The sequence below is a fragment of the Dendrobium catenatum genome, unplaced genomic scaffold (genome assembly GCF_001605985.2).
Source record: "Dendrobium catenatum unplaced genomic scaffold, ASM160598v2 fragScaff_scaffold_621, whole genome shotgun sequence".
Taxonomy (NCBI): Eukaryota; Viridiplantae; Streptophyta; class Magnoliopsida; order Asparagales; family Orchidaceae; genus Dendrobium; species Dendrobium catenatum.
In genome coordinates, this window is record NW_021319083.1 from 31,498,076 (window position 1) to 31,570,164 (window position 72,089).

General features: G+C 32.1%; 2 protein-coding genes across 2 annotated transcripts; both read right to left on the minus strand.

The window, feature by feature from the left end:
- Window positions 1-9,121: 9,121 nt before the first annotated feature.
- On the minus strand, window positions 9,122-9,988 carry LOC114579678. The gene has a single exon (XM_028695036.1). It carries the CDS (start codon window positions 9,986-9,988, stop codon window positions 9,122-9,124), a length of 867 nt encoding a protein of 288 aa, XP_028550869.1.
- A 5,008-nt stretch (window positions 9,989-14,996) lies between these two features.
- LOC110109242 lies at window positions 14,997-35,848 on the minus strand. The gene is made up of 2 exons (XM_028695329.1): window positions 35,598-35,848; window positions 14,997-15,608 (listed from the first exon to the last, which is right to left on the minus strand). The coding sequence occupies exons 1-2, from the start codon at window positions 35,717-35,719 to the stop codon at window positions 15,026-15,028; spliced, it is 705 nt and encodes a 234-aa protein (XP_028551162.1). The 5' UTR covers window positions 35,720-35,848; the 3' UTR covers window positions 14,997-15,025.
- Between the last annotated feature and the right edge of the window lie 36,241 nt (window positions 35,849-72,089).

The window sequence follows — 72,089 nt, forward strand, 5'->3', positions numbered from 1 at the left end:
AGAGAGAGAGAGAGAGAGAGAGAGAGGATATTGTGAGGGGGAGTTTATGAGGGTTTGACAAAGGTCGATTCAAGCAAGGATTTGAGTTATCTTCTTCTGTCATTGTCCCTAGTTCCTTGGAGGTTCGAGAGAGGTCTACTTCAAAAATTGATCGAGATTCTCTATCTACTTCGGGAGGAAGTGAAAGGAGTTAGGTTCTCTGCCTACTTTAGGAGAATGGAAAAAGGAGTAAAGTTCTTGGCTTCACCGCAGTCGGTGGAAAGGAGATTTGTATAGTCTTCTCTGCCTTGTTGTGGGAGCAAAAGGAGAGTCATTGAGTTTAGTGCAATACCCAGAGGAGAGGTTTCGTGGAGTGAATGTAGGTCAAGTTGACCGAACCTCTATAAAATTTTGTTTTTTCTTTCTTATTGCATTTTCATATTTAATCTATGTACTTTATTTTTATAGTGAATGATTGTTTCGGTTGTGATTTTAAAATATTTCAAAAGATCATGATTTTTGGTTTAAGAATTTTTAAAGCACCAATTCACTGCCCTTTTAGTTAGCCTCGAGCTAGTTCATAAGGGCTTAACATTCCTAACCAACTTTCAAGTGGTATTAGAGCGGGATTCTTAAAATTGAGTTTTTAAAAACTTTTAAATTTTGATCCATGGCTAACTTCGGTAATCATAATACTGTGAAAGGGTATTCTATTACTCAACCACGTTTATTTGATAACATAACTTTTGATTTTGGAAAAAACTCACATGTCCACATTTTTATAATCTATTGACTATCGCATGTAGATGCTTGTTAAGGATGGATATTCACCACCAACTCGTGAAATCAATGGCATAAAAATTGAACTTTCTTTTACTAAATGGATATTTGATTATAGGAATTTAGCACAACTTAATGCAAAATGTTCAAAATATTTTTTCTATACTTTGAAATCAGAAGATTACATGGATGTCTCAACTTGTGCTAATGGTAAAGAAATATGTGATATAATGTGTATTACTTATGAAGGGATAAAATAAGTTAAGAAATCTAGATTGAATATCTTACTGCATGACTATAAACTTTTTTGCATGAAACCTACTGAATAATTATCTGTCATGTATACTAGGTTTACTCAAATTGTCACCTCATTGCATGCCTTAGAAAGAGAGCTAACTAATTATGAAAAAATTAATAAAATTTTGAGATGTTTCCCTTCTTCCTTTGATGTTAAGATTATTGCAATAACTTAATCTAAGGATTTCAATACTTATTGTGTTGATAACTTTCTTGGATCACTCATTGTTTACGAGCAAGGAGTGAACCAAAGATAACTTGATGTAGGTGAAAAAAAAGAGAAAACTGTGACGCTGAAGGCCAATGATATGGACACTGATTCTTCTAGGTCAGATAGCGATGATATTGCTTTAATTACTAAGAAATTCAAAAGCATTCTAAGGAATAAGAAAAAACACCATCAAAAGTGGAATAAAGGTAAGTGTGGCAAGAATTTTAAAAGTTCTATTGATATAATTTATTTTGAACATAGGAAGTTGGGATATATTAAAGCTGATTGTCCTATACTTAAGGTTCACCCAAGCAAGGAGAAGGTGAGGAGAAACCAAAGTTTAGGAAGGACAAGAAGTGGTTTCAAAAGGCATTCTAGGCAGATTCTACATCTGACTCCTTTGAGACTAAAACTAAGGAGGAGACTACAAAATTGTGTTTGAGGGCGGATGGTCATCTTGGTCAGTCTGACCAAGAAGAGGTATGTGAACTAACCTATAATTAACTTATGTCGTATTTTTATTTTAAAAAAGATATAGTCAATATTTGACATCTCTAAATGAATTAAAGGGAGAGGAACACCGTTGATTATTTTCCTTCCTCTAACTTTTTTTAGCAATATAATTTTCTTTTCTAAATAAAAGTCTATCTCAAATTAATAAATGAACTTTGAGATTGAGATATTTTCTATGTTGCTACAGTAATCTATCTTATATAAATAATGTTCAAAGTCATTAAATCATACTTAAGCTTTTGTAATCTTGTCATTATATTTATCATATGAATTTGATTCTGCTTTATGGTTTACTCTTCCTTATATTAGAGAGTGAGTTCTTCTTCTCTAATATCTGGAAGATATTCTCACAACTAAGAGTATTTAAAAGTTTTAAAAGGGATATAGCTTGTAAAAATGACAAGAGGCATAAAATGAGCTCAAAAAGAAGTAAAACTAAAAAGATGCGCAATGATCGATCGCCAAAAAAATTAAAAGATACATAAAGTGTATCAAAAAAATCAAAAGATATGCAAAGTGTGCCAACCAATTGATAAGAGACATAAAATGAGCCCACAAGAAAGTAAACTTCCTTCTCTTTCAAACCTTTAAATCTTAAAAGAATTTACGTGTCACTTGATATTTTTAAAGGCTTATTTTTGAAATTCATGATTAGGACTAATTACTTTGATATATTATTCTATAAGATATTTTTCTGGAACCAAGCTTTGAATGCATCTCTTTTTTTTATCCAATTGATTTTTCTGAGTTAGATCTTTGTTTTCAAAAGATGATTTGTCCTATAAGAAATTCGAGTTAGGGCTAATAGGATCGGTTGTTCTACCATTTTTTAGATTTTGATGATGTTAACTATTTGATTCTTACAAATTTTTAATTCAATCACATAAAAAATTCATCATATTCATTCTTTTAAAAAAAACTTTGTTTTTATTCTTTTTGTCATTTTTTTATCTTTTTCATTGTTTTATTTTTTATCATTTTCTTATTTTTTTGCATTCTTTGATCATCTTTATCCATCCACAAAATTTTTAATTTTTGATCACATCGTCTTGGATGATCTTCCTATCATCCTGGATGATATCTTCACACAATCTCCTTCTCACGATCAGGGCCCGACATGTAGATTATTTTTCTTGTGATGTTTTCTGTGATGTTATTTGTTTTCTTTTTGTATATTCTATTATTTTTTATTTTTGGGTTTTCTCCTCCTTTTTGTGATGTCAAAAGAGGGAGTAGTGGTAGTGTTTATGTTATTTCATTGTACTTCTTTTTTACTACTTTTGTTTAGTGTTTGCACCATCTATTTAATTTTAGTAAATTTTGAGTTGCTTCAGGTTTTATTTAGTGTTTTCCTTCATGCTATGTTTCATTTAACTGCTTAAGCTGAATTTTCTATCAAATGTTTATTATCTTAAAAAAGGGGAATATTATTATGAATTGGGATTCATAGATTATAATTTTTATAATAGTAAACATTTCTGACACTTCTATTTTTTATGATTGCTCTGCCTACTAATATTTCAGCTATACAAGATCAATTGCAAATCAAGCCAGCTCAAAATTAGGTAGATTAGGACCAAGTCAGTCTGTAAGTGTATGTCAAGTGTTTTTACCAAAGTAACCTTGCACCCACACACACAGGGGGAGAAATTCTATCTATTTTAGAGTTTTCTATTTTTTATCATATCCTTTGCGATGATCCCAAGTCATCCTAGATGATCAGTTAAAAATAGAAATCCTAATTAGGACATCCTAATTAAGGCAGCCAAAATTAAGTAAATTGTTCTGGACACTATTAGCATTGTTATGGATGATAAGCTTAATTCAAAAATAATCATATGCCACCTCTTTAAGGCATGTTATTATTTTTAGATATCATCCAGGACATCATCCTGGACGATGCACTATAATTATACCTAAATTAGTCTGATGATTAAAGAAAGCATGTAAGGTTTGATTGATCGATTATATCATTTTGGACGATCATAAGATAATTTAGGACGATCAGTTAAAAAAATCTTATTTATTTCCTGGACGACTATAATGATGTTTTGGATGATGTGTACTCATTTGAACTAATCATACGGGATGATCCAAAAATTCTCTATGCCAATCAGGTGTTTTTTCATCATCCAACATGAACATTCTGGCCGAACAAAGCAATTGTCTAGACGATACTTGACATTTTGAAATAATCGTACAGGACTGGAAGATCATAATAAATAAATCTTCTAATCATCCAGCCTCTCCTAGATCGTCTTAGCTAATTGAGTTGAATTTATACTGATCGTATAAATTGATCCATCGATTGTCCTGGATGATATTTGTCGGTTTGTTGCAATTTAAGGCAAATTTGAAGCCCTTCTATTTAAAACCTTTTGTTTACTCAAGATTGAGTCTTTTGCTGATATCCTGGCCTGAGAGAGACAAGAGGAGAGGGAGAGTAAGGGAGAGAGAGAGAGAGGATATTATGAGGGGGGAGTTTGTAAGGATTTCACAAAGGTTGCTTCAAGCAAGGATCCAAGTCATCTTCTCTAATCATTATCCTTGGTTCCTTGGAGATTCTAGAGAGGTCTGCTTAAGTAATTGATCGAGGTTTTCTGCCTACTTTGAGAGGAAGAAAAAAGAGTTGGGTTCTCTGCCTGCTTCAGGAGGAAGCGAAAGGAGTCGGGTTCTCTGCCTCACCGGATCGGTGGAAAGGAGGTTTGTACAGGATTCTCCATCTTGTTGTGGGAGAAAAAGGAGAGTCACTGAGTTTAGTGCAATACTCGGAGGAGAGGCTTCGGGGATGGACATAGGTCAAGTTGATCGAACCACTATAAAATTTTGTGTATTCTTTCTTATTGCATTTATTCATTTACTTTCTACACTTTATTTTTGTGGCGAATAATTGATTGCGTTGTTATTGTAAAATATTTCAAAAGATCATGATTTTTTATTTAAGAATTTTTAAAACACCAATTCACCCTTTAAAACCCCAATTCCCCCCCCCCCCCCCCTCTTGGTTAGCATCGGGCTAGTTCACAAGGGCTTAACATCCCTAACAAATTTTCATAATTTAGAACTATTATAGAAATAGAGACTCAAATATGACAAAGATATTTTTTAACACCGTTGTGCTTCAAATCTAGCACCATAGTGCTCACAAGCATAGCGCCAAAGCAATCTAGTTTAAATAGAAATTTAAATATTTATATTTTAAAATACTTTTCATTTTTGGGTTGTCACACAATAGCTCCAAAATGATTATCTTATTAAGCTCAAAGATAATCCTACTTTTTACTCCCTTAACTAAGATTGTTGTATGAAAATCTTACCTTCCTTCATGATTCCATGTCCTCTTGGATTATTCAAAGGTTTAAAGCCAAGTGGCTTTATTGAGGGGAGGATGACTTGAAAATTCTTTTTGGGAGGACAAAGGTAAGGAAAAACTTTAATTATTTTAAAAGAATTTCTACTAATGAGGGAGTGTTCTCCAGTACTAATGGTATCATCCAAGCTTTGACAACTCATTTTAATGGTCTTTTCAATTCTAACTCTTATTGTTCTAACACTCATCCCTTTCTTCTCACTAAGTCTTCCATCCCTCCCCACCTTATTTTATCTTTAATTGCTCCTATTTTTGATGAGGAGATTAGTAAGGTGATTTTTTTTAGTCCCAAATCCTCTATCCCTAGACTTATCTTTAATTTCTCCTATTAAGTTTTCTTCTTTTGCTTGGTTGGCTTTGGTAGATTCAAGACTGCTAATTAGCTTATTCTTAGGAAAATTCCTACTTGGCCTCTTTGCCTCTTTTTATTTCTACTTTCCTAAATCCACCACTCATCTCTTCTTTGAAAGTGATTTCTCCTTTAAAGTTTTGATGACCCTTATTCTTGGGGCTTTTGTTTTCCTTTTTAGGCTTAACATCTTAGAGATCTTTAATCATATCAAAGGCAATTCACAATTTTCTAAAGTTACCAAAAAAAATTCTGCTTAACTGTGCTTCTATATATTCATTATTGAAGGATATAATGCTAATATCTTTAAGTTCCTTCAAAGCTTGATAAAGAAACCGCTAGATGTACTGATGGATGGAGGCAAGGAATTAGTTGATTTTATTAATAATTTTAAGCATGTTATTTTTACTTGTGTTAATAAAGATTGTAAGAAGTTATCTTATTTTTGTGCTAACATTACTCTTAGTAATAACTTTGTTTGGGATGACATTAGTATGGATAATATTCCTTCTCCTTTTCTTGGCTTGTGTTATAAAAGAGGATGTCATCCCTTGGAGTTTTGTACTAAATTGTATTCTTTATTAATTGCTTTGCACTTGCTTATATTGATGAAACTTTCAAAATATATATATATAAATATATTTATATAATATATTATATGGTCTGTGAAATGAATGGAGAAGGAGAAGATATGAGGCACTTTTTCTTGCTTTAATTTTCAATCAATTTTAATTCAAATTAAAAAGCCATTAAGGGCCAAATCATGGTTCTTGGAAGGCATTTTGACAATGTTTATTAAAGAGTTATTGGAATTATATATGATTTTTTTTTTTTTTTTCTCTCTTATATTTTAGGCTCAGATGCTAGTTTGCTGGTTTGTGCTTTCTGCTGTTGCTAGTTGGCCTTCCTTTTTGCTGGTGAAAATTATTTGCTTGGGATAATGATGATGTAGACTTTCTATGTGCCTTCCCTGGTAAGGCCTGGCAATCGGCGTGTGACTTAATTCATTCTTGGTTAAATTTTTGCAGGACGTTCTCTTGCTTCTTGAGTCTGGCTGACCTTCGGGCCTTCATGACTGGTCTTTTCATTTGCTTATTATTTGAGCCTTTTTTGAGGTTGTATCTCAACCTTCAGTCTGTTTTTGGAGCTTCTGGAAAGCTGCCAAAATTTTGTGCTTCCTTCTTTTGTCATTGTCTGCTTTTAGATTTTTGGTTTAACTGCTTTTAAGCTTTTTGTGCCTATTTTTTCTTTCATTTAGGTCTTTTTTATATAATCTATTTTTTTGGTATACTTGTAACTCATTTTCTGTTCAATGAAATGGGCTAGCCCTACAAATAATTCAAAAAAAAAAAAAAAACTTCATCGAACTATAAATTATAGTGAGGAATCTTTCTAAAATGATAAATAAATTAATAGAAAATTGTAATATAGAGAAAGTTTAACACAGCTTTAACCTATGTACAACAAATAATTCTCAACCATGCCATACTTGAAACTCAGAGACTTGATTACTCTGAGGTACTTAGAATACTGCATCGAGCATGAAGAGAGTTGATGCAATATTTATGCATGACATAATTTTCATAAAACGGCAGTCTTTCGATGACCCGGTTAGGAAAATAGATATATTAGATTTAATTTATGTTGAGAAAAGTAGAGGTAGACCTAAAAAGACTTTATCATAAAATATTAGAAATAATCATTCTTTATTAGACTCAGATGAGAATTTGATTCTTAACATGACATAATAAAAAAAAAATGATTCATGTAACTGACCCCACATAGTGGGATAAAAGCCTGTTGTTGTAGTACTTTTTTTTTTTTAATTGGGCTAGTAGGGGTTCATGCCAATAGGGCCCTTGCTATCTGTGCATATGTTGGACCCCGACCCTATTCAATAGTGAAGGCATTCAAGGACGTGCGCATTTTCTCTCTTTTGAGACCATGAGGACGAGTGGCCTCGTGAGAAGAGATTATTAAGTGCGGAGTTCGGATTGGAGCTACATCCGGATTCTGTGAGTGTGCGCAGTAAAAGCATAGTAAAAAAACAATGTGCATAGTAATTGTATTTTTACTGCGCACACTCACAAAATCCGAACAGTTCTCCTGTCCGGACTTTGCACGTAATAATATCTCCCTATTGAGCGAATGAAAAGTAAAGCTCCTCCTCGTGCATTCACTTATAGGTTGGTTGGTGCCGCTACCCCTATCTCCTTCACCAAAAGACAAGGCAGTTGTGCTCAGTTGAATGAAGAGGAGCAACAAGCAATGGCTTATTTGACCGGGAAGTCCTTGAGTATCAGCCAACTTGGGAGCAATGTAATTGTTTTTCTTTCTTTTTTGAATTTTATATAAACTTTTGGCTCACTCTTAACATCAATTATCCTTCCTTGTAGAGGTTGTGCCGAGCTGCTCTGCCCCAACTTGGGTTCTCTATTAAAAACATATTTTCTTTTATTTATTATCTTCAGTAGCCTTTTGAAATTTAAGATTTTAAAGAACTTGATCAGATAAATGGTTCTTTAAGATTAGTAGTATAACAGTGTTATGTTATGGGTTCAAAATCCAAGTGCTTATCATAGAAGGGAAAAGAAGATTTGTATTCATCAAGACCACTAAAAACCATTATAAAGTAATATTCTTGTTTGAAGAATGTTAAAGCTTATTTATACATAATGTATGCCCATTATATTAAAATGACTAATGTTACTCTGCTTTAATCCAGCCTATCCTTGCATAGCTTTCCCTTACAGTTCAAGGCTTCCTTGGGGATAACATTCTTGCTAAATTATTTTTAAGATCGTAATCATAATTTCTATTTGACAATTTTTTTTTCTTTTTTTGAGAAATGCTAAGTAGCAATTAATGGAAAAAAAAAAACAAAAAAAAAACCTAGATACAATCTAAGAAGAGACTAACCACCTATCACACTCTTCCTTTAAAATATGATTAAGGGTAGAGGGAAGGTTGCTCTCCAAAAAAGTGTCCCACACAAATTCAAAAGACAAAGCCAAGTTAGCACAATAATCCGCTAACTTATTACAATTACGTCGAACACAATTGAAAACTACATTATTACATTTGTTCAAGAATAAAAGACCTTCCTCTTCACTATTCTCGCCGGGTTTCCTCTGTATACTGTACAGTTGCTGAAGAAACTTGAGAACATTATGATTATCTCCCTCTATTATAATCCCTTTGGCTATATAAATCCACTCTTGTAACAATTCTTCCACAGCTTTGAAAGATGATAACTCCATACGGGCAATGTCCCAATGTCTTCTTTTCCTTCCAAAAGCTTAAATAAATCTCCCTCCCTTAAGACTCCTCCTATCCCCGCATCATAGTTCTCTTTGAGAGAAGCATCCAAATTCAACTTTAACCACTCAGGTGGAGGGGGATGCCAAAAATCTAAGAGCAGCCCATTGGGCCGATAAGCACCCCAGTGATCTGAGCGATACACACCTTGATTGGAAGAACTGAAAAAGCTAATAACAGAAGCCGCAATCACCTCAGCACTACAACCAGAACTCCCATGTTTCACCTTGCATCTGTTGTTCCAAACAAACCAAACACTCAAGGCATATATCTGGGCTGTTAAATCATTTTCCGCAGTCATATTCTACATACCCTGAATCCATTCGGTGAAGCTGCTGAAAACAGGGATTTTAAGCCCCCATCTCCTAAGCACATTGTTTACATTTACCAGAATTACACAAGAGGTTGTAATATGATCCAGCTTTTTAGTTTCATCACACCCAATTGGATAGAGGATGCATCCCGAAATCCTTCTTTTAAACAAAAAAAATTCAATAGGAACAGCATCATTACAGATACGCCAAAGAAACAGTTTAATTTTGGCATTAATCTTCAATTTATGCATCCAGATTATATCATCATTTGCCACAATATCTTTGTATCTACTTTCAATTAATAAAGCAGATAAGGATTTACCCGTTAATTGCAGCCTTAGCTCCATTTGATCTTCACAAAGAGAATCAAAAATCTGTACATCTTCAATCAACCTTACCAGATCCTCCCCAAAGAAGGTTCTGAGCTTGGCTTCAACCCAGTAACCATTCTCAATGAAAAAATTCAGCTTCAAGTCTTCATCTTCTACATTACCCACAAACGTGGGCCATTTCAATAAACTTTTTTCCATAATCCAAGCATCCTTTAAAACATCTATGTTATCCCCATTAACCACCTTCCACCTTAGGAAACTTTTAAGAACTTTCCATCCACTCATCATGATCTTCCAAGAATTAGAACCACTTCTAGTTCCCTCCCTCTTCCACCAGCTTTTACCATATTTTGCTATAAAGTTCCTGTTAAACAGAGAATTAGGATTCTCAATTGAATTCCAAGCGAATTTGGCTCGAAGCGGTCCCATTCTATCCACCACAGATTGAACACCCCAACCACCACACTCCTTGGGTCGATAAACCACTTCCCAGCTCACAGAGTGTAAGCCACGGCCTCCATCCATTTTGTTCCAAATAAAATCTCTACAATGTCTTTCTAGCTCAAATAAGATTCACTTGGGAACCAGTGAATGAGCAATCAAGAAAACTGGGAGAGCAAGAAGCACAGATTTCACCAACACAAGCCTACCAGTAAGAGAAATAAGCTTGTTCCCCCACGCATTGAGCCGTTTCAAGGATTTATCCAGAAGCATTTGGAAGTCAGCCTTCCTTAACCTTCTTAAAGCCAATTTAACCCCTAGATACTCCGGTTCTTCTTCCACTTTGATCCCCAGCAGCTTTGAAATTTTTCTCTTCCTTCTTCTACACACAGCCTTCCCGCAAATCAAAACAGATTTTTGCTGATTGATAGATTGCCCTGTCCACTTACAATAGTCACCCACAATGCTCCACATCTTCTTAACATTCTTCAGTTTGGCATCTGAAAACAGCAGCACATCATCTGCATACAACAAATGAGTGATCTTGGGAGCTTTAGCACAAATCCTAATTCCCAAATTCGGTCCATTCACAAAAAAGGCATTAGAGAGTAACTGTGAGCACATAATAAACAAGATTGGAGAAAGAGGACAGCCCTACCGAAATCCACTCTTACCATCAATCCACAAAGAATTATTCCCATTGATAATAATAGAGAATCTAGGATCTGAAACACAATCCATCACCAACCCAATAAAGCTGCTCGGAAAACCCAATTCCACCATCATTTTCTCTAAGGTTAACCAACATATACTATCGTATGCTTGTTCCATATCCAATTTAACAGCCATATACCCATTACAAGCTTTTGAAAATCTAAGCTTGTTAAAGACCTCTTGAGCTAATAACAGATGATCAGAGATGGATCTCCCCTTCACAAAAGCCACCTATTCTTCAGAGATGATCTTAGGAATCACCATTAACATTCTATTTAAAATTACTTTAGCAACAATTTTATAAATAGAATTGAATAAACTAATGGGTCTAAATCCAGAGGGCGAAAGAGGATTAGAATATTTAGGAATCAACACTACTAAAGTGTCTTTCCACTCTTTGCACATCTTCCCTAAAGAGAAGAACAAACGAACCGCCTTGCAAAAATCCTTCTCAATAATCTCCCAATATCCTTTGAAAAAAGGGTGAGTCAACTCGTCACAACCAGGAGATTTGTTATTTCCCAACCCCATAATAGCGACCTTAATCTCTTCCAGCGAAATTTCTTTTTCTAGCAAAGCCTTCTCATCATTATCCAGAACAGCCCACGGTTTTGGCCAGTTAACCAACCTGCAGCTTCTATTTCTCCATTTGCTTTTGAAAAATCTGAGAAAAATTTCTTCCACTTCCCTGGGGTCTTCGGAAATCTCACCATTATCATTCTTTACTTGGCAGATCCACTTAGCATTTCTTCTTCCATTAGCAAAGGCATGGAAGAACTTTGTATTAGCATCCCCTTCTTCAACCTATTTCATTTTTGCTCTTTGTTTCCACCAAGTATTTAAGCACTTTAGAATAACATTTAACTCTTTAACTTTAGATCTCAACAACCAAACCTTTTCATTATCCAACTTTCCCTCCCTAGCTTCAATTTCCTGGATTTGTAGAATTTCAGCTTTTAATCTATCCTTCTCGGCTGTAAAATTCTTTAGCTTGTATCTACTCCAATAATACAATTTATTCAAAGCTCTTTTACACTTCTTATTGAGCACCTCCATGTCATTTCCCACATAAGATTTCTGCCACCCTTTATTCACAATAGTAGCAGCAGTCTTGAAAGAAAGCCAAACATCCTCAAATTTAATACTACTCTTCCTTGTATCCTTATACTCCAAATAAATCCAGCACAATCGGACAGTGATCAGAAGCCACTCTTGCTAAATGTCTTTCCACCCCAAGATGAACAAGATCTGAAGCCAAAGAGTTTAATAAACATCTATCCAACCTTTAAAGGATTCTCCCCCCACCAACCTTATTGTTACAACAAGTATATCTAGGCCCTAGGGCCTACCACCCTAACATCATGGTAATCATTCTCATACATAAAAGAAGACATCTCCAAGGGACCTTGAGAAAAAGCAAACTTCCTACCACCCTTCTTATCTTCTTGTGATAAAATGCAATTAAAATCTCCCCCAATAACATAAGGAAGATCTCTATGCGACTGTTCCCCAATACACTCCCACAGCTTTCTTCTTTTATGAACATCCTTACTACCATACACGGTAGTAATCATCCAAACACCCTTATTAAAGACATTGAGATCACCAATAACACATTGATCTAATGTCTTTATAACTGAAAAAGAAGCCACATCACTCTTCCATAAGATCATAATACCTCCTGACAGACCTTCAGAAGGAACTAAAAAGAAATCCCAAGCATGACCCATAAACTTCACAAAATCAGCCTTATCAAAAGAACTAATTTTAGTCTCCACCAACCCAAACAAAAAACACCTTGTAATCTTTAATAAATTCCTTCAAATAGAGAGAGGCTTCACTCTTCCTAACCCCTCTACAATTCCAAAAGGCTAAAGATCCCATCAACCTTTTTTGGGGGAAGAGCCCCCAACCTTCTTCCTACTACCTCCATCACCAATCCTTCCTCTAGTGTTAGCTGAAATGGGCCCCAAAGATCTAATCTCTTTAGCCAACTTACTCTTAGCCACATCCCCATTACCACTAGTAGCTTTCTCACCCCGACTACGACTTCCATCATTAGCAGAATTATCCAAAATTCCTTTAGACAACAAAGCCCCCTTCCTGACATTAACCCCATCTTCATCTCTAATTCCAACAACAGCTGTCTTCTCAGAGTTAACAAATAAGAACCCATCATCCATATCTTCTCTTAACAAAATCTGAAATCTATTTTCATTAATTTGACAAGGATTAGAGTTGAGTGAAGAAACCATACCCTTTTTCAAGACGTCCTGGCCAAATTTATTATCAATAAGATCCAGATTAAGATCTGAATTCTCCAACCCCTTAGTGTCCTCCATTTTCTCCATCGCTGTATCTATCACACCTTCTTCAAGCTGATTAACCTTCTCCTCTAACATCTTCTTAGTAGTAACAATGTCATCCTGGTCTTCAGCAACTTCTTTAGAAATTTCCCTTTCTACTATCTACTTTTTAAGAACCTGATTAACATCTGTCTTCTTCCAAATTCTCTTCACCAAAGGCTGTTTTCTACAGTTTTTTCTGTTTACCGTAATCCAGGGACCATAATTAGCACAGTTATTTTCTTCAATCTGTATTTTCACCCCTTGCACATCCTTTGCACTTCCGTTTCCACCATTGATGTCCAGATCCCTTAAACTCCTTTTACATTCTGTTTTTAAATGTCCCACCATCCCACAATCATAGCAAAAAGATGAGATTCTCTCATATTCAACTCTTTGAAAGAATCTTCCTGAAATGCTTTCCACCCAAACTCTAGTAGGTAGGCTTTGATCAAGCTTGACCCTTACGCAAACTCTAGCAAATTCCCGCTTACCCCATTGGAATAAGTTTCCATCCAACATAAGTGGTCTTCCAACCATTGCAGCAATCCTTGCCATGTTGACCTCATCCCAACATTACAAGGGTAAATGAGGTAATCTAATCCATATTGGTGAGGTCAGCTCCTTCAAAGACAATGTAGAGAATTCAGGTGTCCAACATTCCATTTCTATAATGTGACCATTCACAAACCAAGGTCCTCCCATCAAAACTCCATCCATCATCTCAACCGAACCAAAACAGCACAGAAACCATCCTTTCCCAAGAGTAGTAAAATGGGAAGTTGCCATACATCTTCCACTGCCGCCTCACATCCCAAGCAACCTGATGGGAGGGGATCTCCTTCCCAAACACTTTAATAACCAATGAATTCCTGAGTTTATTAGAATTCAAAATCTCCATATCATCTCTTAGTTTAACAGCCATACCATCTTCGGACATCACCAAATCCTCATCCTTAAAATCCAGCTTGATATACGATTTCTTCTTCCAGGGATTCTCATGATCCCTCGCCCCATTTCTATCAGTCATTGCATCATTCATCTTACCTCCATCATTATTTCCTTCCGAACCCAAACTGCCAATAATATGAGAATTTTCAAATTTAGAATTGCAGGTAGTCGCATTTATCCTTGTGCGATCAGGGATTGCAATTGACATCCCAAACCTATTAACGAAAATTTTCATATCAGAGGAAGAGGCCGAAAGAACATTGGAATCAAGATTTCGAAAAACTTGAGCACTTCCGGAGAACCAGTCATTCTATCAATCGCAACTTCCTTACCGTTGCCTTCAACATCAAAAACCTTCTTGGGGTTCTCTTCAATAGATTCTCTGATAATCAACTGACCTTTCGATCGATTCCCCATCAAACCTTCTGATTTCTTAAAACCAGAAACTCCATCCTGAACACCTTTCTCCGCCAAGATTTGTAGCTTGCCATTACCTTTGGCATTTCTAATCTCTACCGCCTTCGAAGAAGGCCGGCGGCCATCCATAAACTCCTCCCCCGCCAATTCCGCGAAGAACGGAACAGAGAACCGAGAAGCAAAATTTGAAAAATATGACTCTCTCTAAAATCTTGAAGCTTCTCTCTCTAAAATCTTCTCTCTCGAAAAATTATCAATTATTTTTTGCTATAAAGTTATTTTCTACAATAACTTTCAAAATAAAAAATTTCATAAAAACTTTGTAACTACCTTTATAAAAATTAAAGACATTCAAAACAAACCCTAAATATGAAAACAAAACAGCATTTGTGAAACTTGAGGTTTGGTTTGGGACTGCTTTCAATTTTTTAGTATAAAAATTATAATTCAAAAAATTTTTGATTAAAAAAACTATTTTAAAAAACAATAATAAACTATTCCAAACGAAACCTTATCTTCACTACAGCTGAATCTCTAAAAGCTGTTGCAAAGAAGCAGCTTTTAAAACCTTTCAAGGACAAAAAAATCCTATGAAGCATGGCTAAAGCATCTTAGCAAATTCACATCTACAAAACTCCGAAATTCTAATAATCAACAGCAAAATCTTCACAAACCTTTTCAAGTATTCCATTTTTCACTCATCTATATGCGAGGCATGATGAATGCACATAAACCATTGACCATCTATCTTCTCAAACACATTGGTTGCAACTTGTTTACCCCAACTGCCACCTTTGGTCTTCACCACCTCCATACAGGTCACATACCCAACATTTCCTCTAACATGAACCTCGACATCCTTCAAATCAATCTGAATGGGGAATTCATGATCAGCTCCACAAACAATCTCCCAGCTATCAGTTACTAGCTCATAGCCAGATATCCTGCCTGCCGTTGGATGAACAACATAAACATGATCTTCTTTGGCCCAGATTGATTGCATGGCTGCCAGATCTCCATTCCTAAAAGCATGGTAGAATCTGGCATTGGCTGAAAGGACTGAAGCCTTGCTGTCTTCATGGATCACTTGGAGATTGTCTCTAAGTTTTGCTGCATGAGCATAGTCTTCGTCTTCGATTGCTTTATCGAGTTGCTGCTGCAAAGTCTGCTCATCAAATAGTATTTCTTCGGTGCTCGATTTTCCCTCTGCCTCCCCACTTTTAACATTGGGAGATAGCCATGAATGAGAGCTTGAATTTCTGTGAAGGGGAGCTGTACTGGAGCATAAGAAAATCATTAAGTATTTGGAGTATAAGTATGCCTGCATAATGCTGCTTTGCATTTACATATTGTATGGTATGGGAGTGCTAAAAGTTGAAATCCTCAGATATGGAATCCTCCAGTTGGACAGCAGGTTTATAGTTACAATGAGAGTAGAGATATATATATTTTTTGCACTTAGAATTCATGAAAGATACTTGAAGTAGAAGAAACGAACCAGGCCTCTAGCTCTCACCCTTAAAACTGAATTACTTGCACCCCTTGATGTTTCAAACACTATAGATATGAAGGAGCCGCCAACTTATGAGAAAGAGAGAAGCTTTGACATAAGTGAACTGCATATTGAATTAAATGCTTTCTTAGGCTGAAAAACTCTCCCGTTGTAATGGCAGGAACTAAACAAATTCTAAGCTATAAGTGGTTGCATATGATGAGGATTTGCCAAAGTCAAGATGTGAATTTCACATAAAGGGCGTGGGGGGTTAACCATATTATCCCCTTGATATTTGGCGTGGATCAGCCACCCCCTACAAGGCTGCACTTTGTTTAGCCACTTTTGTTTCCTTCTAGATTAGATTCCTTATGACCTTGTATACAACTCATAACACTCAGACTAATGCTTCATTTGGGACAACTTTCTTGATGCTTTTCAAAATAGTTTTTTGGTATAAAAATTTTTAGTTTATGAAATTATTGTACTAAAAAAATGCTTTAAAAAGCAATAAAAAAGTTATCTCAAAAGAAACCTAAGTTGCACGGACACGAACATGACACAACACGAACATAGGGTACTTCAATTATTAAAAATATAGAACAAGTGAATAATATATATTTTATATGATACAAAACCTATTTCTGTGAAGATCCATTTTGATAATGACAAAGATTTCTACATACCCAACAAAATTGATCAATAATATCAAAATCCGATAAATCGGTCCATATTGATTTACTAATAAGTTGACCCAATACAGTACAAATTGAGCAAATAACTAAGACAATGGTATCTAATTTCTTACTAAGAGTACTTATTAGAAATGAATTCACTAGCATTTGATTTCTTACTATCAAAGGATTTTTCAATATACTTGAAAAGAACCTAAGAAAAGAGGACTAGTTGGATAATTGCTTTTTATAGATCCTAAAGGTTGAAAACAAAAGTGAAAATAAGATTGTCAAAAATTGACAAGATGAAATTTCCATTTCTTCATCAGAATAAGAGTTCCTTTTGAAGCAAAAATCACTTTTCCTTGATATCGAACAAAATCTATGAAAGTATCTTGGAGGAATCATAGGATCCATTGAAAAAAATTACAACACACGACTATAAGATATTCTATTTTTTTGATAGAAATATGTTCGCTCAAGAAAGACTACAAAAGATATTGATCATAAATAAGAAGACTGTAAGATATTCTATTTTTCCATAGAAATATATTCGCTCAAGAAAGACTACAAAAGATATTCGCGTTCATATATTAAGAATTATGTAGGAACCAAAACAATATTTTCTTTCTTTTTGAAAACATGTTCATGAATTTCATTGAGATAAAGAGACATTCATGGAAAAACAATCACAATAAATGCGAAGAAGGAACATCTTTGATCCAACATTGAAGGATTTGAACCAAGATTCCCAGATGGATGGGTTGGGGTGTTAGTAGATCTGACACATATTTTAAATGTGATAATTTCTCATCTAAAAAGGGAAATATTGAATGAATAGATCGTAAATTCTGAAATTTTGTTATTCTTTTTTCTTCAAGGGAAGATATTAATCGCAACGAGAATGAAATTTTCATAACAACTAAAAAACCTCTTTATACCATTTGAGAAGAAAAATGAGAAAAAAAAAATCTTGTGCCCCAAAATTCATTTGGTTAATAATCTAAAGAACTCAAGGATTTCTGTTAATATATTTGAGTAATTAAACATTTCATACGTACTCAACTAGATTTTTTTTTTAAAAAAAAGTACTCAACTAGATTTATTGTCATAACCCATAATTTTCACAGATTCGTAAAATATCAAATTATTGAAGCTATGATAATGATCAACACTGCCATTAAAGGTCCTAAGTCATGAATGAGAAAAATAAAGTGTTGTGTTAGGTAGTTGACTAACAACATAAAACTTGTCGAATAATCATGACACGAATCATTTAATACATTGTGTCAATGCTAGGGCGTTCCCTAGAAGCGAAGACGCACTATATGACCTGAATACAGTAAGAAGTGTGCAAGGGTCATTGCATCAGTCCCCGAATGCAGTATTAAATAGGTAAGGGTTCCCACATCATGGACGGATGTGGGCAAAGAAGCTAGTCCATGAAACTAAAATTAAGTTAGGATCGTGGAATGTAGGTTCCATTACAAGCAAATAAATGGAATTAATTGATTTTAAGATTCATAGGAAGATAAATATTCTATACATCCAGGAAACTAAATGGGTGGAAGAGAAGACTAAGGAGATTGATAGTTTAGGATTTAAACTTTTAGGAGTCATCCTAGAAATGGTGTAGGTGTAATTATAGATAAGAGCATGGCTTTAAAAGTCGGATCGGACCGTCCGGTTCCGATTTGCTTCAAAACCGGTATTACATAGAGCCGGCTCGGAACCGTTCGAACCGGCGGTTCGAACGCCGAACCGTAAAACTGGTCCCGATTTACGATAACTGGTCGGCTCATCTATGAAAAATTTTGAACATTTCACTGAACATTGGACGGCTCAAGGAAGCTTATACGAAACGAAAGAAATAAAAAACCCTACCATCATTCGACTGGTCGTCTCGGTTCGCATCTTCTTCCCCAATTCTCTTGCTCGTTAGCGAAGCCAACGGATCCCTTCCAACCAGGAAGTCTTCAGCATCAGTGGCGGCGATGGATCTTCCTCATCTCGGTCTTATAACCTTCCGCCTCCGGCTTCCTTCTCACAGGCTTTTTCATTCATCAACTCCGAATTCTACACTCCACTTCCGAGGGAGCAAGCGCCAAGGTGAGACTGTTCTTCAATCTGTTTGTTGTTTGTCTATTTTTCATTCCATTTTTTCATAAATATTTTGCTTGCTTGTATTCGATTCGTGTTTTAGGGATCCGAATCGTAATTTTTTTTTTTTGTTTTTTTTTTACTATTTAGATATTTGTTTTGACATCGTTAGATTGAGATTTCTTTTCTTGATGTTTTTTGCTTCCCTGACTATTTTTCTTTATAGAAATCGACGATTTTTGGGATTTTTTATGCCTGCTAAAGTGTGTTGTTGGGCGAAATTGCAGTAGAGGTACTAAGAGGGATTACAACACTGCAATCCTTGAGAAGAAAAAGGCCCCGAACCGTCTGATCGTTGACGAGGTTGTTAATGATGATAATTTCGTTGTCTCCCTGAATTCGCTAACGATGGAAAAGCTGCAGATGTTTAGAGGGGAAACCATCCTCTTGAAAGTAAGCATTTTTCATCTAGTTTTTTTTTTTTTTGCATTTTTCTTAAATTTTCTTTGTTATTCTCCGCGTCTTAGGTCTTGTTATACTGTTTTTGTAGTCTTTAGGGTTTATATTTTGATTTTGTTTTCTTGGTTGATGCGGAAGGGTTTCTTATTCATTGTTGATTTGAAATTTTGAATCGTATATTCAGCCTGGTCTACTAGGTTAACATAGAGAGGGAGAGATGAAGAGAGAGAGAGAAAGAGAGAGTATATTTCTGACAGATTTTAGTCTTATTAATTTGATATGGATATCAACAATTTGATTTCTGTGTTTGGTGTTTACTGCTATTGTCATCCATTAGTTATATTTTGTTTCTAAAGAACAAAACGATAGACTTTATTATAGTTACAATGCAAGATTTGTTGTACAAAATTATTCCTGCATATGTTTTTTTAAACTGCATTATTTTTAATTGAGGCTGATTGACCTAATCAAGATATTATTGATTAATATGATATAAAAATGGAATGTAGAGGGGTGGTATTAGAGAAAAATCTTTCATTCATTTTATAAATTTTAATAACATTATTATTTATTACGTTATCCGGTTCGACCCCGGTTCTACTGGTCGAACTGTGAACCTCTCCTTTCGGTTTATTGTCCGGTCCGATTTTCAAAACCTTGGATAAGAGTTTGAAAGATAATGTTGTAAAAATTGATTGAAATGGAGATAAAACTGTAGCTTTGATGATTATTGTTGATGATAAAATTATTAATATTATAAGGGTTTATATTCCTCAAATAGGTTTAGATATATACTCAAAATAAAAAATAAAAAATGACTTAAGAGAATTAGTACAAAAGATATCTCTTGAAGAAAGAGTTTTTATTGGGGAGATTTAAATGGACATATTGGTAGAGAGTACAAGATGTTAAAGCATTTATGATGGCTATGAGTTTGGAGTAACTAATGAAGATGGTAAGACTATATTAGATTTTGCTCTATCTAATGATTTTGTTATTGTCAATTCATTATTTAAGAAAAGATATGAGCATCTCATCACTTATAAGAATGGATATAATAAAACTCAGATTGATTATTTTTTGTAAGAAAACTAGATAATTTAGATTGCAAATATTGTAAAGTTATTCCAAATGAAAATTTATGTACTAAACACTTCTTATTAGTTTTGGACTTTAAGATAAGGACAACAGTATGAAAAATAAAATATATCGTTGTTCTAGGATTTGATGTTGGCATTTAAAGAACTTTAACAAAAATATCTATGAGAGTAAGATTCATGATCTTAAGATTTTGTCGATACATGAGGAAGCTAATGTTATGTGAAAAATAGTAGTTTATAATATTAAGAATGTTGCAAATGATGTGCTAGGAGTATCAAATAAAAAAGCTTTTAATAGTAAAACTAGTTGATAGTGGAATCAAAATGTGCAAGAAAAAATAAAAAATAAAAAATTCTGCTATAAAAATTGATTTAAATATAAAAATTCAGAAAATTAGGAAAAATATAAAGTTGCTCATAAGGAGTCTAAGAAAACATTCTATGATGCAAAAACTTTAGCTTTTAATGATTTATATAATACATTAGATGCTAAAATGACGAAAGATATATATGTAAGCTAGCCAAACAAAGAAATATTAGTAGTAAGGATTTAGTTCAAGTAAAGTGCATTAAGGATGGAGATTAAAAAGTATTTTTTTTTTTAGAAGAGTACATTCAACAAAGGTGGATGAGATATTTTCCTAAGCTTTTCAATAAAGATTATGAAAATACGTTTGACTTTAGTGACCTTAACACTCTAAATGAAAATAGAGATTTTTGTTTTTATCAGCATATTACTAAAACTGAAGTTAGAGAGGCTTTAAAGAAAATGAAGTGTGGTAAAACTGTTGAATCTAATGATATTCTAATAGAGGTGTGGAAATGCTTAGGAGATGAAGGAATTTCTTGGCTTACTATTTTAATATTATTTTGAAGACTAAAAACATGTTAGATGAAGGAATTTCTTGGCTTTAAAACTGTTAATTCCTATCTTTAAGAATAAAGGTGGAGCACAAGATTGTGCAAATTATAGAGGAATTAAGTTGATATGTCATACTTTACAACTATGGGAGAGAGTTATGGAGCATAGGTTACGACGTGAAACTGATGTTTCTCAAAGTCAATTTGTATTCATGCCGGGTAGGTCTACTATGGAAGCCATACATTTATTGAGAGGTTTGATGGAGAAGTATAGAGAGAAAAAGGAAGATCTTCATATGACATTTATTGATTTAGAGAAAGAATATAATAAAGTTCTAAGAGAAGTGCTATGAAGAGTTCTAAAAAATAATGGGATTAATAATGCTTATATTCAAGTCATTAGGGATATGTATGCTGGAGCTGTTACTTGTGTTCAAAGACAAGGTGATTTGACCAAATATTTTCCAATTTCAGTTGGATTACATCAAGGATTAGCCTTAAGCCCATATCTTTTTACTTTAGTTATGGATGTTCGTACTAGTGATTTGCAAAAGGATGTTCCCTGGAGGAAGCTTGTTGCTGATGATATTCTTCTTGTTGATAAGACTAAATAGGGAGTTGAAGGTAAACTTGAATCATGGAGGTCCATCTTATAGTCTAATAGTTTTTTGTTTGAGTAGATCTAAAACTGAATATATTGAGAGAAATTTTAGTAGTAATAGATCTAGTAGGGGTTTGTGACTTTGAGCGATCAAGTCATTAATAAGAGTACACGTTTAAGATATCATAGGTATATTGTTTAGAGTGATGGTGAAATAGATGGGGAGATTATTAGTAGAATTCATGTTGGATCGATGAAATGGAGGAATGCATCGGACATATTGTGTGATAGAAAAGTATTACTCAAACTTCAAAGGAAGATTACATAAGATGGTGATTAGACTTGCAATGCTTTATGGTGCAAAATGTTGGCCATTAAAAGAGAAGCATAATATTAAGTTAGATGTAGCAAAGGTGAGGATGCTTAGGTGGATGAGTGGCTTTACTCTTAGAGACAGGATATGAAATGAGCATATACGGTAAAAGGTTGGAGTAGCTCCAGTGGTAGATATGATTAGAGAGAGACTCCTTAGATGGTTGATCACATAAAATGGCGACCTTCCAATTACCTGGTTAGGAGTAAATGTATTAGATTTAACCTACACTAAGAAAGGTAGAGATAGACCTAAAAAGATTTGATTTTACTCTTAGAGACATGATACAAAATGAGCATATATGTGAAAAATTTGGAGTAGCTCCCGTGGTAGATAAGATTAGAGAGAGTCGCCTTAGATGGTTGGTTACATAAAACGACGGCCTTCAAATTACCTGATTAGGAGAGTAGATGTATTAGATTTAACCATGCTAAGAAAGGTAGAGGTAGACCTAAAAAGATTTGGTTAGAAAATATTAAAAATGAGCTTTCTTTATTAGAACTAAATAAGAATTTGACTCTTAACCGAACACAATGGAGAACAAGGATTCATGTAGCCTACCCCACTAGTGGGGATAAAGGCTTGATGTTGTTGTTGTATTGAAGCTATGATAATGAGCAAGTGAGTAAATATACTCCTTAAAGAATAGTGGATTCATTATGTTGCCGAAATCTATCTATTTTCAATCTAAATATCCCAGTAATTCTACCATTTAAATGCATTTTTAGCGTAACTTAAAAAGAGAGGCACTTATTGTGTTATGAAATGATACATAGTACGGTATGATCAAAAATGGTGTATGTTTATGCAGTATATAGTATATTATTTCTATTATATTAAATTAGTATTTAGAATAAAATAGTCTAACTTATAACTATAATAATATAGAATAATAAATTCTTCTATTATTCTAAGAAATAAATCTAATAATATAGTCTAGTATTAATATATACAATGCATTGTCTATACTTTTACATAGCATTATAATTTTTAAATAGTACATAAAAATTTAAAAAGCATAATGTTATACACTAAACAAAATAATAAAATTAGCTTCAATTTCTTTTCCCTTCAATATCACCATCATTAAATATCATTATTCCAAATTCTGGCTCAACAAGAGAATGATTTATAATATCAAATATTCCTATATCATCAAGGGACTCAAACCCATTTCTAACAACATCTCACATCTTGTCATCACTTTACATATAAATTGGGATCTTTTTTAATATAAAATGAATGTTTGTATGCACATAAATTGAATCATCAACCCATTATCCAATAATTTATTCCTCTTTATTTTTTGAATGATGAGTATAAGCTCCAATGTTTATGACAATAAGAGAATAAAATTTGACCGACAAATTTTATGGCAATTGTTTGAAGTAGAGCCGCCCAAGTGCCATAAATCAGCCATCATGTCTTTGGATCCATTCTCCACCAATCATGTAATGATTCTTAATCACCAAATTCTTCTAAATACCCAAAAAATTTAGCAAACAGTATGTTAATCATTCGTCTCTCCTCATTTAAGAAATGAGGTTTTAAGTAGGTTTTTCTCATATTTGAAATTATTCTTAAATTGAATATCTTTAAGAAAAAAAATAGATAATTACTATTCAACAAACTAAAAATTTATTATAAAAGATATATTTATCTTGAATTTAACAAGTGATTCAAGCAATATAGAGGTGTCTTTCTTTGCTCAAGTTATTCTCTATAATAATATAGATAATACTCTATAAACTTGAGTCTTCATAGTAATACTTTCTTGCATGTCTATATATTACCTTTTTCACTTTAGCCAACATGGAATCTCACATCTCATAAATTAAATACAAACAGGACTTGATTGTATCCGCTACTCTTAACATCTCATAAATTGAACTAGTAAAAGTTAAAACGTAATTGATATGATCATAATATAAAACATTTAATATATTTTATTTTACATACATTATCTTACAATTTTATTTATCCTCTCAATAACAAGATCACTATTCACTGATCACCATGTATTGAAGTGCATTTTTTATTTGCTTGAATCATCTCAGCGTTACTATAATTGAGACAAAACTAGTTTCAGCTATGACAAGCATTTTCAAAATAGAAAAAGCATTGACCTTTCTTTATTAGATTTAAACGAGAATTTGACTTTTAATAAGGCACAATGGAGAAAAAAGATTCATGTAGCCAACACCACGTAGTGGAAAAAGGCTTGATGTTGTTGTTGTTTGTTGTTATTGAACATAAAAAGTCTCATGCAGTAATTCATTATGAATTTTCTAATCAAAACAGCATCTCCTATAATTATTATGATCCAACGACATAATCAGTGCGAAGTAATCTTATTATCAACGATGATGTTGGAAAGACAATGTATGTAAAAGAAAAGATATTAGATGGTTTATTATGGGACGATATCGACTATAGTTTAACTTTTACTGATCCAATATATTAGATACTAAGAGTAGCAGATATATATAAATTAATTTTACATTTGATCTATGAGAAGTGAGATTCCATATTGGCTAAAGCAAAATAGATAATATATAGACATGAAAAAAATCACATTAAGAAGACTCAAGTTTTTAAAATTTTGCATATAATAATCTAAAAGATAGATGAAACAAATATAACACACTTCTATGTTTCTTGGCATACTCTTTAAATCAAATATAAATTTTAATATATTTTTTTATAATTAATTCTCAATTTGTTGAATAATAATTGTCTAATTTTATTTATTTTAATATTCTTTAAGGACATTTAAGTAAAGAGCATCTTTAAAAGGACCCTCAGCGTGTTTCTTTACAAAAAAGAATAATAAATTTCAAATGTGAGAAAGAAATGCTTGAAATATTATTTCTCAAATGAGGAGATAAGAATGATTAATATCGAGCTTGCAAAATTCTTTGGATATTTAAAATATTTTGATGATTAAGAATTTTTGTGTAATAGGTGGAGAATGAATCCAAATATGCATTTTTTTAATTCATGAAGCTTTAACGCCACCCACTTCAAGTAAGTGCCATGAAACATCTTGGTCAAATTTCATCCTCTTCCCTGAGAGAAATTGGAACACATATTCATTCAATCAATGAAGAGGAATAAAATTACTCCACAATAAGATGATGATATAGTTTATGAGCATACACACCTTTGTCTTCTATCTAGATAGAAGATGATAACAAGATATGGGATATTATTGGAGATGGATTTAAGCCTCTTGAAGATATGAGAATATTAGAGATTACAAATTTTTCTCTTAATGAGCAAGAATTAGAAGGAATAATATTTAATGATGATGATATTAAAGGCCAAAGATAAAGCCCTAAAGAAGCTAATCTTGTCATTCCTTTTGATGAATAGTTGAAGCTTGATATTACACTAGATAAATTATGCTTATCTTTTTGATATTATACTAGATATTTCATGCTTATTTTTTAAATTATGAGCTAGACAACAAATTATGATATTGATTTATTATTTGTTAGTCATTCTTAATATTATGCTTTCTTAATTCCTATAAAATATTTAAATATTATAATGCCATGTCAGTATCGATGTCCTATGTTCAATATTTTCAATAATTGATTTGTGTCAAACTTGTGTCTGATATTTTCAATAATTAATTTGTCATGTGTTTATGTCATGTCGTATTCGTGTCACAATGTCTGTATCGATGCAAAATAGTAATAAGGTCAGACCATCTAATTTCCGACAAGAAGAATCGAATGTTGCTTTTTTTAGCATGATAGAAATAAGATAAGTACATCAAACATAAACCACCACCAACAAGAAACACAAAATGTATCTATAAACATTGAATGTTGCATGAGATTGAATAAGGTGAGGAAAATTGAGAACTTGGACTCCATTGAAGATGATGCAAGGGAGAATGCTATTTCTTATAATGATGACTTCAATGAAGAGCCCCTAGGTGATGAGAATGCTAAAGACTTTTGATTACTTGTTATATTGTTAACTGATCATTGAATGTTGCCTTGTTATATTCTTAGCTGGATTATTATGTTAAACTTATTTGATGTCTTTGATTTGATATATTATATTACTTTTATTTAAGATTTCTCTATTACTTTGATTAGTTGACATTTGCATTACAGTTTTGCTTGTGCAATTTTTACTTAATACTTTGCAGCTTGTACAACATGTTACTTAATATATATATGCAAATTGATACTTTTTACTATGTTAGATTGTTAATGTCATTTTTTTAATATATTAATAAGCTAAGATGCTACTACATTACTTCTTAACTTCATTTAGATTTTATGCAATTTTTTTATTGTGAAGCTTACGCCTCACCTCACACAGAAGGAAAGTACCCTAATATTTAATTACCCTATTTTAAAGTTTAGTCCATGCACAAAATTATATAAGCATTTTCCAAAGGTTTATGAAGAATAGATAAGGAAGTATATAATCCACTATTATTACTTTTGCCCATACATGTTTGACAAGCTTTACATTGTGATAATATCCAAATTGTATGTTTTTATGAACTTAGCCAATGATATATATCTTATGCCATAGTTATAATTTTATCCCTGCCAAGGTGATATGCAACACCACTATAATGTTATTCCTATAAAAGAGAATCTTTCGAAGGAGAATCAAGAATGCAAAAACAAGTTCCCATGAAATGATAGCTATTTCTAATTGTAAATTATTTATTAAACATAGGTGATTCCTTATCTTATTACATGCATTTCATTAAAGTTTAACAAGCATCATAGTCATTTTTAATATAGTTAAAACAAGTCAATTTGATCTTAAATGTATGCAAGATAAGTGCTACTCTACATGAAGAATCACCATGTTTATTTTCCATTCTAACATAATAGTTTAGCATAAAACTATATTTCTATAAATATTCAACATATTTAGCATATCTATGCTCAAATTCCTTTTATGAATTAAAATATGATGGTCAAAATGTAAAAAAAACTCTTAAAGTTATAAATAATATCAAATAGCATGAACTACTGCATAAAAGTATTTAAAATAATTTTGACTTGCTTTGTTCAATTTCTAACAAAAATAAACTCTTTGATGTATTTCTGGACATAAAACACCTTTAATAACTTTACATGAAGTATCACAAGAAACCTTAAATGCCTTAGCAAAATCTAGTAATTTAAACACATTTGCATTTGTAAGTTTTTTTTAATATATTTAACAACACTATCAAGAAATTTCATCCAACGAAAATGATTCCTTAAGAAAATTGATCATAGGTGATATGATAGCATCGAATGCTCTAATACATCTTCTACTAAATATAGCCAAGCCATGCAAACTTCTAATCACATGAATATTAATAAGTTTTGACAAATCATTACTTACTTTTACTTTCTCATAATCAACAGAGATTCCTTTACTGAATAACGCAAACCATGAAAATATCAAGCAAAAAAAAAATTACACTTTATCCGATTCAAATATAATTTTTTTTTGTAATACTTTAAAAAACTCTTCTGCGACAGACAAAATGCCCCACTCTAATCATGCTACATTTTAAAATAAAAGATTTAAAATTTTCCAATAAGAGATAGAAAAACATGAGTCAGAATTCTCATAAAAGTACTTTAAGTCGTTAATACAAAAAGAGTTATCAATCTAATCCATCCTAAGTTTCAAAAATAGTTTTCATATGTTCATTTTGTAGCTCTTATTTGATAATAACTACCACTCAGATCAATTTTTGAAAATATCATAGCTTCAATCATCATATCTATCATAATATTTAATTTAGTAACAAGAAATTGATGAGTGATGGTAATCTTACTAAATTCTTTGTTATGTACACACATAAACCAACTTCCATCTTTAGTAATGTTGGAACTACACAAGTCCTTAAGCTCTCTTTAATAAATCTCTTTTTAGTAAATTATCTATTAATCTTTTAAATTTAGCAAGTTTAACTGTATTCATGTAATCTGGCAGATTAAGTAAAGAATTTAAAGATGATCTAAGAATTAGATCAATAGCATGTTGCATGCTTCAAAGGGGTGCTAATTCATTTGGATGATTATTAGGATATTAATCTTTGAGATAAAATAGAACTTAATAACCATCTACATATATTTCTAATCTTTCAGCAATATCATATTTATATTATTGGGAAATGTATTATTATATCACCACAAACTTTTATATTACTAACATACCACCAAATTCTGGTATGTCATTATTATTTAAGCCTTTACTATTACATCACTCTAGCTAAAAGGTATTAATATGAGAGAAAATACATTACCATACAGAATATTCCAATCATGGTTTAAAATTGCGCAATTAGAGGCGCGCCTTTGCGCAATTTCACCAAAAAACGCCTCGAGGCTTACGCCTCGCCTCACGGACGAAAACCGCCTCGAGGCGCAGTTACGCAATTTTAAACCTGGATTCCAATCATTGATTTTAGAAAATAATAAATTTATGTGAAAACCATATAAGTTTCTCATTTTACTTTACACCAACAGATAATTCAATCTTAACAAATGAAAATAAGTTAATTTTTCATGCTAATTTATAGCAAATAATAATTAAGAAAATCAAGTTGTCAAGAATACAAAAAATTATTTAAATTAGCCAGCCTTTGAATATGATCAAAATAAAAATGCAAAAGAATATATATTTTTTTTTATTTATAACAAATTAATTATATTGTAAAATAATAGGACTCTTTTCTCATCTTAACATGCACAATTTGTGTTTACGGAAATTGAGAACTTCGAGATTTGCATCACAACTATTTTTTCATGGTTACATATCTGCTCATAATGATTTTTTTCTTAAAACCCAAACTGAGTAGCTTGTATGATTCATCCCTTGGATGCTAATTTTTCAAATCTAAAATAAAATGTCCAAGCCTGTAACTAATCACCATAGTTGCACGCATAATCTGTTGCTTGTTATTTTATGATTCTAAGATCCTGACATTGGAGGCTCTATACATCAGGTTTTAAATCCTCTGATAATTTCAACCTATATCATTTCAGCTTCAAACATCTCTTTCTCCCGCGAAGTCAAATCTAATAGTTTTTCTACCATTATCTGCTGGTGTGAAGAAAGTTTTGACGTACTAAAACAAGTAAATCAATTAAATTGCTATCATGGAGATCTAAAATGTTTTATTCATCAGGAAAATATTAACATAAACAATTAAGAAAATTAAAAACAACTCAAACATTAGAAGTTTGATGGCTGAGTCAAGCATAAACGGTTATATTTTTTGTATTAAATTAATGCAAGCTTATTGAAACTCTCAGCCCAGCATGAAGCCCCAACATGTTAGCTAATTCCCATTGTATATCGCATTATAGAATTTAAACATACTTTATTGGAATTCCTAAAATTTTTCAAATTTTAGCTATAGTAATAATGAGTACCATAAGCTTGAAGAGCCCATCCTACAAGTTTTGATATATGCCTAAATTATCACTTTAGCATGTTCACCATGATAATATGATGCATCTTAGAAGTAAAAACAACAAAATAAATAGAAGAAAAATGCAGGAATACAAATATTGGGGCTGATTTTTTATTACTTCTTCAACAATAATAAAATATACAATTGATCTACTATTCGAGAGGTAGATTGATTCTCTCACAATCCCTAGCCGCTGCAACGAAACTCACACCAAACCCTAGAAAATAAACTTAGCACATATCGCCCCCTAACCCTAGACAAAACTCCCCCCTTAAATAGACTTCACACATGATAAATACAATTTGAACCTTCCTAAATAGCATAAACACAATCAGTAAGCCTTCCAAAATAGCATAAACACAATTATGTTTGTGTACGATCCCCCTCTACTCCCATAGGTTCTGCTTAATCAAAGGCCAATTTGACCAAGGTTGGGCCGACCAGGTAACACCCACTTGGCATATCAATACTCCTCTCAAAGACACACCTTGTCATCAAGGTGCAAGGATAAGAACTGTCTCCTAATAATCTCGTATGGGTCCCATGTGGCTTCGTACTCCAACAAATGCTTCAACTTGATTAGTACCTCAGGTGCTCCTGTTTCCCCTTTGCGCATCTCCTTCAACTCGTAGAGGTGTTCCAAAATAACCTCCATGAATTTTGTCAATGTCGGGGGCAGCGAAGACAGTGTGTGATCTCCTATCGCCCGCCTCAGTTGTGAGACACGAAATACTGGGTGCAATGCCAACGAAGATGGTAATCCCCATCGATACCACTGCTCCAATATGCTCCAAAACCTCATAAGGCCCAAAGTATCATGGGAACAATTTCTCATTCCTCCTCCTGGCTCGCATCTTCTGCCAGTAAGGTTTAGTTTAAAGTAAACCATGTCTCCTGGCTCGAACTGTACTTCTCTTTTATGTTCATCTGTCTTTCTCTTCATGATCTGCTGGGCCATCAACAAATGTCCTTGAGCTCTGTTAATATCTTGTCTCTCTCCTCTAAGTAGTGATCTACATAGGATATTGGTGTAGTGCTATGCTCATAATATATCAAATGAGATGGATCTCTCCCATAAAGTATCCTGAAATGAGTGGTTTACATTACTAAATGGTATGAAGTGTTGTACCAATACTCAGCTCAAGCAATCCATTTTTTCCCAACTCTTCGGTGCATTCGATACAAAGCATTGCAAATAGGTCTCCGCGCTTCTATTGACCACCTCCATCTGAGGATGGTATGTTGTGTTTCTCTTCAGGACTGTGCCCTATAACCATAACAACTCCATCTAAAAATAACTGATGAACACCTTATCTCTATCTGACACAATGGATTCTAAAAATCCATGTAAGCACATCACCGATTATTTGAAAGTAGTAGCCACATAGACCTCAAGGCTTTGCAATTTCACCAGGTTGCCCAACCCTACTCCCTGTATCGCCTTGAACATGGTTTTGAGTGAAACCATGGTTCTGCACAAGCTGGCATCTCCTCAAAGCACTACCCTCTTCCCCTCCACCTGAATCTCCATAATAAAAAATTTGCAATTCATCTTCATCTCCTCGATCGTTTGTAACCACTTCATCCATAGGATCACGTCAGTGCCTCTCAAAGTCCAAGTGAAGAAAATCCTCCACTATCTAGATGCTCTAGAGTGTCAGTACCAACCTCCTGCAAATCCACCTACTCCTCTTTACCTTCCCTATCCCCATCATGACTTCAAAGCTCCATGTATCCACAAACTTCAGTTCTAACTAGTCTGTGACCGGAATAGAGATGAAGTCATGAGTAGCCCCGCTATCCACCAAAACCTCCACTAGCCGCGTCCTAATCTATCTCCTCACCCTCATGGTGTGATTTGGAGTAAATTCCACCACTAAGTTAAGGGACACCCCCACCACATCAAGTTGTAAGTGCTTTCCTCCCGCTTCTGCTTCCTCCTCCAACTCCTCGTTGTCGGACTCATAAACCGTAAGGACTTGGATTGAGTGGTCCTTACACTGATGGCCTGGTACATACTTATCCACATCAAAAGCATAAACCCTTCACTCTATAGTCCAACACCTTTGAATCTGTGAGGTGCTTGAAGTTGGCCCCGGTGCGAACTCCCCCACTCTTCTCCCTCGGTGCCTTCTGCTAAGATGGCACCTGCCTAGGTCCTTGGTGCCAAGAAAGTTAAGGCACTCTAGTAGGAGCCTCCTGTTACTCCACACTTATTAGTCCTCTCCATCTGTCTCTGATCCTCAGCTATCTGGGCTAGATCCATCATCTCCTTCAATCCTTCGGCCTCAATAATCGGTCTACATGTATATCAGGCTTTAATCCCTTCATGAAATTTTCCTCCAACACTGCCTCCAAATTCCTCCTTGACCACCCGGACAAAAACTCAAATCTCTCCCTATACTCCATGGCATTCGCCTATTAAGTCAAGGCAAAAAATTGCCCGTGCAGGTACCCTTCCCGAATGGCTCAGCAATGCTCCAACAAACAATCTTTAAACTCATCCCAAGAGTAGATTGGATATTTATCCTCCCTCCATTAGAGCCAATATAGGGCTTTCTCCACAAATAGCCCTGCGGCCATAAGCTTCTCCTCCTCGGTCAAACAATTCATCGTAAAATACCTCTTTACCCGATACACCCACCCATGAGCATCCTCCTCTTCAAATATCGATACCTAAACTTCCTCAACCAAGCATCTCCACTTCGACTTCCTCTCCCTCAAAAAGTCCCCTCCGTGCATCGAGGGTGGAAATCCCACCTCTTCCATCCTCCTTGCATGACCCTATCCCCATGACTCGACTTGACCCCCTCCATCTCTGATCGCCCACTCCCTTTGCCCGAAATGTCTCCCATATTGGTTAGCCACCCTATTACATCCACCAAAAACTCCTTCCTTGTTGTCCGCCCATTTGGAAACCATAATTTTCCGCTTATCAGATCCCTAGGAGGTGGCTCTTGATGAAAAAAACTCTTCTCATCGATCTCCTCTCATTCGATCTCCTTTCCCTTAGATTCGACCAAGAAAAACCTAATCAAAGCTTGTTTAGGGTTAGCAAACGGAATCGCCAGTGGAGTTTTGGATTGCATCTCGATGAGCTTCCTCATTATCTCCTTCAATCCTCCAAATCAGCTCTCTATCAGATTTTTCATGATTGAAAACCTTCCTTCGATGGTTGAGAACTTCTCCTCCATCAGGAATTTGATTTGCTCCTCTTTGCCTTCCAACTCATCCACCTTCTTTGTTGTCATCTCTACAAAACCTCAGCGAGATACCAATTTGATGCATCTTAGAAGTAAAAAACAACAAAATAGATAGAAGAAAAATGCAGGAATACAAATATGGGGATGATTTTTTATTACATTTTTCAACAATAATAAAAGATACAATTGATCTACTATTTGAAAGGTAAATCAGCTTTCCCATAAACCCTAATAGTTACAAGGAAGCTCAAAAAAAAAACCATAGAGAATAAACTCAGCCCATATCTCCCCCAAACCTTGGAAAAACTCCCCCTTAAATAACCCTCATACAAAATAAACACAATTAAAACATTTCTAAATAGCATAAACACAATTAGGAAACCTTTCTAAATAATTAAAACCTTCCTAAATAGCATAAACACAGTTAGAAAACCTTCCTAAACAATTAAAATCATCCTAAGCAACATAAAAATAATTACAAAACCTTCCTAAACAACTTTTTCTTGATTCCTCCTCCTTACATAATGAATAATAACTTTACTGGACCCCACAATAGGGGTCGAAATCTCCCCCTCTACTGGCCCTAGTTTTGCTCAGCCAAAGGGTTGGTTTGGCCACGGTTGGGCCGGTCTGGCTGGTACTGGCAGAGGCACGGTGGTGGCACTTGGGGCACCACCAACTGGCCGACTGAATTTTTTTTAGATAACTTTTTATATATAAACCCATTAAAAACCTAATAGTTTATGCAGAAAATTTTCCTCCTACACTTGTCTCCGATTACGCTTCTGTAGTTCCCTGTGCTCTCAGGCTCTAGGTCATGACTCATGAATTCTCTCATCAGCGAGTTTCTCTCTCTCTCTCTCTGTCTCTCTCTCCCTCCATAACTATTGATACTTGTTCGAGCAAAAAGACAAAAGAACATGTTGAAAATTAATGTTCTCTCCATGCTTGTATGGCTATATGTGCAAAAAGCCAATAAAAAGTTGAAAACTACTTTTTGTTATCTTTCTGTAAGTGCAAAAAGCCAGAAATCATTTAACTAATAATTGTTTTAGTTGAGAATTAGTTTGTGTTTATATTTTTGTATTTTTTTTAATGTTTTAATTCTATTTTTAGGATTCTATTTTAAATTATGTAAATTAAATTATTATTTTTTAAATCAAGTAGTAAAAATTTATTTGAGTTTAAATAGCTTTGAGATTTTAAATGAATTTTTTTATATAGTTTGTGTTTGATTTTGTTCACTTGAACACATTTTAATTTTTACTATGAATTAATTTTATAATTTGCCTGCTCATTCTCCGATGAGAGGATTATGTTTATGTAATCTCCAAAGAGAGGAGAATTTAATAAGTTTAAATTTTGTACATTATTGAGAGAATGATTGCAATTTTCGATACAAGTTAAAATATTTGCACATGACTTACAATATATTCATTAAAAATATATTGTTATTTTGTTCAAATGTGTTTGCTCATTTTTATTTAATAATATATCATTATTTTGTCATAGATAAGGAGAGATACGTGTCATTGAGTTATTTTATTCAATTATAGATATACAACTTCAAGAGCTTAACAATAGATTTGATGAGATAAATATTGAGTTATTTATGCACGTGGCATGTTTGAATTCATGTGACTCATTCTTAGCTTTTGACAAACAAAGATGGGTACTTATGGCCAAATTTTATCCATCAAATTTTCAGATATAGATTTCATATCATTGATATGAGATTTAATGATGTATTCAACAATTTCAGAGGAATTGAAAATTTTGCATAAAAAATGGTGGATACTAAGAAAAATAATATTTACTATTTGGTATTCTTACTTATAAAACTTGCTCTGATATTAACAATTGCTACAACAACAGTCGAGCGAGCATTCTCAGATATGAAATTTGTGAAGAATCATCTGCGCAATCGTATAGGAGACTCTTGAATGAATGATTGCTTAATTACTTATATCGAAAAATATATTTTTAATAATATTGACAATAAAGTGTTGTACAACGATTTTAAAATACGAAAACTCGAAAGGAGAAACCATAGGTGTAATGCAAGAAAAATATGAATATCATGTGATTTTGATTGTAAATTTTTTAATTATATAATTTATCTTTTTATGTAACAAGTCTAGTAAAAATAATTTTTTTAAACCACAGATGTCGGCCCTAAGCTCCAATGAAAAATGTTGAGAGTTTTTTTAGTATTCATAATTTGTGCCCCCATATTAAAAAAATCCTGATTCTGCCATTGCGGGCTGGGCTGGTCTAGGCTGGCTAGGTGGGCCTCCCTTGACATATCATTATATTAATAATAAAGACAACTACCAAAAATTTTATGCTCACATAATTGATTTTCCCAATAATTTGATTACCAATTCAGCTCATTACCAATAATAAAATCAATAATACTAATTTCTATAATCAAGTTATTTATCTCCTCAACTATCCCATCCCCACCACAAAGTATACATTTATATGAACCATTTCCTTAGTACGGATCATAAACTTGACGGGCCATGATCTTCAAGGCCACCAGATTAAACAATGCATCACCTTCCCTAACTTGAGAAAACTAATGCAATTACAAAATTACGCTCTAGTGAATATTACAAGTTTTCTCCCTTCAGACAACCACTTTCAGAATCCAATTCATGGGCTTCTGATTTCAAGGTCTCATTTCATGACTAAACTACGATAAAACGCAGGGGAAACAAGAGAAGGTTACTACATAAAAATATTGATGAGCAAACCCTTCAACTTTCAATTTCACAAAACAACCGATGAAAGTTAGGGCATCATCTCCCAACAGCACGTCCCAGTTTACCAAGATCCCAACATCCAAAAAAAAAAACACACAAACAACTAAATTGAAAGAAATAATAATAAATTATAGAAATTGAGAAAGACATCGCATGAAATGGGATGAAGAGCTCACTTCACGAAGGATTTAGAGATTGGAGCTGCCAGAAAATGGGAAAATGACAGATTTCTCTTGCGCAGAGAGATCAACGGAGGCTTGCGCGTTTGCATGACAAAGGGAGACAATCTTATAGCCATGCTCCTTCTCTTGTGCTTCAGCGAGTCGCTCGTAAGGTTTCTAAGGTAATTCAGAGAAAAATTTGTGAACACTCCCTTTCAGTGCGTATGCCGCGTATGAGACTATGAGTAGATGAAAACCCCGTTCAGTTCTTTTGACCTTCCAAACATGTTTTTTGCCTTTCACTGCACAACCTTTTAACCTCATCTTGACTTGTTGGGGTTGAAAGCTTATGCTTCCAACTAAGAGGTCTTAGGTTCAAGTATTTGTGCATGCCTTCTATGTGTGAGTTTCCCTTAAATGGCCTAAATGTCCCAAAAAAATATTTAATTTTTTATGTTTAATTATATTATAAAAATGTTATATAAATTAAAAAAATTAAAAATTAAATATTTATTTTTAATTAAAAATTTATTTGATCAAGCATAAAATTTGAGATATATTCAAAGGAAAAAAGGTTTAAAATTACGTTTGAGATAATATGAATTTTAATTAGCAAATTTATTATTGAATTGATCGTTTGGATGCGACAAACCCATTAAAGCTAAAAGTGATCTAATCTAACTCCAAATGAGTCCAAATCAAATACTAGAAGTATGATTTAAAACTTTAGGACATAATTGGGTGATTAAATGATCACTAAATCTTGTATGCTTAGAGTCAAACCGATCATCTCGATAAGATGAATCCAACAAATCAATATATCTTAATTTTAATATCTTTATTAAGGCACCCCAATATAAAAGAAAGATTTATAATTAAGATGATCAATACATGAAGTGTTCAAGATTTCAGCTATATTTATGAAGGATGTTGCTTACAAAAATTAAAATAGACCTCCATTACTACATGATAATTGGGGATGGGGGAATGATTGGAGATGAAGCTTGAGCTTGAAATTGACTTGAAATTCGAGAGAGTTGAGCTGTCAACCCACCACCGATGAACCACCTACACTGGACCACTGCCATGTCCGACATCCTAAATTTATAAAGAACTTAGATTTGAAATTACTATCTTTCAATATTACTAAAAACTTATTTTGAATTTGATCAAAATATAACATTCTTTGAAGCCATTTCGAAGTTTGTTTGTATTTTAACCAAGATCGAATAACAGTTGAAAAAGTTTTGATCATGATTCCAAGATGGTTCAATCAAACTCTGAAAAGCTTTCATCAATGCTAGAAATTGTTCAAACAACTTCTATTAAGATTGATCATTTTTCAATCATATGTTCGATGAAATTCTAATCAAAGTTTGATTTTATTATTTTGTACGCTGGTTCTATTTTGTGATTAACTCATTTGGGTCGTCTTACTATGTATGGAGGTGTATACTCGACCTACATATAGAGTCAATGGAGAAAATTATTAGGCATTGAGCTATTTGAAGATAGTTGCATTTTTGTATTGAATATGAGAGACATACACTCAACATATGAATATATAAATGTTAATCATTCATATAAAGAGGCATTATACTACTTTTATTGGATGTGCATATGCTGCCAATTTTAGTGGACATGTTACTAAGATCAATGTAAAGATCAGTGCCTTGAATTCATAGTTACAAATAAAAAAATACACACATAGTTGCTTGATGAAAATAGTTTCAATCTTAATAATCTGTAAAATCACATTTTCTGATAATATAGATATGGTTAGATTTTTGCACTTTATAGTGATACAATCCAGTTGCATATGTGAATTTTGTAATTAGTTGTGCCAAAATTTTGTTTATTTCATTATAGCTATTATGATTGTACTGAACATGTTATTATAGCAGATTATAATTATTTTAATTTAATTTAATAACTCTTCCTAAAGTTTAATTTATTGTTGTGTGGACCTCCAAAAGGGTATTGCTACGTGAGGGACAGAGTGTAAATGGGTATATGATAGCACCATTCTGAATGACGAGACGATCGCAGGCCTCCACACTCTTCACAAACAGCCCAATGGAAGGGCAGAATAGATCATACATACGAGTACCCATTAAGGATAGCGGCTCTCGCCAACGCACCCTGATGGGTAATAACATGCATGATCTGATTGAAATAATGGGTTTCCCCCACCTGATACATCAGCTCGAGTGGGGGTTATTTAATGGTGGAGTTCCATTTCCCATGGGTTGCAAGCCCCCGTGGTTAATTACATCTCAGACCGGAATCTAAGAAAACTCTCGATTAAAGATCTGACATTATTCTTTCCAAAAAGGGAGGATTGGCAAAGAGGGAGACTAGGAAATCCTACTTAAAGGGAAAGAATGGGTTTAAAGTGGCTTAGTCAATATACATGGCTCAAATCCACATTCAGAGGGACTAAGGTACCGAAAAGAGACTAGAGGAAGGAAAATAATACACTCAAAGCATGCAGAGGAGAAAGATGGAGGTGACGTCATCTATGTGACCTGGATAGGTAGGATTTTTAACCCCTGAAGAAAAGGAGACTTACCCACTGATGAGACATACTATGAAACATCCAATGTAGTAACTTTGAACACTAAATCTAGAGTGAATTTAGTATTCTACACCCAACACTAAACACCCACATCTTAGCTAATACATCTTGGCTTATATCCTGGCTAAAAAGGAATGCCAATTAATCACCTAAGTGTATAAAATCCATGTTATCTGGTCTTTATGAAAGATGGGTAAGTAGTTCAATTTTTGAAAGTAAGGCTGATGTCTAAAGAGTTTCCTAATTGGCCTTAGACTTATGTAGGGTGAATGCTCTTAGAGCTAATATAATTAAAGTTTAATTTAGTTGATTTCTAATGCGATACATGCTGGTTAAAGATCTCTAAATCATGAATGCTTGATATTTTTAAAAAAAGTCTTATAATAATAAATTTTTAGAAAAGATGAGTTTCCACAGGTCCGCCACCTCATCATCCTCATAGGCCAAATTATCTGGACTCTACCCGCAAGCGGGGAATTGTCTTATAGTAAGAGAGAAGAGAATGTATTAATATGCATGCCACCCCGGACGATTTCAATTTTTCCCTAGATCGTTAAGTTTTTATATTATTTAATTCTGAAATATTAAATTTTAGTTATGAGTAGAAAAAAAATTTTTAGTCTTTAAAGAGTATAGCGAGATTAGGTCATACACATGCAAGAAAGAAATTTAGGAAAATCATGCAATTTCTACTGCACACATGAAGTAAATACATCAATATAAATCACTAGAGTAAAGAAAAGTCCATAGTCTATGATAAGTGTCGTATAAATACAACTCAGACTCTTTAGAAAAGTAATGGTGGCCAGGCCCCACCGACATCAACCTGAATTCTAATCATATTGAATGACACAAGTATTAAAAGAAAGGTATTTCATCTTTAAGTCTTTGTCTTCATGTAGATCATCTTTCTTTAGATCGTCTCCCTTCGGATCATCTCCTTTGGGCTCCGTATGGTTCGTCCTCTAGAAGGGTACCCAAATAACTAAGAAATTCCTTATAAAGGGCCTTTCTTTTTCTCTTCTGATACCTAATATTTGAAATGCCCTATTTTTTAAGACTTTCACAACTCGATATTATATTACAAATTATATCATTTTAAAAAAGAAAATCTAAACTCTCCTACATTTTTATCCTAAAAAAAATATCAAGCAATGATATTCCAAGCAGTTATATATGGAAAGAAAACACATTGTCAATCACACTTGGCCATGATCTTTAAATTTAAGAAGGGGCTTAGTAATTTCTAGAACATCTACATAAAACAACATTAATTTTAAAGCTTAATGATTTTTGCCCCCTCTTTATTAGCGCTGCATGAGCATGGCCACATGCATAATATTGAATTAGTAGCAAGAGCGCCCCCAGCCCATGGGTTATCTATCACACAAATCACATCATAAGCAAAATATAGAAAGCACAACAATAAGATAAATATCACAACAATCACAGCAAGTCAAGCTAAAGCAAATCAATCAATCACACGTGCCACATGCAAGAGTATCTCATCACATAAAGCAAAAAAAGGTAAAACAATGGTCCTAATCCTAGAGCTAAAAGTGGTGCCCTGGCAAATAATTCTATGTGTGTGTAGTAGGCTTGTGTAGCTTTAGATAGGTCATATATAGGGTAGTTAGTTCAAATTAATTTTATGTTCAAGTTTGTTGAAAGCCAAAAGGAGAAATTTGATTAAGATTTAAACATTTATTGATTGGGTTACACTTTTATTTGATTTAGTTTGTGGATCCATTTTAATTCTTAGGGTAGTGATCTTTGAAGTTTAAGTTACCTTAATGGATTTTAGAAGATCCGGGGTCCTCTTATTTGCTAAGTAAAGGGGGTCCAAAAGGTCACTATTGGAAATAGGCTAGGTTTAGAGGTTTCAACATTTTAACTAAATATTAGGCCTTAAGGGGAGTAATTATACTATCAGTTAGCTAAATTTAGAGTTTTCTACATAAAGTTATAATTTTTAGAAGTTTCGGGCACTAGTTAATAAACTATAATTGACTAGAAAATTAACTTTTTTATTTAGGTTGATTTCTAGAAACTTAACATTTTTAATATATACTAGATCTTAATTAAAATTTAATGCCTTTTAGTTTGCTTAATTTAGAATTTTCTGGAATTAGTTATGAATTTTTAAAGTTGGGGAATTAATAAATTATCAAAATTATTTAATTAGGGGTACTTTAGGAGTTTTGATCCAAATCAGCTCCAAACTATTTGGAATCACCCCGAAAGAGCATAAATGACCTAAGAATGTGTTTCTAAGTGTTTGGATAAAATTTGGAATTTTTAATAATTTTTAATCATTTAATTAAATAAAAATGTAATTTTTAGTTAAAATTAAATTAAGGTTCAAATTGAAATCCAATTAAGAGAGTTTTAATTTTATAAGATTAAAGATTAAAATATAAAGAGTTTGATATATTATGAATAATTTTCAGAGTTAAAATAGATTTATTAGAATTTTTTGAAGTTACAAGAGCATAATTAAGGGTTAAATTAGGATTAATTAAGAGGTTTAAATGATCCTAAAAAATTCTAGGAGGTTTAAGATTTCACTAAGTTTGAAAATTCAATTTTTTATATCAATCTGAGATCTATCATAGATCCTAGAATTTTTCTAAGTTCGCTAGATATGTCCTTAATTATTGTCCTTAGGGTGTCGCTATGTTAAATAAGTTTAAATCCAATGTTTAGGACTAACCCTTGAGGTAACATAAAGGGAATGCATAAAAATATAAACACACCAAATCCAAGATTTTAGGAGGGCCTAAACTAGATACTCGTGTGTCCTATACATGCAAAAGATGATAAAATAAAAAAAAGTAAGCGCGCTTATCCAAGCAATTAGTGAATGATTGGAACTCAATCACCCATTAATCTTTCTCCCATGAAGGTCATTCATATATGAGGCCTATGTTTAAAATTCCACAAATGAATCCCAAAATTAGGAATTTTAAAATAGGTAATTTTAAATAGTTTTAAAATACATATAACAAATATATGAGTTTTGAAAAATAATGTAGTTAAAAAAAATTTAATGTATATGAATACATAAATATATGAGAGATCCACTGGTCACCCAAGCGAGGATTAAAATGAAGTTTGAAAATAATTCTTAATTTAAAATATTATGATATTAATTTTAAATAATAATTAAATAACCAAGTAATTAAACAATGAATAAATAATTACAAAAAAATATGTTTTTGGATATATGAAAATAATTTTAAAAATAAAATACATATTTTCCTATAAAATATGAGATATTTATACGCAAAAATTTGATTTAAATAAAATAGATATGAATTTTCAAAGTTTTAGTGTAATTAAAAGGGTATATTCAAATAACATAAAATAATAATTATTTAGAAATAAGTTTTAAATTAAAATAAATGAAATATTAAAGTTTCTAGAATTTAAAATAATAAAAAATAATTTTCTAAATTTTAAAATAATCATTAATTATATTATATTATATTATTATTATTATTATTATTATTATTATTAATATTAAATATTATTATTAGTTATTTAATAAATAAAGAAAGCACTTAAAATATATATATTTTTAAATACAATTATAAATATTATAAAATATTTTTATAATTTGTAATTAATTAATAATTGAAAAAAATTGAGATATTTAATAAGTAAAATAATTGAAAATATAATTAATATTTTAACTTATATTGTTTTCAAATTAAAGAAAATTCCTTTTTGAAAATAAGTAGAATATTATTAGTAATTTTTTTAAATATTTTTTTTTTTTTTTATAATTATTGAAAAAAAAGGTTAAAAAACCTTTAAAAATGATTTTAAAAAAACATTTTAAATAAAAAAAAGGCGGCGGCGGCTCAGTGGGCAATCTAGTGGCACTAGATTGGTCCCACGATCTGCGACCAATCAATGCCTAGCGGCGTGATGATTGTGCTATCGACAATGATTGCGGTAATCAAAATTATGAAAATACAGTTTCTATTAACTACGTCAGTGGGGCTGACGACCGTCTGATCCAGCACATTTTCGAATCAAAGGATAGGATCGCGTCGGATGGAATACAGGAATGCGGGATTAGATCCAAGGTCGAATGAGATCACAAAATGACCAGATCTCTACCGTTGATCATGAGATCAATAGTCCAGATCATCCCCCAACAGACAATGGCGTAACCCAGAGCCCTAAATGATATTTTTCTTTGTTTGATTGATAGACTCAATGAAATCCAATGAAACTTTAAACGTAGATTACATGTATGAAGAGCATTCGTCTTTTCGCGGCTTGAAAAGAACTATGTGAGAAGCTATTTAACCCTATGTGTCCTAGACTAGGGTATAAGTTTATTCCTCGATTTATGGACGGACTAATCAGTTTAAGGGTGCTCTGAGCTTGTTGATTATCCACGAATAAATTTTAAGAAGACTCCTTGAGCTCCTAGCATCCAGATCGAGCACAAAATGCCTACGGAGGTCTCATTGGCGGTAAGGTGTTGATATCGGGTTTGAATTGGAAATGATGGAAGAGGGTTTGGAGAGCTCTCACATAAGATCTTGCATCTTAGGAGAGCTTATGAAAAGAGAGAATAGCAAAAGGTCCCCCTAAAGAACCTTAAAACACCTATTTAAAGGCTAGGGCTTGAGATTGAAAGCTAGGATCAACCCTAGGGATGATTAGGAGGGAAAACAACTTGAATTAGTTGTGGTCTTGCTCAAGGGAACAAATAAAAGAATTTCATTACATTTAAGGGTTTAATTTGATCTAAATAGGTCAAATTTAACCAAGGGAGACTTGGGTTGACTGAGTTAAATCTTGACTGGGGCAACTTAGTTAATTAGGTCAAGGAAGATAGGGGTTTGAGCAAAATATTGGGTTTGGATTTGAATAGAGCTTAAATTGTGCCATTTAGGCCAATTGGGTCAACCTAGGTTGGCATGGTCAACCAGGTTGACCCAGGGCATGGGTCTAGGTCTAATGGGTAGGGTCTGACCCAATGAGTCCAAAGGAAGTAAGAGATTGAACCAAGAAGCTAAGGAAGAGATTTAAAATCAAGTAAAGGTGATTTGGGTCAATTTGGCTCAACCATGGTTGACCTAGTCAACCAGGTTGACCCAGGTCCCGAGTTTGGGCTCAATAGACTTGATTTGACCCACTGAGCACAATGGAGGTGATCTTTGGGGCATGGCTTGGTCAGTTTAACCAGGTCAACCCTTTGACTCAAGGTTTGATGAAATCAGGGTCAACATGTTGTACTAAAATTATAATCTATTATGTTATAATTATTATGATTGCATTCTTCTCAATATACTATGTTGTTTAACAAATTTAAATCATATTCAAATATCGAGCAAACTTTACTCAAGCCTACAATGATAAATATATATATTTTAATATGAAATATTAATGTTCAATTATGGTTTGAATAATATTTAATCATAAACTGGCTTTCTAATTGCATTCCTTTTCAACCTTGATCGAATGTTATGCAAACCTTTTTTTGAAAGTTATTTGAATCAATTTTGTTGCAATAGAATTAAATAAGTATTTTGTGGTCCAGAGTAGATATATTTTGATCCAAATAAAACTTTTGGGGATATTTCTCCAAGAAATAAAAAAGAAAGCACATTTTTCTAATTATGGACATTCTAGAAAATATAAAGTAATTTTTTCTAAAACTAAACCTTTATGTGGGTTTTAGTTTAAAATGTAATCATCATTTTCTCTTTTATTCGACCAATTGTTATAATTTATGATATAAGAAAATGAAATTTGTTCCCTAAATAATTTGTATTCATTCTTTATTCTTTTACCATTATATTTTCCTCATTAAAATAAAATATCATATAAATATACTTATTGGATATTAAAGTATTCATCATTATAAAGATAGTTTATCATCATAATATTACATAAAAATCTCATACAAACACAAAAGTTAATTGCAACACATAGAAGACAATTTTTTATATAAAAAATTGCGAAAGACGGAAAAAATAGAATTTAGTATAAAATAATTTCACTAGTGTGAAACAAGGACAATATAAGATCATGCTTCCCCAAAGTTAGAAGATCTTAATGAAAGTATTTATGGCACACTAAAGGTTGAGTTGGTGGGGGGGGGGGGGGTGAATTGATGGCTTTTATCACAATTTATAATAATATTACCGGAATGTCTTTAGAATTTTTTAGAGCCACCAAAACTAAAACTAATTCCCTTTATTTCAAAAGTAATTTTATCACACTTAGAGTAAATAAATATATATTTTTGTATTTTTATAGAAAAACAAATAATCAATTTATTTCAAATAATATCTTATATTATTATTATTTTTTCTTTCAATGAATCAACAATAATGCAACCACTAAGTGGGTAGATAAATTGTAACAAAAATAAAATAAAATAAAATAAAAGAAGAAAAGAAAAAGAAAAACCAACAAACAACATATTTATTATTTTTGTTCAATCAGAACTTATGCATACATCCAATACTTAAAATCCTCTCCCTGGAAATTTCATTACATGCTCATTCTGCTCGTAAGCAAGGGCAGAGAATCCCTTTCTCCTTCATAGGAAAAACAGCAGGACGCCTTTTACAACACTTCTTTCTTGATAAAGCTCCCACCTTATATACCCACCAAGATGAAGATGCCTACAACCCCCCTAGACTCTTAGATACCCTTTTTATAAAGATCTTTTTCCACATAACAAATTTGTGGAACAAGTAAACAAATTACGAAGACACACCATTGTGCACCTCTTACACTAGATCTCTTGGGCACCCTGCATGAATTCTCTCATGTTTCTCTCCATTCTCTCTCACCTTTCCTCAAATTATTACATAAAGCTCTCAAGAACTTTATCAAGTATCTCTAATGAATTCTATGGGAAAACTCTCTAAAAAAATTTCTCTTCTCTGCTCTCTCTCTCTCTCTCTCTCTCTCTCTCTCTCTCTCTCTCTCTCCTTCTTATTAAGTACTTATATTATGTCTTTAAAACAAATCCTAATTTTGAAATAGTAAATTTGATGAGCAATCATATCGTAAAATACATATATCATGTAATATGATTATTCTTTAGGTAAAATCCCAAAAAATTCTACTGCTTGATTGTTATATATATGTAAATCAAATAATTTGAACCAGTTCATGTTTTTGATTCTCTAGCAGCTAGAGGTTTGGATCTTCCTTTTGAGTGAGGTTCAATTGATGAAGCTCTTTGTTAAAGATGTATGATAAGTTGTAATAATATAATTTTTTTCCTGATTTGACTCCTTGAAAATCAAGTTCTAAAAAAAGGTAAACATTAATATAAGTATAGAAAAAATGATGATTTTTGTGCAAATTTTAAGTTGGAAATAAATCGCATCAAAACTTTTTGGTGGATTTTCGCAAATTTTTTTGCAAAATATTTCTAATGAATTACCAATGAATTTTTGACATATTTTTTTGATGTGATTTCTAATGAATGTTATAATTCACTAAAAATATTATAATAAATTTTTATAATTATTCATTTTGTTAAATTAAATTAAGTAATTTAATAAACTTATTATCAAATTAATTTTAATTAATTAGTTAAATATTAATAACTAAAATAAATAAATAGTTTTTAAATTTATTGTTATGTTAAATTAACTATTTTAAATTTAAAATAATTATTTTTTAAATTAAATAATAAATTTAATAAATTTTATTATCAAATAAATTAAATTTAAATTAAATATTTGTTAAAACTAAATTAAATAAGTAGTTTTCATATTAATTATGTTAAAATTAATTTAATTAGCTAATCTAATAAATATTATTAAATTAATTTTCACGGTAAGAGCAAATTAATTATTTTGTGATCTTATAAAAATAATTTAATATTATTTTTTAATTTTTACCAATTATAATTTAAATAAAAAAATATTTCTTTAATAATGAAACTTTCTTCGCATCCTATTGGTTCGGTGTTGGATTATGGTTCAGAGCTGGAGTAGGGTTTGGATCTCGCTATAGGGGCAAAGGGCTTAGGCGGGTAGGCTATGGGCTGGTAGTCTGGCTTGCTCGAACTAGTGTCGGTGGGCTACAGACTGAAGTGGGCAGGCCAAGATGGTTGCATGCGGGTGGGAGGGCTAGCTTGCTTTGCTAGAATTATGTTATTATTATTATTTTTATTTTCTTGCATCAATTTCCTATTATGGGAGAGTGTTATGGAGCATATGTAGCGATGTAATACTAATGTTTCTCAAAATCAATTTGGATTCATACCAAGTAGGTCTACTATGGAAGCTATACATTTATTGAGAGATTTGATGGAGAAGTATAGAGAGAATAAGGAGGATCTACATATGATTTTTATGCATCAATTTCCTATTATGGGAGAGTGTTATGGAGCATATGTAGCGATGTAATACTAATGTTTCTCAAAATCAATTTGGATTCATACCAAGTAGGTCTACTATGGAAGCTATACATTTATTGAGAGATTTGATGGAGAAGTATAGAGAGAATAAGGAGGATCTACATATGATTTTTATTGATTTAGAGAAATCATATGATAAAAATCCAAGAGAAGTGCTATAGAGAGTTTTACATTAGAAAGGGGCTAATAATGATTATATTCAAGTCATCAAGGATTTATATGCAGGAGCTATTACTTATATTCAAATACAAGGTATTTTGACCATGTATTTTCCTATTTCAGTTGGATTATATCAAGGATCAACCTTTAGCCTTTATCTTTTTGCTTTAGTCATTGATATTCTCACTAGACATGCATTTACAAGTGGTTGTACCCTTGTGTATGCTTTTTGAAAGATCTGAATTGGTTGTTAGACTTAAATATTTATCCCAAGGCTAACCGAGAGGGGGGGGGGGGGGGGGGGGGGGGGTTTGTTGTTGTTTGGAGGGGGAGGGGGTGAATTTGTTATTTAAAAATCTCTTGGAAAGTTTGAAATCGATTTCAAATTTTATGAATAATGATAACTTTTCACAAAATAAAATTTTCAACCACAATAAGTAAATACACAAAAAATAAAAAAATAATAAAAATAAAGAAAAAGGAACACCAAATTTTATAGTGGTTTGGTCCAATTAGACCTATGTCCACTCCATGAAGACTCCATCTTCATGTGTTACAGTATACCAAAGTGACTCTCCTTTTGCTCCCACAATAAGGTAGAGAAGCCCTTACAATAACCTCTCTTGCACCAAACCCTAGTGTGGTAGAGTATAGTCATCCTTTCTCACCCTCCTAATGATGGCAGAGAACTGACGTCCTTTCATACCCACCTGGTGTCTGCAGAGTACCATCATCCTTTCACATCCTCATGGTGTTTCCAGAGTACCGCATCCTTTTATACCCTCCTGGTATTGGCAGAGAATCAACATCCTTTCTCACCCTCCTTGTGTTGGTAGAGTACCATCAGTCTTTCACATCCTACTGGTATCGATAAAGTACCGTAGTCCTTTCATACCCTCCTGGTGTTGGTAGAGAATCAGCATCCTTTCTCACCCTCCTGGTGATGGTAGAGTACTAGACCTCCTTTGAAAATCTTCTTTCAAGGGTTTTCAAGAAAGCAGGGAAGAACTTTGAAGAACAAGCAAGAAATCCTCACCATTGGGCAACATTGTGAATCCCCTCACAAATCTCTCTTAAGAGATCTCTCACTCTCCAATCCTAAGACACTCTCCAAGTCCACTCTCAAAAGAAATTAGTAGTAGAAGCTATAGAGTGTCATTTTTTTAGGACACTTTTATAGAAAGTCAGGAACAATCATCCAGAAAATTGAAATTTTCAATTTGACCATCTTGGATTGTATAGTATGATCGTACTTCATACGTATAGACATTACAAAAAATCATTGTATGATCATGTATGAACTGATTTCATACTCTATCAGTCATATGCACTTACTAAAATCATATATTATGAACAGTTCAAAATTAAACAAGTTTGTATGGAAGAATTTTGTGTGAACTCATTTTATACTGTTATTATCATCTGTATGAATCCCACATCATATACTATGATCTATTTTAATTAAATCATACTTTGTATGGTATGAACATGAAAGAGCCTTTTTAGTAATCTGGATGTTGTCTGTATGAAACTAATTTTGTACAGTACGAACAATTTATAAAATTTACCTATTCGTATGGGACAAACTGGTACGCACCCATTTCGTACTCTAGATATCTTATGTATGAAATTCATTTCACACAGTACGATCAGATTATAAAATAGGGAGTTTATTTGGGAAGAATTGATATATATCCATTTTGTACTCGGGATGTCGTTTGTATGAATCCAACTTCATACAGTATGAACAAAATAAGAAAAATTTTTAAGACATGATTTGATTAACTTCTTTCTGGAGGAACACACAGGTCAAATTGTCTTGTACAATTCAAGAATTATACAGTATAATTAATTTTAAAAATATAAGTTTTGACTCACTCTCATAGCGTGTGTGTGTGTACGGTTATCTAATTACAATCACACTCTCTAAGACTCAAGAAAAATAAAAAGTACATACTTAAATTACAAGAAACCTTAACCTAATTTGTCTTAAAGTCTTCTACAATATGGAGTATGATTTTCTTGAAATATTAGTACATACATACAACAAAATAAAACTTTTCTAATATGTGTTAGGAGAACCAATAATCAACACAATAATATTTGATATTATCAAAAACTCACATGATATAAAAGCATATATTTGAAAACCAAGTCACAATAATCTATCCCTTTTTAATGATGACAAAACAATTATTATTTGAGTAAACACTTATGACAATTTTTCTCCTAAGCTCCCCCTAATAGAATGACCAATTGAAAATAATGGGTTACCTTAAAAAACAAAAACACAAACCCTAAATTAAAAAAGAAATAAAAATAATACTAAAACAAAAAACAAAAATAATAAAAAAACATGACTAAAACAAAAACAAAAACAACACAAGAAAAACATGCACACATTAACGCAATACAAAAATAACACAAACAAAACATACATATATTAACACAATACAACACATAATCAGACATTAACACAATACAATACATACATACACACATACATCACACATTAACATAATACAACACATGCATACACAAATACATCATACAATCAAAAACATCAAATAATAACTAATGACTCCCCCTTTTGACAACAACAAAAAGGGAAGTACATATTGAAATAAAAAGTTTATATGAATGAATCAAAATAATTGATGAAGAAGAAAATTTTAAACTAATTGCAAATTCAACATTAATTTCCTTATGTTAAAAAAGAAAACTTAAATTCTAAATTAAAGAACAACTAGGATAAGAGAAGTCAATTAGGTTCAATGTTCATTTTAGATAAATTAAATTAAAATATTTATTGTAAAAATGATGAAATAAAGATTAATTAGATTCTAATTCAATAGTGAAGATTATTATTAATTATATGGATTTGTATAAGAGATAAAATGATAAAGGAAAGAATAGTTTGAAGTTTTTAATTCACAACATTGCACATCTTTTCAATTGTTTGTGACACATTTTATTAATCTTTTCTATTTTGGTTAATTTTGTGCCTCTTTTAACTTTGGTGAAAATTGTGCATCTTTTTAAATTTTTGCACGCTTTGTGCATCTTTTTATTTTTTACTTTTTCGGTCTTTTTGGTACCAATAAATCTTAATTCAAATTCAATTAATTAACAAAAAATAAACACATTACAAATAAATAAATAAAAATAAGACATGTATTTTACAATAATTATAGCTAAATAATACTTGCCTATAAAAATATAAAACTGATATACTAATCTATATCTAGTTGTAATTTATTTAAAAATTTTAAGAGATTAAGTTTTACAAAAAAATTATTTTGATGAGAAAAATAATTCAAAAATCCATTCTAGAAATCAACTATAAATGATTTTTTTTAATAAAAATATAAATATTTCAAGAAGTGAAATTTCAATGCATGTCAACACAACATTCTGTCATTTCATTCATCTTTCGAAATACATACAAACAACATCCATCTTAAAAATGCAAGAACAACACATGAAGACACTAATACATAAAATTACTGAAATCATAGAAAAACATCTCAACAATAAATACATAAACTCATTAGCGACTATAACACAGAAGTATAACTAATATCCTGAGGGTCCTTGATCTCAAGGAGGTGGAGGGTTGAACATTGTAAAGTAGCTATTGATCATAGCTACATTAGAGTTAACTGAGTCAAATTACCCTCGAATCCAACCCATGTCCTCATTGTATCTTGCATCATGCATATTCGGGTGATTCTCAATTTGATCAAAATATTAATCAAAATGAGTTTACAGTCTATCAAAGCATTGGACCATTTCTTGATAGAAGTTCTAATCGGGTCTAGGTACAGGTGCAGGTGCTTGAATTGGGGCTCCTCCTTCTTCCTCGGAATCTTCTTCTATAGAACTTTAATCCTGCCCAAAGCGTGCTCATAAAGAGGCATCGATAAAGTAAATGAGAAATTCAATAGGAGGTTCAGGATGAATTAAGATGTACTTTTTCTCTAAGATGTACGCAACTAGGTGTCCTAAGGCCACATTCTTCTTCCTTTTATTATGAGGAAGTCCAACATCAGAAATTTTGTAAATATAGTCCATGATAAATTGGGCTTCATCAAAAAGGAGTTTCAGTCATACCTAAGTATGTGATAGTGGATAAAAGAGGAGTCAAGTTTATGCGATCACTAGCTTTAGGAATGATAGAGGTTCTTAAGACATGATGCATAATTTAGGCATTCTTATTAAGAGCGTACACATGGGACAGATGGCTTACTTGGGCAACACCTTTAAGAGTCTGATTTATTTCTAATTAGTCAAAATCTACTCTAGAGGTTAATGTGTGCACTCTAACTCCTTGGGTTCTAAGGTGTAAGAAGTTGCCTAGATCTTCCTTAGTGATTTCTATACATTGCTTAAAGATGAAGGAGGTAATCCTAGTGTGATCTTGATTTACCTTCATGTTTATAAGGGACATTTAAAAGGTTTCATGATGGTAGGCATAAATCAGGGTAAGGATGAAGGAAAATTGGGTTGAGGCAAATATGGGCATGATAGAAAGTTGATATCTCTCTGAATGAGGAGTCGAGAAGGGGTTATTTTGGTAGCAAAATATCTATCAAACATCCTAATTCTCTTCGGAAAGAAAGTTGTTATCCCTACCAGATCTAAAGGACGAGCCCTTAGAAGTGCGAGGTCATTTGCTATTACTTGTCATTCCTAAGATTTGGACTCGAGAAAGTTTGGAAATGAAAGAGAATTAATGAAAAAATATAGCCAAGACCTTTTTATTTAAAGAAAAAAACCTATCATATAGTAAAAAATTTGTATCATATGTACGATACAAAAATTGTATGGGACAAAAAAATTTCATACATCCGAATCAAAATGGCTAAAACTGAAATGTCTTTTCATAAAATGCCATTTTTGAGGTGTCATTTCATGCAGACTTTTTGACTAAATGTTCGTACATATGAACACCTATTCATCTTAGATGATCAGAATATTAAAGATCATTTTATGATGATTAGGTTCATCCACATGAGAAACTGATAATAGGATCATAGAATGAAATGTGATTTCTTACGTACGATTTGACAAAAATAACTTAATATTTAAAAAATCATCCCCATTCGTACAGACAAAACCACATGGTTCGTACTGATGATGATGACATCATATAGAACAAAATTTAATGATAAACTCAGTTTCATGTGATCAATGCAGAAAACTATAATATATATACTACAAAATTCATACAATACAAAAATTTTATGTAGTATAAAGAGAATTTTTAAATAAAAATATAATAAATAAAGAACCTTTTCAAAACCAATCACCTGAAATTCAATGACATGTAAAAAATGAAAAAAAAATAAGAAAATAATAAAATACTGAAATAAAAATACTCACAATAAACAAAATAAAAACACACAAATAAATAAATAATAATAAACAAACAGAGAAAATAAATAAATACATGATTACACAACAAATGAAGTTTGCAAAATTTCAATTTAAGCATTAAGATCAATAACACCTAATCAGGTTCTTAAAGTGTTAAACATGTCAAAAGCTAGCGATTTTATGAAAATGTATGCAAGTTGATTCTCAGTAGCAACATGATGCAATTCAATTTTTCCCTTAGCCACATAATCTCTAATGAAGTAATGCCTAAAATCAATATGCTTGGTTCTAGAATGCTGAATAAATTTTTTTGAAATATATATGACACTTGTATTATCACAAAAAAAATTGAATATGCTAATAGAAAATCTTAAATCAATCAATTATTATTTTAACCAAAGAACCGGTGCCACAAAACTACCTAAGGCAATATATTCTTCCTCAGCAGTAGAAAGGGTTACTGAATTCTATTTTTTGTTAGACTAAGAAACTAAAGAGTTTCCTATCAATTGATAAGTTCTAGAAGTATTTTTCTGATCCACCCAACATTCTATAAAATCTAAATTAGAATATCCAATTATTTCAAAAGAAGATCTGTGCTTACGATACTAAATCCTTAAGTTTTTAATTCCCAAAAGATATCTCAAAATTCTTTTAACTAATGTCATATGATTCTTTTAGAACAAATTGAAATCTAGCACACACAAATACTGAATATAATATTTGGTCTGCAAGTAGTCAAGTAAAGTAATGATCCAATTATTCTTCTAAATTTCTTTTAATTAACATATTTTTCCTTAGGATCCCTATCTAATTGCACCAAGGAACTCATTGGTGTACTTACTTGTTTAGCATTATCCATTTCATATTTCTTGTGGATGTCCTTCATACACTTCGGCTAACAAAATTCCTTATTTTGATTTATGCTAAAACTAAGAAATTAACTCAAATCTCCCATCAAACTTATTTAAAATTTACTACTCATTATTTTTGAAAAATCATTACAAAGATTTTTATCTGTAGATCCAAACAAAATATTATCAACATATATTTGAATAATGAGTATGTCATCTCCTATCTTTTTCAAAAAGAGATTGATGTCCACACTTTCTTTAACAAATGATCTCTCTAATAGGAAAGTGTTTAACCTCTCATACCAAGCCCTAGGTGTCTATTTCAGTCCATACAATGTCTTTTTCAATTTAAAAATATGATTAAGGAATTTAAAATTTTTAAAACTTGGAGGTTGCTCAACATAAATATCATATTGTATCACCCCGTTAAGAAATGTATTTTTAACATCCATTTGGTATAATTTAAACCCTTTAAATAACCAAAGGCTAACAAAACCCAAATCACTTCATATCTGGCTATAGGGGCAAAAGTTTCTTCAAAATCAATTCCTTCAATTTGATTATACCCCTTGGCTACCAATCTTATCTTGTTTCTAATCATAATATCAGAAACATTCATTTTAGTTTTGAACACCCACTTAATTTCAATAACACTTTGATCCTTAGGTCTTTTAATTAATTCTCAAACATAATTTCTAATAAATTGATTCAATTCATTATGTATGGCCAAAATCCAAAATTCATCTGAAATTGTTTGGTTAATATTAGTGGGTTCAATCATCGATATAAAAGTAGAATGATTCACTTCTTTGCTAAGTCCATGCCTTATTCTAACTCTCTCATTAGGTTCACCTAAAATCAATTCCTTAGAGTGATTATTAGAAAATTTCCATTCTTTAGGCAAAGGATTTTTAGTTCTAATATTCTCTTTTAAATTTGTCTTTTCGATTTCTTGGGAGATATTTTCAATATGATCTTCTGCCAACCTTGGCTATTCAGAAATGCTAGATTCATCAAAAACTACATTTGTGGTCTCATCAACTACCAAAGTTCTCTTGTTAAAAGTCCTATAGGATTTGCCAACACTTGAATATCCTAGAAAAATTCCTTTATTGGATTTAAGATCAAATTTTTCTAAGGCATTTTGCCATTATTATGAATGAACACCTTACATAAAAAAATATGCAAATATGAAAAATTAAGTGTTCTCCTCCTAAGAAGTTCATAGAGTGTCTTGTTTAATTTGGATCTAATGTTCACCTTATTCAAAACATGACAAGATATACTAATCGCTTTAGTCCAAAAATATTATAGAAGTGAGTATTCTATCAATATGGCTCTAGTGGCTTTTATTAATATTCTATTTTTTCTTTTGACTATTCCATTCTGCTAAGGGATCATAACTGCTAAAAATTATGATCAATTCCTTATTCTCTATAAAAATTTCAATTTTTTTATTTTTAAGTTTTCCTCCATGATATTTTTTTAATTTATAAAAACTCACACCTTAAATTCCTCTGAATACAGTAAAAAAGTTTCTAAATTTCTCAAATTATTCACTCTTATGAAATAGAAACTTAACCCAAGTGAATCTCAAAAAATCATCAACTATTACAAATCTAAACATTTTACATCCTAAACTTACGGTGCTAACTGATCCAAAAAGATCAATATGTATGACTTCTAATAGTTTTCTAGTTCTAATATCCTTAATGGAATGAAAAGAGGACTTCACTCATTTTCCTAGTTGACAGGCATCACACAGGTGATCCTTAGTAAAGTCTATTTTAGTTATTCCTCTAGCTAACTCTTTTTAGGTAATTTACCTAAGATTTTTCATGCTAGCGTGACAAAATCTTCTTTGCCATAACCATGAATCATCAGTAATTATTTTGAGACAAAAAATATTAGAAGATTTAATAAAATTTAAATCAAGAATATAAATATTATTTACCCTATTTCCATGTAATATATCAATTCTATTTTTGCTTGTAATGCAGCTTGTGGGGAAAAATTTAACACTGTTACCTTTATCACAAAGCTAACTAATACTTAATAAGCTATGCTTTAAGCCTTCTACCAATAATATATTTTCAATGAAAAAATTATTTTTATTGCTAATCATACATGTACCTACCACTTTCCTAGTGGTATTATCTCCTAGTGTTACCTTGCATGTAATCATGGCTTCCAGTGATATGAATTTTGTTGAGTGTCCAGTCATATGCTTTGAACATATGCTATCCATGTATCAAATGCTCTCACGAAGTAATGTTTGAGAGCGATTCTACAAATTATTAAATGCTAGACTTGGGAATCCAAACAAGTTTGGGTTCACCTCTTGGTAATACTAATCTAGATACATGTTTGATATGTTGTGTTTTATGTATCTTAGGTCTTCACATAAGCCTTCTAATTACATATAATTGAACCCTTAATCCATAAAAAATAAAATCCCTATGGTCAAAAGTTAACTCCCCGATCAATTATAGGTCAAAACTTTAAACATTCACAACTTAATGTAAAAAATTTCAAATAAAGAAAACTTAGAGTCTAATTACTCATCTTTAAGTTTATTATTTAAAAAAAAATACAAAAATTCTAGAAATCACTTTAACTTTAAAATTCAACTTCTTGCCCCTTAATAAACATATTAAAGTAATTCCAATAATTCCAATATCTCTAAAATTCAATAATTCACTTAAAATTCCAAGAAATTCTAATTCAATTATTCAAACTACTAATTAACTCATCAAATTAAAATTTATCTACCTTTAATCCTTGACCAATTAAATCAAATTAATAAACACAAGATACTATTGGGTAACCCGGGTCTACGAGGTTATTAAATTATCCCCTAAGAAGTTGAAATAAACTTCACGGTCCTAGTGAGCAACAAAGGTAGTAAATAAATAGCCATTGACATATGCCTAAATTAAACTTTAACATATTAATATTTAAACTCAAACATAAATTTTTCCTTAGACCTTTAAGAACACCAAACACTAGATAACTTCAATAAATTGCCCAATTTAGGACATACCCAAGCTACATAGCCTATCTCATGCAGTTTAGATGGTTTGTTATGACAGCCAACTCTAGTATAGGCTAGGCCAATGTTTATTTTTTACAACCGCATACCAGATTTTCTGAGGCCAAGTGTGATTTACTTTTTACTGCATATATATAACTGCTTGGGATTTATTGGATTTTAAATGTTTAGGATAACCCTACAAGAGAGTCTAGATTTTTTTATTTTAATATTGGTATAATTTATTTAAAGTATCAACTTGTGAAAGTTGTTCTTTAAATTGGGATACAAATATCCAAAATTGGATTCCAAAGAGGAAAGGATACTCCTTATGGGGACAATCCTTTTCCATTTATAAGCCCAAATTTTAATAATTTTATTACCTAAAGTGAAAAGATTAACCTTCCCTTTCTAGAAGAGTTTTCATTTTCATTTGGGTATTCATATATGATGAATCCAAGTCACTCGAAGAGGAGAAGGATGAAGAATTGAAGATCGAAGAGTATCCCACTCAAAGTCAACTTGCATTAATCCTATGACTAGAATATGGGTTTATTGTTAGTGATGCCCGACCACTTTTAATTTTTATAAATTCTAGGTTATAATAAACCAACAATTTGCCAATGGAATTTAATTAATTAATTTGATCATTTGATGTGTTTAAATTATTTTGATTGCTATAAGGATCATCTGGTTTTCTTAATTTTTTAGTGATTTACATATCGTGTTTTGTTTTAGCCTCGAATATGATCGGAGGCTCGTGAGGGCACATATAAAATGTTTTCTACTTAAATTTAAATAAAATGTTTTAGGTGAACATAAAATTTTTTAATGATCTAAGAGGTAAGCCTAGGGGTTTGCATAATCTTATTAATTTACTTCTCTTTCTTATTAGGTACCTCCCTACCTGCGGGTTTTAGCAGGCCACCTGACCTTTGAGGGTAGAGGTCTATCAATGGGATGTTGTGCAATCTCTAAGGAATAATTATTTTTAAGCCTTTTTCAAAAAATTGCTACATACTTTTTTACGCATTTCATCAAGTCAATTAGCATGCATTTCATTAGAAATCAACCTAAAAGTATCAAAAACTTTAATTGCATTTCATGCATTTTTACCCTTTATAAAGTCAAGGGGCCAATTAGGATGCGCTCTAGATATCAGCTGTAGAACTAAAAAACTTTAAAAATAACATCCATACCATTCTTTCATATAATGACTGGACTCATGGATTTTAATTAACTAGGTGGTTAGTTGGCTCCCCAATCTAGGCAAGGGTAAGTCCAAATTTTGTATTATATTTGCTAGGTTTAGGTCATTGTTGTCTAGTGCCTAATTTAGATTTAGGATCTGGGGTATATTCTGAATCATCAGACCTCAAGATTTGCGAATATATTTCCAAAATTTTAATAAAATAATTAACTAAAACTAAAATTTTTTTCAATCCAAAACCTTAAAGACCAACACTTAGTTTAGGTTGTGCCACTTCTAAATTATTTTAAAATCTAAAGTGCTTCCTACCACTCCTCTATCGACTCAAGAAATAAGTGCTTATAATTCAATCCAATCCCTTTTGAAACTCTAAATTCACCCTCTTTGATATCACTCCTAAAAATCTCTAAATAAAATTTTTGTCATTCTTTTAATCGAGAGTATTCATATGGAATTCAACCTCTCTAAGATGTAATTAATTAAGATGGCTTTTACTCATAGGAGATTTAGAATCCACATATATTTTTTTAAAAATTGATTTTCAAAACTCAACTTGTCTTCTTTGGAAAAATTAAATCAATAACGATCATTATCATCATATTCAGAAGATCGATTAGTAAATGATATTATCTTCCTTTAGAAGGATATATCCTTTTGTATCCAGACTCTGAGTACAAAATAAGTGATCTCTTATCCAGATTGTAAATGTTAAATACAAATAAAACACCATTTTGACCCTTCAGGGTCAGATGTAGTTCTTCCCTGAATTTGACTATTACAACCTGGACGAAATTTTTAGTTCATTAATTGAACCCATTAAGGAATGATATCTATGCCTCCCGGGGTGATATATCATTCGTAATGATGTCTTCATTCTCGAGACTAAAATTTCATAGATTAAAATCCCTAAAGAAAACTAATTTTTCAAAACTACCTTTTAACACACACAAAAATAAAGATTTTTTCATTAATTTCATGTTTAGATTACTTAAAAAAAAATAATTCTATAGGAAACACCCATTGTTGAAAGCATTTGATGATTTTCTTTATAATCAACTATCTTGTAGGGCCCTCCTTCATAGAGTATCTCTATAGTGAAGGGTCCCACCCATATTTATGCAAACTTTCGACCGACCTTTCGATGTGCTAAGATAGGGCTCTAAAGAACCAAGACCAAGTGTTTTATTTAAAAGGTTCTAGGTTACACTAAGTTATTATGAGCTTGAATCATTCAAGCTTTATATAATTATAAGTTTTATTGAGCTTGGAGGTGACGCTCTTCGAGGTCTTTGAGCTTTTCCAACCCAAGTTATACATTTTGTTTGGTTATAATTTAATTTTGTATGGCAATCCTCATTAAAGGGATTTGAATTTTCAAAGGGAGCACGACCTTAGACCCATACAATGAAGAAAATGGAGTGCATTGTGTCAGAGACCTATAAGTCGTCCGATAAACCCACAAGTCTTCTACCAGACTCTCATTCCACCGACATTTATTATCATCTAAAATCTTTTTTTTTTTAGTTTTACTAGAGTTTTATTGAAGGCCTCAACCAATCTATTATTACATGGGTAATATATTATTTAATATTTCCAATCAATATAATGGCATCTCACAAAGTTATTTATCTTAGTTGACTTGAATATAGACCCATTATCAGATATGATTCTGCAAGGCATACAAAATTGATTTATAATATGGTCATGAAGGAATTTTATAATATATTGTGATGGTGCCTAGCATAGAGAAATTGCTTCTAACCACTTAGAGAAATAATCAGTCACAACTAAAATGAAGTGACGACCCTTTAAAAATGGAGGTTCAATAGGCCCGATAACTTCCATGCTCGAACTCTCGAATGGCCATGAAGCTATCATAAAATGCAACACATTAGGTGGTTGATATCAAATAAGAACATGAACTTAGCACTAATGGCAATGTTTTGTAATTTTCATATAATCGTTAATCGTAGAAGGCTAATAATAATCAAATATTTTGATTTACATTTTCATTTTAGGGCCTGGTTGATGAGCACAAAATAATCTGGCATGCACCTTATTCATGGTCTTTAAGGCTCATGCTTTTCTAAATAACACAACCACATATGATAGAATGATAGAAGGTAAAGTTCTTCTTTCACAGGTGCTTATGAGAGGGCACATTTCTTGATTTCATTAACAATTGATTTTTCATAAGGAAGTTTTAATTCTTAAATATAGTTAATGAAAGTTTGTCTCCAATCACCTTTTTCATCACTTGTTGATCAGGCAGATAGGATCTCAAGAGGTTTCATGTTGATGTGTTCTAAATCTATAGGAGTTAGAACCTATTAGCCCTTAACTTCTATGGAAATGGAGTCCTTTTCTAGACAAACAAATTCCTTTACAAGCTTTTTTAAGGTATCCACCACAGGATTACTTATATGGGGAATTCTATACGAAGTTACAATGGAAATTTGCTCAAGAAAATTATTTGTGTATTAATTATATTTTAGGAATATTGGATTCAAAACTTTATAGGTTCCAATAACATGGTTGATAATTAGTTAAGAATCTCCAAATATTTTTAATTCTTTTATATCCATAAATATTGTAAGTTCCAAACTAGTTATCAGAGCTTCATATTAAGCCTTTTTGTAGGTATAAAGCTTTGATAAATAATATGAAAAACACATCATTCCCTTTTCTACTGTTATGATAATTAGGTTAATTCTGGCTTTCCCAAGAAGAGTAAATTTTAGTTCTTCATCTCACTAAATGAATGTTACAACATCAAAACACAATTCCTAAATATGATAATCAGATTCATGTAGACTCTTGATTTGATTATAAGGTAAATTATCATTTAGGGGAAATTTTGTTGAAAGCGGATGCATTGCAAGGAAGTTGGCTACAACCTATACTTTCATGGCACACAAGGGAATGAAATTTATTTGAAATTGAAGCAATATTATAGACCACTATGCCAGACATCTTAATAATGTAGGCTAGGTCATAAGATGTTGTAATGAATTTACTTGAGAGACAAACTTAATTGATGAGAAATCATGTGGTGCCTTAGCTTTGGGGCTGCAAAAACTAAAGCAAGATATTATTTCTCAATAGAAGGATATCATATTGCTGTCAGAATGAGTCATTGGCTATGATAACATGGAGCATTTTTCTTTCCCTCTTTATTTAATTGTGCCAAAAAGGCACCGAATGACACATCTAAATCTGTAACACAAAGAATGGGTGGTTTCCGTGGAATAGGGGCTACCAAGTTTGGAAGATTTATAATATATTACTTTGTATTCTTGAAGGCATTTTGATATTTCTCATCCCAAATGAATTTAGAATCATTTTTTTAGGATAGAAAAAGGTTGACACCTTTTAGAGAGATTGAAAATGAACCTTCTTATGCATGATAACCTGCCTTAAACAGACCTTAACCGAGTAAGGCTTCTAGGAGGTTACATATCTAAGAAGGCTTCAATCTTAGTAGGATCAATTTTATTTCTATAGTTCCTCACTATGAAGCTAAAAAATTTCTTATATGTGACACTGAAGACACACTTCAAGAGATTCATTTTGAGGTTATAACAACACAATCACTCAAAAAAAAAATCTTAAGTTATATAAATAAGTCTCTTTTACTTTACTTTTGATTACCAAATCATCAATGTAACATTTTACTTGATTGTAGATAAGTTCATAGAAGATTTGGGTCATAGCTCGCTGATAGGTTGCACAAATATTTATAAGACCAAATGACATCTCGTTATAACAAAAGATCCTTATAGTAGTTCTAAATATAATATTTCTATCATCTTTTTGGGCCATATTGATTTGATTATATCTTGATGATCCATCCATAAAATAGAAAATGATATGAGAAAAGGTAATATCCACCATGATTTTGGGTATAGGCAATAGAAACGCATCCTTGGGACATGCCTTATTCAGATCTCTATAGTTAGCATAGATTCATATTAGATCATTATTCTTTTGAATTGGCATGATGCTAGCCACCTAAGAGGGATATTTCTCCTCTCGAATGAAACCAACCTCAACAAATTTGATAATTAAAAAAGTTACTATTTAATCTCCATAGGCATACAACAAGGAGCTTGCTTCATTAGAGTGGCTTCAAGTCAAATTTTGAGTTTATAAACTCCTAAATCAGAAGATAAACCTTGTATTTTGTTAGATGACCGAGCAAAATAATCCTTAAACTTGGAAAGGAGTTCAACTAGATTATTTGATTCATCTTCATTCAATAAAGAACTAATTAAAGTAGGGTGAAGGTCAAGTTTAATTTATTTTAATTTAATAAATATATATTTAATTTTTCATCAAATGCTGGAGTTGCATCCCTAACTTAAAGTTCATCTATTTCATCTAATGTTTCCAAATAAAGCTTATCGAGAGAATTGACAGTTTTCATAAGGTCCCTTTTAAATTTAATATGATTCGTTATCTTGAGACATTACTCATCTTCATTGAATGAACCAACAATACCAAAGCTGATATCACTTTAAAATTTCTTTAATTTTTAATATTTCAAAGGCTTTCATTGTTTCTAGCTTGACCATTGGTCCATTAACTCGATGTGAGACCTTTAGAAACATAATTTATCACACATAAAAGGAAATAACCAAAAGGTAATTCTATTAAGTCATTAAAATCACCCTCCACAAGGTATACAACATCTTCATTCCATGAGGTGGATTGACCAAGAAAAAAACTTCTAGACCTTACCTACTTCACCACCTAGATTATGAAGTCCTTTATTATTAATCATATAATTCTATCAATAGATAATGGGGTTAAGGTTAAGGTTTGAACTCATCTACCTAGATTTTCATATGTTGTCAATTCAGGCTTATCACTTTGAATTTCTAGAACATCATCCTCTAGATCAGTATCTTGTTATAAAGTGATATTAAATTTTGGAGGAGAATTTATCATGGTATAGTTAAAAGGAATTTTTGTACACCATACCCTTGAATCATTATCTAAACATGACTCAAATTCAATGTACATCGAGGGTGTTTTTTTTTTAAATGAATCACAACCTCAACCATATGCTTTTTGGGTCATTCTCCCACCACTTTGAGGGAAAGTACTTGGAGGCCTAAAATCACGCCGTCAATGTTGCCTTCACTATATGTAATTTTTTTCTTTGTTTTTTTTTTTATTTTGTTTTCTTTTGACTTTACTTTTCCTTTTCAACTTTATTTATTTATTTTCTCCTTCTTAATTATAATTTAACTTTTAGAATAAGTAGCTAGTCTTTTGGATGCATAATGCATAGCATCTTCATAGATCCCAATCTCATGGATATAGAATGGTTGCAAATCACCCTGAACCATATATTAAATGACATCTCATTAGTACTTGATTCATTGGGGTAGGGTAGATGGAATCATCCTATATTCATGGATCCACGACCTACCTAAAAGCGTGTTGATGGATGTCGTCGAATCAATTATATAGAGTTTTACTCCTATTTTCCACTATGCTATATCTAATAAGAGTGTAATTGAACCTAAAGCCTTGTCACCTTTTTTATTAAAGATGCATAGCAATATGCTATCAGTGATATCTCTACATTTATTTTCTTTAATATATATGAGAGTATTAACATTTATAATGTTGTTTGATGAACCTGAATAATAAAGGACTCTTAATAATTTGAAATTCCTTACATTTATAAAAATGTAGAGTGGCCGATTATGATCGGTAGTCCACAGAAGTAGATCCTTATTAGAAAAAGGTTACTCCTGGGATTTCTTTGAAATATAAAGCTTCATCTTGTGAAGTTGTGGCTTACTGAGTAAGCAAATTTCTATGTCAAAAGTGCTTTAATTAAGGATTCCCTTATTTCTTTTAAGATAACGAGGGATTTGAGACCCGGTGCACCAAAGGGAGGAGTTGCTTGTTGAGTTGAAGGTTGAATTTGATCATTAGATATGACTTGTTTGCCTTTTTACCTTAGTAAATGCCTAGGTGGTAAGACTTTTCCACTGCTAAGTTGTACTTTCATGATCACCTCATAATGGAAAATTATAGATGCACCTACACTATCCTTAAGCAATGCAACATCATTTGCTAATGGAGAATCTGAATTTAAAAAATCTAGAACAATAAGACTCCTGGTGCACTTATGGGTGTCACTTCCTGATAAGACTTTAGGTTCATCATCCTCTTTAGAGGTCAAATTTGAAGGATTAATCTTTGATGGATTTTCATCAATTATTACTAGATTTTGATTTTAATCTCTAGTAATTTTTTTTTCATTCCATTTTCACAATTAATCATCAAAATATATGTAGAAGGATTTTTCATTGATTTTTGACAATATAAGTTTGATGGAGCAAAGTAAAAGTTAGATAAAGTAATGAGGATAAGGGTTTCATTTCACCATTCGCCATCTGATTACATCTCTCTTCAACTATTTTTTTCCTCTCAAGAAATATATCACTCTTTTTGTTTTTATTATTTACAGTAGTTTTTGGGATTATTAGAGAGGAAATCATCCTAACGTCCTCCTATAATGCCACTAACTCAACCTCCAAGATCAGGCCCTGGGATCTTATCGACAATTGTTGAGAAAGTTGAAAAGATTTGTTTATCAGCTTTTTAAATGCCTGAAATAGAGTGACATCCCAATCATTTTCAATAGATTAAGAAATGTTAGTATTTTTACTAAAGAAGACCTTGAAATATCCCTAATCCAGATCTACAAAATACTCCTTTGGGATGATAATTTTAACCCATTTAAAATTTCTTTTAAACCAATCTTTAAATGTAAACCTTTAAATTGTGTGGCCTAATATGTGGTAATAAGGGAAAAAAGTGGGTTTATCTCTCTTATTTTCCTCATCCAGCTTCTTGGCCTCTAGTAATTTAAAGTCTGGTTTCTTTAATAAACTTTTAATATTTTTGTTACTAACTCTCTTTTAAATTCATAGACTTTTGCCATCTTCTTTTTAGAAGATATTAAGAAATGATCCTTCGAAGGATAAGAAGTTACCTAGAATGGCCAAGGTGGAGGATCACTTGATTGACTTTTTATTGGTGGCTTCCCATTATCTATTTTTGAGATGGTAGCTAACTTTTTTCCCAAAAGACTTCTAAGGTTTTGTAGCTTTCCTTTCATCAGACAAATAATTCAGGAATGACATTCAAGAAGCCTCTTCCTGTAGGTTATTAGCCTTGTTAAGTAGCTTCAGAAAATTATTTATTGTGAACCCCTTTAGAAAAAATGCATTAGGACCATGAAGATTCTTTAAGAGAATTTACACTGTATGTTGTGCTAGCAACAAAGGTTCCTATTTTATTTAGAGATTTCTCCATCTCAGAATGTACTTGATTAGAGAATCTCCTAGCTTTTAGTTCTTAACAACTAGTTCACCCATGATGATATAATTTTGAGTTATAGATAGTCTCATTAAGAATAAACTTTTTAACTCAATAAATAGCCTCATTGAATGTTTGGGTAGAACGGCATACCATTTGAAAGAATTCCAAAAAGTCTACTAGCAAACTAGCTAAATAATAAAGCATCTGACCCTCCTATATTACACCAACTCACATGGAAATATGCCAAGTGCTGTCATGAGTTCTCTAAACCACTAAATACTTTAAATGAAGGTGGAACAAAGCCCTTTGGATAAGGGAGTGATCCTTATTCCTCAGGGTAAGGCCCACGCTTTGGAATAGATGCGACCCCTTAAGATTGAGCTCCCATGCTTGGCTTTTAATCATCTTTTTGATATCTTTCTCGTGTGGCACTATAGGAATTACGGGATTGCTTTTTCCTTTTTTTCCCTTCTCTCCCAATACATGTATTATTTGTTATGACTGCTGAGATTACTATGTTCTGGCTAGCTGATCATGCATTTTTTTTTACCCTTAACAACATTTTTTCTAATTTCTTCTCTAAATTTCTTATATGTTCATCTTTATATTTGAATCTAATAGTCACATTATAATCTATGTCTATGACATCTCACTCTTCTTCCTTCTCTTGTTGAGCACTATTGGGATCAACATCTCTCCCTGATGATGTAGTCTCTACTGTGAAAACACTACTGATAGGAATACCCCCCTCATTAGCATCAATTAGATTGCCATCTTTTCTTTTTTTTTGGATAAAAGGCTTCTATTAATTCTTTCTTTTCAGGATATCTTTAACCTCTTGAACCACCTCATTGAAAGGTCTCCCTTCGATGGATTCAAAATTGATGGCTAAATATCCACTATAACCCACCATTATCTCAAAATTTTTATGCTCCAATTTTCCTATGATATCTTATAGTTTGAGTTATTGGGAGCCATTGGTGTACTCTTCCATCATCTCATTAAAAGTTGCATCATTCTTCATATCTACAATCTCTTCCCCTTTGATTATTTTTAGGCTGATAGTCATAAGGGTGGCATCCTTAATGGGTAATGGGATTTCATTCTTTAGAAATGGTGGAGGGTCTTAAGAAGGTAACTTTTCTCCTTCTAAAGGGTTGGAAACCTTACATCTCTTGATGGGAAGCTTACAGACTATCACAGGTGGGTGATCACTTCTACTCCCGTGGGATTTGATTAGGATATGTTCCATCTGAGGGGATTTGGGACTCCTGCCCTTCACTTATACTATCTTCTTCTGCTCTATTGGCCCAACCAAAATAAAGGATAACTTTGGAGGCTTCATAGGGTGGATTGGTGATCTACCGCTATGATGGTGGCTTCTTCCTGATCCAACAAGGATGACCACCTCAATCTTAGTTAATGGTTGTTTGGGTACGCAATAGTTACCATCCACTCATAGTAATGTGGCAAGTTGCCTCACATACTTCTTGCTTTTGAGGGGTTAGGACCCTTGCCTTAGTTCTTTCTTCCTTTAAAATTTCCTTCACAAATATGTAGGAAATTATTCCTTTCATTTACTTTAGACATTCCTCTTTTGTTTTTCCATGTGGGCAGTGCATTTTTAATGATATTTCATAACATTATCAATCTTTGTGCTAACCTTTCCTAAAGAAGTTTTATTCAAGCAATATTCCACTGGGCTTGATGGAGAGTGGGCTATCTTGCTTGCTTTCTCCTCTCTCGCTATAGTAAAGAGAGGGTAAAAGTGACTTTCTTTTAAGAGAGGGGAGGAAGCTGAGATAGGCAACTCTTTGATAGCCTCAGGTTCTACTTCTTCTAAAGCTCTTGGCTTAGCAATCTTCGTAGCCTTGGTGATCTTCCTCATCCATCCTAGATAATTCTTCTTTTGAATTTTGCTAGTGAAGGGGTCATAGAAATTGATCGTATCTTAGATACTGATGGTCTTTGTACTACTATTACTGACTTCAATTTCTTATTCTCCTTAGTGGAAGTTGCAATGGGTAAAGGGGTGACAATAGCCTCTATTTTGTGGATGGGGGGATCAGTCCCCAACCCCAAAGTAATATCCACTAAAGGGATATCCTTTTGGATTATAGTCAATAAATCCATCACCTTCTCTCCATTCATTGATAATTCTCAGGTTTGGAATCCCATTTCAAATTAAATAGTATTCACACACTTAACTTCCTCCATAGTCAAATCTCTATTGAGTGAGAATATGAGTGTATCAACCATTTAATTTTTTTTGGAATTAAAAGATGAATTATTTGAATTAATTAATTTTGAAATAAAAGTTTGAAGTTATTAATAATTTTAATTCCTATCATATTTGTTAAGTTACAACAAATGTAACATAACATATAGTGATAAGACATAAAAAGTCATTTGTGATCTCACACACTTAGGATCTTATTTTTTATGCCAAGATAGAGGAAAATGTGTTATATCATATATCAATGAAATCTAGAAGTTACTTTCACTTATTCACTTTTTAAAGAAAATTTGGATTTTACATATATTTGATTTCTCCTAAAACTTTGGAACTCAATATGTTGGGCTTTTACCCAACACGAGGTTCATAAAATTGAAACAAAAATCTAAAAAATTTGATTTAACTCTCATTTCATTAATTGACTTGAATGAGATGTTATAGCCTCATTTTTATTAAAAAAATTTCTCACTTGCTACTCTTACATATTATTTTCTTTTTTTTTTATGTTGGCCTTACTCATCCAAGAAAGAAATGGATAAAGAGGCAAACCAAAGGAAGGTAGTCTCAACTAATAACTAGGGTAAGTGTTCTATTGATGTAATAACATTTCTACCATTGTTGAAGATGGTGAGAGAGATAACTACTACCCAACAAATTTGCTAAAAAAATATTTTCAAACTTTTAATTGGAATGCGTAATCAATTGGATTATATTTTTGGGGGAAATTTAAATATAGACTTTTAAATTTTTAGTATCAAAATTGAACACATTATTATGAATGATATATCACATTGGGAAGTGATAATACCATTCTTTTACGGGTTCATATTATGAAACCTTAAATTTCATCTTGACTATCATAGTTAAACTTAAGAGAGAATTACATATGACTCCGAAGAATTTTCAAAGTTTGTTGATTTTAATGAATTATTTAATTAGAGATATTTTCTTATTTTTATACCAAATCAACTCCAAACCTCTTGAGATCTTCTCTAAATGTCAGGAATGACTCTTAGGGATGATTACAAGTATTTAAGAATTATTTTGTAATTTTAATATTTTTAATTTTTAATTAATTAATAATCTTCCTTAATTTTTTAAATATTTTTTTAAATTTTGGACTTTTGTATTAGGGCTTTTAACTTTCATTGGGTTCGTATTTAATTATGAGCAATTTGAACCTTAGTTTGTATTTTTTTTAATTTAATTTGAACTTATTATATTTTTTAAAGTTTTAACCCTAAAATATGGGCTGATTTTAATTCTCTTAGTTTTAGGGTCAAATGATATAAATTAAAAGTGAAATTAAGTCATTGGGTGTATAATATCACTAAGTTTATTAGTTTAACATTTTATCCCATATAGGATGTATGTAGAAATTTCTAAGATTTTTTTTTAAGTTGACAAAAAAAGATCCTTAATTATTTTCCCTAGGTATCTCTATTATTCAAATAGGATTGCAAATCATTATATCTAACCCTTGCAGTAACAAAAACGCACCATAGAAAAATAATAAAAAAATTCAATGTATTCAAAAAGTTGTGATTATTTGAAGTTATGGGTCCAAACGGACAGATGACTGTGAGCATTCAAATTATAGAAATGAAGAGCACATTAAGCCTCAAGAAAATTAGGGAATGTAAATAAAATGCTCAATAGTCAACCATCCAAAATTAAACTCAATTGGACCACTAGATCTTGAGAAAATCAAGAAAATTGGATTTTATTTAAACCTAATTTTCTCAAAACCCAATGATCAAATTTGATTGAAATTAATTTTAAAAAATAGTAGGGCTCAAGAACTTCCTAATGAGTCTAAGAATACTCAGTTTGGTGGAGATTTACATTTTCTATGAATTATTAAAATTATTAACATTTAAATTGAATCTTAAATTTATTTTAATAAAAAAATTTATAGCAATGCAATCATTGCCACCTTTGAGGTGCTCCAACGTGTGGTGGGACATGCATCACACCATTAAGCATGACTTAACCACGTCAGCAAATGTGATACGTTGTCAGATTGATGACATGGGAGATAGAGGGCCATGACAAATACATGTCACCCACAAATTAAAATGTGTAGCACATGTTTAAATCTCATGAGAGTCAGCTGTAAGCAGTTTGATCTAGGCTATCTGATTGGTCAATTGAATGGCTTGTATTGAATGGGATATTTTTGTTCAAAATGAACTACAGCTTTAAATACTTATAACTTTCAATCTAACCATTAAAATATGATAAAATTTGAAATATAAGCTCTAAATATCCTAGTCTATCAATGCCTAGAGTTCAGGGCTCCATGCATTAAGATTTTAGAATAGTTTCAAAATGAAGTCTAAACTTAAAATGGGAATATCAAACTAAATAGTCGATGCATTTCATCGATCTTGGTATTATTTTATAGCTAGAAAAAGGTCCTCTTCAATTTATTAGAAGACTCTAGATGATGGTTTGCACTGGATTGAAAGATATCTCTAGATTATCCTTTCTACGGAAGGATGGGAAAGAACTTAGGAAATGTAGAGGGATACTTGGAGAACCAAAGATAGAACACTTTTGGGCTGGAGGAGGCCTGAAGAGTTAGATAGCTTAGAATGAAGCCTTACACACCTTTTGCCCATTTTGAAGCTTAAATCATTTAGAGCCCTCTCTTGGATGTCGAACACCTGTCTCAGTTGGTTAGAGAGCAAGGGAAGTGGCTACATGCTTAAGAGTGACCTAGGTTTGTACTCACATGGGGAGGGGGGACCACACCCTTTCCACTTTTCGTTAGAACAAGGCTTGCGTTTGGTTTAGGAGATATTTGGAGAGGCTCTAAGTTTAATTTAAATTATCTAAACATGTGGGTTTGGAGAGAAATAGAAAATATTGAGTGATTTGACCACTTGGACTTATTTGATCTTATTTCTTACTATTTTACCAATCAACTAGTCAAGGCTAACTATTATAGGTCTTGGAGATTTCATTTATACTATAATTGGCTGAATACCAAAGGGGTTTGACACAATGGTTTGGATGTTTGGATGAAAGGTTGGCAAAATGCATGGGTTTAACACTCTTAATCAGTTAACCAAGTCAAACTAATAGATGTTTAACTCATGAAGGTGTGGGTATATTTGGAGCATGCAATGAGATTTTGAGAGTTTTATGTTGTTTGGGTTGAGATTTGGCTCAAGAGAAGCCCCACTAAACCACTTGGGTTTTCTTATATGGCTGCCTTAAGTGGGTACAAGGGTTAGGTCTCTTATGGGTTATTCTTTGGGACCTAATGGGCCACCCTATGGGCTTAATTTGATTTGGTGATGCTTAGAGCATTGCATTTATGCGAAGGGTTGTTTGGTCAAACTAGGTTGACTTGGTAAACTAAAATTGACTAGGGGTCAAAGTTTGGTTTAATGCATTCTAAATGCTATTTTGATTTTTACTATAGGTGATCCCAATATTTTGTATGGTCTCCATGCATGCAATGCAATTTATGAGGGTAAAGGGGTTATTGGTAAACCTAGGTTAACTTGTCCAACTAGAGTTGATTATGGCTTGGGGTTTGGTTCAATTTACTCTAAAAAATATTTGGTATATGTTAGAGGATATTTATTGGTTTGGTTTAATTGACCCATGTTGAAGTTTTTAGAAAGTTTTGTTTTAAAGTTTTAGGGTTTTAGGGTTTAGGTGGCATCATAGTCAACCAAGTTCAATGAATGTCTAGCAAGGCTCTATGTTGGCTCAATGCATCATGATCATGTCAATGATGATGTTTAATGGGTTTGGTGAAGCTTCTAAGGCCAAATTCTATAACATGTCTATCCTAGTAGCATAGGTTATAAATATTTGAAGGTTTTACAGCCTTTGAATTTAAATTCAATTTTGGGGGTTAGAGAGGTTGGATTGCTCCCAAATTTATAGGGTTGACCCTAGGAACATATCTAATTAATATGCAATTGACAAATCATGATTTCAAGGTCGTTTGGTTAGGTTTTGAGGTGATTGAAAATCATTCAAAGTAGGTTATGGGACAAGGGATTTTGGCCTTGACATTTGGATTTGGTTTTTATTTTGTATTAGGTTGATTAAATTTGATTTACTCATATCATTGGAAATTATTTTGGTGATTGTTAATGATTGATTAGGATCGGTCAAATGGTAGTTATTAGGTGACTACTAAGTGAAGGGATTTGGGGTATGATTTCAATTTGAGTTTGGATTGAATTTGAATTTGCATTAGTTAACCTAATACAAAAATAAGGTTAATAGGGTTGTAAACAAGTTGTGTCAAACTAGAGTCATTCATTCTTAAGCCTAAGCTTGATTAATTAATCAAGTTTGAGCTTACACATGAGCCAACTCATTTATTATGAAAGAGAGAAAATGATGATGATTCACCCAATTATTATGACAAAATAGTAAAAAGAATCATACATTAAATAAATAATAAACAATCAATTATTGGAATAAAGTGAGATATATTTTTAACAATTTTGTACATAAAATCTTGGAGGCTAATTAATTTCAAGTTAATTTTATATTAATATTTTTGAAATGATATAGTTTGGGAGCAAGCGAGTCAAGTCAGGGTTGGCTCAAGCTTGGCTCATTAGCTCATCAAGTTTAGCTCATAAGCCATTTATCAAGCTGAGCCAAAGTTGGCTCATGTGTCGACCTAACTCACTTACACTCTTTCACCTAACTATTTCCATTATTATGGTATGATATTGTCTGGGATATGATATTATAATATAAAAACACCACACATTACACGATTATATAGGCTATTTTACTTGAACAATATACTATATTAATGAAGTTCTATTATATATAATGATATGAGCTAACTATTATGATTCATATTATGATTCACTTTTATTCGTGATGATTATTTTTAATTATATGATATGATATTAGGCTATGTAAAGCGAGTGCCTTATGATATTATACATGTGAATATATATTATTAATTATAATAACATGAGTTGTTTATTACAAAACATGATATGAAGTATTATTTCTATATATATATTGATGTTCATGAGCATATGATCTTAAAATACCATATTAATTAGAACACCTAATGTGTGATCATTAATATGATATGAACTCCTTCATGCATAATATTTATCATTGAATAGATTTAGAAATAATATGCTGCCCCATAAGAAATATAATATAACAATAACAATTTTAGTCATGCTTCCATTGTGTATGTAAATTTATATGTTTATGATTGCACTGCATATAAAATATTGACGCTAGTATCATAAAAATTGCTTATTAATTTCCTATCAATGTTCAAGATTCTAATT

Excerpts from the sequence above, each read along its gene's own strand:
- LOC114579678 (XM_028695036.1), bottom strand. The coding sequence starts at position 9,988 with ATGGATGGAGGCCGTGGCTTACACTCTGTGAGCTGGGAAGTGGTTTAT.
- LOC110109242 (XM_028695329.1), bottom strand. The coding sequence starts at position 35,719 with ATGGCTATAAGATTGTCTCCCTTTGTCATGCAAACGCGCAAGCCTCCG. Across the intron at positions 15,609-35,597 it reads ATCTCTAAATCCTTCGTGAA|TACAGCTCCCCTTCACAGAA; the intron begins GTGAGCTCTTCA and ends CTTATGCTCCAG.